At 38.5% G+C, this 71,017-nt stretch overlaps 5 protein-coding genes across 7 annotated transcripts; 1 reads left to right on the top strand and 4 right to left on the bottom strand.

Moving 5' to 3' along the window:
* Positions 1-13,410: 13,410 nt before the first annotated feature.
* myorg (myogenesis regulating glycosidase) lies at positions 13,411-18,657 on the bottom strand. Its single transcript, XM_008409438.3, is given in 5 exon segments — positions 13,411-13,514; positions 13,517-13,764; positions 13,766-15,196; positions 15,958-16,316; positions 18,580-18,657. Coding segments are annotated over 4 exon segments (2,046 nt in total). The 5' UTR covers positions 16,221-16,316; positions 18,580-18,657.
* An 81-nt stretch (positions 18,658-18,738) lies between these two features.
* LOC145551734 (uncharacterized) lies at positions 18,739-23,043 on the bottom strand. The gene is made up of 5 exons (XM_081607311.1): positions 22,122-23,043; positions 20,558-20,835; positions 20,430-20,480; positions 19,753-19,881; positions 18,739-19,647 (listed from the first exon to the last, which is right to left on the bottom strand). The coding sequence occupies exons 1-5, from the start codon at positions 22,239-22,241 to the stop codon at positions 19,557-19,559; spliced, it is 669 nt and encodes a 222-aa protein (XP_081463437.1). The 5' UTR covers positions 22,242-23,043; the 3' UTR covers positions 18,739-19,556.
* A 100-nt stretch (positions 23,044-23,143) lies between these two features.
* LOC103464983 (BOS complex subunit ncln) lies at positions 23,144-29,079 on the bottom strand. Its single transcript, XM_008409435.3, has 16 exons — positions 28,221-29,079; positions 27,820-27,982; positions 27,503-27,693; positions 27,276-27,420; positions 26,580-26,677; positions 26,386-26,463; positions 26,125-26,228; positions 25,586-25,674; positions 25,333-25,472; positions 25,060-25,238; positions 24,785-24,872; positions 24,631-24,669; positions 24,147-24,319; positions 24,007-24,060; positions 23,755-23,833; positions 23,144-23,424 (listed from the first exon to the last, which is right to left on the bottom strand). Exons 2-16 carry the CDS (start codon positions 27,953-27,955, stop codon positions 23,368-23,370), a joined length of 1,650 nt encoding a protein of 549 aa, XP_008407657.2. The 5' UTR covers positions 27,956-27,982; positions 28,221-29,079; the 3' UTR covers positions 23,144-23,367.
* Positions 29,080-29,792: 713 nt separating this feature from the next.
* Positions 29,793-46,224, bottom strand: fam219aa (family with sequence similarity 219 member Aa). Of its 2 annotated transcripts, none has more exons than XM_008409433.3 (6): positions 45,917-46,224; positions 40,178-40,274; positions 38,986-39,079; positions 38,320-38,400; positions 35,315-35,390; positions 29,793-33,558 (listed from the first exon to the last, which is right to left on the bottom strand). In XM_008409433.3, exons 1-6 carry the CDS (start codon positions 45,974-45,976, stop codon positions 33,400-33,402), a joined length of 567 nt encoding a protein of 188 aa, XP_008407655.1. In that variant the 5' UTR covers positions 45,977-46,224; the 3' UTR covers positions 29,793-33,399. The 2 variants fall into 2 exon arrangements, with proteins under 2 accessions (XP_008407655.1, XP_008407656.1); XM_008409434.3 differs by having other exon boundaries at positions 35,336-35,390; positions 45,917-46,217.
* Positions 46,225-46,496: 272 nt separating this feature from the next.
* On the top strand, positions 46,497-66,970 carry dnai1.2 (dynein, axonemal, intermediate chain 1, paralog 2). Of its 2 annotated transcripts, XM_008409431.2 has the most exons (20): positions 46,499-46,672; positions 46,785-46,838; positions 47,180-47,311; positions 47,769-47,849; positions 48,158-48,281; positions 49,629-49,684; positions 49,841-49,996; positions 50,132-50,191; positions 50,290-50,415; positions 50,566-50,650; positions 50,738-50,855; positions 51,202-51,245; positions 51,344-51,591; positions 52,150-52,239; positions 52,389-52,476; positions 52,606-52,685; positions 54,080-54,228; positions 57,030-57,129; positions 63,904-64,086; positions 66,763-66,970. In XM_008409431.2, exons 1-20 carry the CDS (start codon positions 46,658-46,660, stop codon positions 66,856-66,858), a joined length of 2,085 nt encoding a protein of 694 aa, XP_008407653.2. In that variant the 5' UTR covers positions 46,499-46,657; the 3' UTR covers positions 66,859-66,970. The 2 variants fall into 2 exon arrangements, with proteins under 2 accessions (XP_081463434.1, XP_008407653.2); XM_081607308.1 differs by lacking the exons at positions 63,904-64,086; positions 66,763-66,970 and adding an exon at positions 57,798-58,127 and having other exon boundaries at positions 46,497-46,672.
* Positions 66,971-71,017: the final 4,047 nt, after the last annotated feature.

The following is a 71,017-nucleotide window of genomic DNA, read 5'->3' as shown; positions in this document are numbered from 1 at the left end:
TTTAAACTGCATGTCCCACTGATCGGTTTTTGTATTTACATGCTCATGTGATGGTAATTTAAAGCAGCGTCACAATTTAGAACAGTGTTTCTCAACCTTTTTCGGCCCAGCGCCCCCCCTAGCCTTTATCCAGGTCCCTCACCGCCCCCCACCAAAGAATTTGCAGGCTACTTTGCACTGACCATTATTTAATCATTAATATTACTATCACTATTGTAGATGTTTTGATTTTTAAGCTTGTTTCTGTATTTATCATCAAGATAATTTCCCAGAGAACAAAAAAGTCATGTGAATAGAAATTATTTTCACAGTTGTCTACAAAAAATCCAATGAACATTCAAGTTAAAATTGATAAATCAGAAGAAAAACTTTAAGAGGCTTGAGAATGAGGCAGAGGTTCCCTTTCCAGCAGGAAAACAACCCACAACATATACGTATGAAATTGAAGAGCCTAATTAAAGTCCAGAGTGTCCAGTCCAACAAAGATTGACCTGCTTTCCAAGGAAAATGGGCAGATATTTCATTCTCTACTTTAGAGCTGCAAAACTATTAGATTTTTGCAGAACACTGTGAAATTGTCTTCCATTTACCTGTGATGCACTAATTTTGTTTTGGTCTGTCACTTAAAATCTCAGCTGAGATACCTGTTTGTGGTTGTAATGTGAGAAAAATGTGAAACAGACAAAAGGATATGAATTCTTTTGTAAAACACCTTTCACTTCAATATGTTTGTATTTAATCAGTGAGTTGATAAGAGAAATAGGCCACTCTAAGAACATGTGTGCAAAGGGCAGGGAATTCAGAGTTACAGGTTAATCCATTTCAAATGTTTGTATTTTTATGTTTCTTGCATTACACTCTTCACTCTGGAATAACCATGTGTGATGCCGAGAAGATGCAGACTCTAAACCCAAATGTTAATTGTATGAATTTGAACTTGAGTCGGTCACTGCGTTTTGAGAAAGGCATGTTTCATAGAAGAATGTTAGCATAGCTGCCAATGACGGCAGATAAACGATTTCCCTGTAATTATAAGTTGTTTCTCCATCCTTAGCATATTTAGCAGTGAGTCAATGAAGTTGAATGACAGCACTAAGACCCTCCTACTGGTTCTGATTGGTTGTTTTTGGTCAGAACAATGCAGTACTTTAAATAGTAATACTAGTTCAGGAAGGAGGAGGAGGAGATTGATTGTTTTCAATGATTATCTGTCTCATAACAAACTGTCATGACATAGTGACACAGCTTTAACAAATATGGAGAAAAAATATTTTTTATTAAAGTTATTTACTGCAGCCTGAATAAAATGCAACTACATAGCATTTTTGAGAAGTCTGAATTGCTTTATATGTATTTTACACGTGGCCTATGACTGCTGCTCATGGGGAAGGATATTTCAGTAATCTAAAATTAATAGAAAAAAATTAAGCAATCTACTTGCATTCTGTATGTGGACTGTTGCATGTAAAATTGTAAAATTTGGTTCAATACTGATATTGTGCTAGTATCGGTATTGAGCCAAAGAAAGCAAGTTGCAAGCCTTTAAAATTGTAAAAGATTTTATGGGTCAAAAAAAGACTCAAAAAACTGTAACAGCAGCTGTGCAGGGGGACCCAATCTAATATTTTGTCAGGAGGCCCAGAATTCCTGGCTGGTTCCAGCTGTTAGCAGAAGCTCAGAAGTGAAGTTAAAAGCTGAATGATGCCTCATATCAGGAAAAGGAGTCTGAAAACAAAGAATCAAAAGAGCTCTGTGAAAAAGGGGAGTTTTAAAGACAGCACTCATCTTCCAGAGAAGCAATCTACTAACTGCAGTGCATTCTGGGTAAAAGTGGCAGACAAGTTTGTAGTTCCCATCTGAGTGAACAATCCCAGCTCTTGGCAGGGCTCAGAAGTGAGCATAAAAGCGGAACCAAGTTTCATGTCAGAGAAACTGAGTTATAAAATAAAGAAATAAAAAAGAAAATAAAAGAATGTGATGAAAAAAGGGAGTCCACAATCAAAATTCCAATCTTCAGAATAAGATACGAGCAATAATCCTGCATCCAGTGGAAGTGAGCTGAAGAAATAAAATAAAACATGATCATCCTTCTTATCCTTTTCAAAGAAAGTAAAGCAAGTAATTAAAATGTTCTGAAAATAAAATAAAATACTGACCTTTTATTTACTGGATGCCATTTTTATATTTTAGTTTATATAAACTTGCATTTTGGAACAATGCAAGAACAAATGAACCATATTTGTATAAAACTGTGTATGTGAAGCTCAGTTTGATTAACCATCTGTAACAACAAGAAAGAGATTTGATAAAACACAATGGGCATCGAGGTAAGGTACTGACCTTACCTCGATGCCCATTGTGTTTTATCAAATCTCTTTTTGGATTTGATAAAACACCAAATGTGTGGAATGTGTCTGGGAAAAAACAAGTTCCTGCAAGAAGGAGCTATAATGTTACTGTGTGTGAAATTCCCACCACACTTTCTCAAGAGCTAAAACACGACAAAAACAATATAACAGCAGAACTAGCATTAAACATATTTCAACAGTATGCAAAACACAAAACCATATTAACATTTCATAAAATGCATAAATATATGCAAATGCAAGTATGTCAGTTATGACATCACTCTCTCTGTGATGTCATAATACCATTCTCTTGTTATGACATCATAAAACAGTCTTAAGTACTTGAACTTTCTTTCAGTCAAGCACTAAACACTTGCAACTTGCAAAACGTGTACAATGGAGGATCCACAATTTCTTGAGGAACTCGAAGAATTTTACATAAGGGTACAACGAAGGAGATTACATAGTTTAAATGCAGAAGAGCTGCTGGAAGAAATGGCAGAGCTAATGCAGAAAATTAAACGATTTTATAATCTGGACGAGTCGGAAGAAGAAGAGATGGAAGAGGCTATATTGCAACATCTAAGACCAGAAATGAGGCATCAGCAGCAGCAGCAACCATCCTCAAGTATGTGGACTTTCCTGTCCGACTGCGGAGAGTCTTTCATGAGCGGCTTTACTTATGGCTTGGGTTTTGGCACAGCTGCAGGAATAGCACTGGGTGTGTACAAACTCTTTTACTAAACACTCATGAAAATGGATGGTGCTTGTGGGAGGGGGTTCCCGATGATCTTCAGTTGCAGATTCTGGCTCTTGGGACGTGGAATGTCTCTGGGAGGTTCCTGCCTCAAGTGGAGGAGTTTAAGTATCTGGAGATCTCGTTCACAAATGAGGGAAAAGGTGAGCAGGAGATCGACAGGCGGATTGGGGCAGCGTCTGCTGTGAAGCAGGTGCTGTCCCAATCTGTAGTGGTGAAGAAAGAGCTGAGTCACACAGCGAAGCTCTCGATTTACCAGTCGATCTTTGTTCCCACCTCATCTGCGGTCATGGTCTGTGGGTCATGACCGAAAGAACGAGGTCCCAGATACAAGCGGCCGAAATGAGTTTTCTCCGCAGGGTGTCCAGGTTCTCCCTTAGAGATAGGTTGAGAAGCTCGGTCATCCGGGAGGGACTCAAAGTAGAGCCGCTGCTCCTCCACTTCGAGAGGAGCCAGTTGAGGTGGCTCGGGCATCTGGTAAGGATGCCTTCTGGACGCCTCCCTGGTGAGGTGTTCCGGGCACGTCCCACCGGGAGGAGGCCCCAAGGAAGACCCAGGACACGCTGGAGGGACTATGTCTCTCGCCTGGCCTGGGAACGCCTTGGGGTTCCTCCCGAGGAGCTGGAAGAAGTGGCTGGGGAGAGGGAAATCTGGGCCTACCTTCTGAAGCTGCTGCTCCATGACCCAGAAACAGCAGAGGAAAATGAATGGATGGACAAAGGTTTTTGTTATCCTTTGAGGATGAGGAGGTTCTACCAACAACTCTACAGATAATTTTTCACTTTCGCTTGCTTTGCCTGACCTGTGGAGAGTCAAACAGAGTTGTTTACTCTGTTTAATTCCCTGAAATTGATTTACTTACCTGGGCATTACATTGTTTCTTCGGTGGAAACTGAAACGCTGGGTAAGCCTCGCTGTCTTCCTGCAAAAAAGGAGGAGAAAGGTTACTGATCTGACGAAATTAATACAAACATGATAAAAGAAAAGACTAAATTGATTCCTCAAAGTGAGGTCTTTACCTGGGGTCTTGGGACTTTCTCTTTGGTCTTTTGGACCTTCTTTCCTGCAATGAAGAGAAAAAAAGACATTACTCACCTGGAATGTATTTCTTCTTTTTGTAATGGACAACCAGGTTGTTTATTTGTGATTTGGGGTTTTTGTTTAGTTACCTGCAGCATCTCCTGAATTCGGTGGTTCATTTGCAGGTACTGGTTATAAAAAGTTTTATATACTTTGATTGTAATGTGGGCTGCACAGTGGTGCAGTTGGTAGCACTGTTGCCTTGCAAGAAGAAGGGTTCGATTCTCGGCCCTGATAGACTCCATGTCTTTCTGCATGGAGTTTGCATGTTCTCCCTGTACATGCATGGGTTCTCTCCGGGTACTCCGGCTTCCTCCCGTAGTCCAAAAGCATGACTGTCAGGGTTAATTGGTTTCTCTAAATTCTCCCTAGGTGTGTGTGCATAGTTTTTTTGTCCTGTGTCTCGGTGTTGCTCTGCGACAGACTGGTGACCTGGTCTCTTGCCAGGGATGTTAATTCTCATCAACTTGTTGTTTGTACTCATTGATTTAAATGAACAAAATAAAAACGGGAACTATTTGAAAGTGGTGAGGATTTCGTCTGGTAAAAAGTTTAACATTTTAACATGTCCAGACACTACGCCGTTTCTACTGAAGCAAACCGAAAAGTTTTGAACAGTACAACTATGTCAAGTAATGACAGTCTTGTATATAGTTAGTATATTGCTGCTGTTGTATGCAGTAAAAACAAATAAATTTTGCTGACAATATCTTGGATGAGTTTAGGAATATTGTTTACCGTGGAAAAGTCTTGACCAAATACATTATTCATATATAACTTTTAATGTCAAGACATGTTTTCATTTAGTTTATGTACAATTAAATGCATTTAAGCTTATATGCTAGAACAGTGTTTCTCAACCTTTTTTGGGCCAGCGCCCCCCCTAGCCTTTATCCAGGTCCCTCACCGCCCCCCACCAAAAATAATTTCCCAGAGAACAAAAAAGTCATGGGAATAGAAATTATTTTCACAGGCGTCTATGAAAAATTTAATGAACATTCAAGTAAAAATTGGTAGGCCTAAGAGCAGCCAATCAGAGTGGAAATAATATTCTTATTTTGTGCCATTTTCTAGTTGTTAAATATTTCACAAAATGACCAGATAAAAGATGTACAACATGCCAGTTTAAACTTTGATCAATTTGCAAAACGACTGAGCTCTGCAACATTAAAACATGGATAGAACTGTAACTACATTAATCATAGCTCTTCTTCTCTTCAGTGTTTCTGTGTGTTTCTGGTGGTGCAGCTCTGTGCTGCCTTCAGGAGAATGGGACATCAGAGTATCATCCATAAAACTTCACCCTCATGGCGTCTCATGGCGTTTATTGTGCAAACCAGAGCTTTCAGTGGAAAAACAAAAGTTCCAGGTCCTTTTAATGCCATACAAATATGAGACAGAAACATGGATTATATCTTTATATAGACCTGTCTATTGATTTATAGATTAATAGTTTTACTGGACAGAAATTACAAAGAACAAATCTGGTTCTTAATCAAATCCTAATGAGTCAAATTGAAATTGTCATGGAGTCATCAGACTCATGACATTAACACTGACATGAAAAATAATATTGAAGAAATAAATACATCAAATCTAATTAACACTATAAAATGAATGCTCTCTATCGTGGTATCACCCATGGAGGGATTTCTTTATTTAAATGGGTTCGTTTTTCAGAGGGATACACAGTGAGGGTGTCGTGATTTTAGCTACCAGTAGCAGGAGAACAGAGCTGCGCCAAGACGCTAACAGAAGCTACAAACACTGAACAGAATAAGAGCTGCCATCAATACAGCTGCAGCCAAGCATGATTTAATGTTACACAATACAGTTTTACCAAGTTGCTCAAAGTCTAAACTGGCATTGTTGTGTATTTAAGGTATAAAATTTACCTTCGACCAAACGCCCCCCAAAGGCATCCCAGCGCCCCCCTTTTGTAAAAATGTCCGCCAGCGCTCCCTGGGGGGCGGTACCGCACTGCAAAAAGTCCCCTTTCAAAAACAAGAAAAAGTGTTACTTAATGGTTTTCTTGAAAATAAATACATTTTTTGGGTTTTTATAAAAGCAACCGATCAAAAAAAAAAAAAAAAACATACTAAAAATCCAGAGTGAAAATAAAATGACTTAAAAACCTCAAAGAACAAAATAAAACAGTTATGTACATATATTTACAGGTAACGATAATGAATAATATCATTATCGTCTGTCAGCAGCACTCGTATAATTTTACTTATACGAGTAAGATATATTATCTTATTTTAAGAAAAATTATCTCAAGTAAAGAAAATGTTACTTGACACTGAATTTCTTGAAATAGCGTAAAATTTTCTTATTTTAAGAAAAATGTTCTATGTATTAAGAAAATAAATCTCATATATTCTATTTGTATTAGTAAAATTGGCTTGTTTTAAGTACAAATACACTAATTTTAAGATATTTGTAGGTTTATCTTGGTTAGATATTTTTTCTTGTTTTGGAAAATCTTGACAAGATAAATTTTCTTGTTCTGTTGGCAGATAATTTTTCTTATTTAAGAAAATATACCCTATTTTTGTACTTTTTTTCTTGTTTTTGAAAGGGGACTTTTGCAGTGATATACCTAAATCTAGTTTATTTTTATTGTTGCATAGGATTAAGATATATATTTTGTCACAACTTTACTCAAGGTTCTTATGCTAGACAAAATCCAAAATTTATCCTGTGAATACTGGAACAAGAGATGTTATTGGCTGCTGAAATGAAGACATGAGTTCAATTACTTTTAACAACTTTATTACGTTTAAGTTTCACATAAACACAATAAAACATGACTTCTGGTCAGAATTTAAAGTCTGGATGGGCATCTGATTCTGAAACAATCCTGTAAAATGACAGAACAATGACGATCTGACACATCTGCCGCACTAAGAGTCAAGCAAACCAAATTGTCCAAAGCAAAAAAAAATCTTGGGATTAGATGTCAACAATAGGAGCTTCCTCCGCAATGAACTTCTTCCAATAAGCCATACCCTTTTATATGTGAAGTCTTGCCTCAGTTACGGACGCCGTTCTCAAGACGTCTGTCAGCAGCACAGAGAGGAGTGGCCACAGACACGGATGCTGAAAGGTGTAGTAGCTGTGATGTCCTCTTTTCAGAAGATCAGGGCAGGCAGGCATGGTTCCAATGGCCAGTAGAAAGTTGGTTTCAAGATCACCACAGAAAAGTGATCTTGTTTGAAGTTGTTGGGTCATCTGCTAATTGGAGCACAGACAGAAAAACAATCACAAAACAAACCATGTTTTAGGGACTAATCAGTGTAATGATGAATCAGTATCATAAATGTCTTACCTCAAGAATGTGAAGGACGCCGTCACTTGCAATTCCCAAAGTTTCTTGTAGATGGTGCAATACGTGACTTGACGATGTGTCTGGCATAGGCTTCACCATGGCAACAGTTTGGTTTACTTGAAAAATAAAACAAGTCTTATTTTAGTTTATGTGCTCAATTACAATATTACATGAATTCAAGATGGCAAGAAAGTCATTTTAATTAAATCAAACTAGGACTAGTTAAATTCACCAATCAAAAATAGTGTTTAAAATATCCTGGTAACAGTGTGGAATATCTAACCTAGGATTTTAGACTCATTGCATTTAAGTTTTTAAATTACAGCACATCAAACACCCTCAGTTAGTGAAATACTAGGTGGAATTGCCCTTTAACCATTTCCCGAATCAGAAGCTACGAATGATAAGCCACCTTAGCTATGTTAAAAAACGGAAGCTACCAAGAACTCGTGTCGATATTATTTTTAAGCCACAGCTATTGTGGTTAATAACTGTTCAAAGCTCATATTCACAAGAGCGGCTCTTTAACCGCGGATGAAAATTGGCATTTCACGACATGCTAACTAGCTTCAGTTAGCTTATCTTAGAAAGACAGACAACTTTAAACTTACCTCTCAGTACAGCAGCTGTAGGGTCTATACACGTAAAAAAGTCCTCCATCGTGATTCATGTCCAACCGAGATTAGAGAATTTCCAAAAGAAAATCTTATAAAAGTACAGTAGATAAAAGCTTAGTTAGGCTGTTACAACTGAATTAACCGTTAATCAGGGCAGTTAAATGATCTCTGGCGTTGCCGTTAGCGATGTGCGGATTGATACTGAAATATCGATCTTCCGATACCAACTTAATTCTTTAAAATCTATTGTCAGATCCAAGGATCAATACTTTCACACTTTATAATTTGAGATAATGTAGATTAACTAGAGTACGTAGAAAGTAACTAAATTATTGAGATCTTGCCTAAATGAAACGTTGCTAATGGGAACTACTTTTTCTTCCGCTTGGTAAGTATGTAATGTGTAAGGACGTAATGCCCAAGCTCAGCGTGCTGCTGACGCTCACTCACTCAGAAATGGCATGTTGACAGATTATTAAAAAAAAAGTGACATGGAGCTATTTCAGCTGCCATTTTATAGTAGTTTTAATAATTAAACAAGGATGTATTTAATAGGGTTATTACTTTACTAATTTTCTTTTTTTTAGTTTGCAACTCGATTTTTACGTTTTGTATATTTCAGCTGAATTAAAATAGTTTATAGTAAACGAGATTGTTGTCTCAATGTACTTCTGAGTTTAAAATGAGTGCATCAGAGTACATTGTGTTCTTTTTATGAAGCCAAGATATGGATTACATTTATTTTTTATTTAATTAGAAACAAATAACTGTCTTTGCACAAAGTATGGGATCTGTATTGCCAATACCAGCTTAAATTTTACTCGGTATTGGATCGAAAGAAAATCTGTTTATCGAACATTAATACTATCTCATGCATTTTGGCCTTTCCCATTGGATTGTATGATGTCATAATTAAATAAAACAAGGACTACTTGTTATTGTTAGTTTGAACAATAAAATATTGTTCAAACTAAATATAAATAACTTATAAAGTAAGATTTGAAATATAAACCAAAGTTAAATATTTATCATGACATGAGCTAATCAATATTGTTGATTCTAATCCATTGTGTGGAATACCAGCCATTTCAAATCACACATCATAGAAATTTCATGACATGTCAGTAAGAGGTCCCACATCTTGCATCAAGAAAGATCAGATTAAGAAGGTCCATAGCAGATGGAAACATGCCAAGAATTATCTTGATATATAACTGATATTGTCTCTGAAATTGTTGTGTTAAATGTCAACCGTTTAAATATTAAATTATAATTTCCAGTACACTCTGCTAACTTATACAAGAGTATAAGTTATGGGGGTTTTTATTTTTCATTGTCATAACACAAAGGATTCCATTTGGACATAGTCTGTTTTAATTATCTGAAGACATTTCATGAAGTATGTGATTTCGCTTTATGTGCTTGAAATAAGAAAATTTACTTATATAAAATAAGTTCGAGACTTGAAGTTGATTGGTAAATATGATTTCTAGATTCTAGCACATATTTACTCATATAAGAATATTTTCTTATATTAGCTTTTATATCTTACTGAGATAATTAAGTACAAACACTTAAAATAAGAAAATATTCTAACATAAATCCTCTTGGTGAGAAAATTATTTTGTCAGAAAGAAAACATGAAAATCTCCTTAATTTAAGATATTTAATCTTACTAAGATTTCATTTTGCAGTGCGCCCACGAGAACGTAATTTAGAACGTGCCTCGATCGTGAGGTCCGTCAGGGGTCAGCGTTTGGACCTGGATTTCTTCTGTTTGTGACTATGTATGTTAGTACAATCGGCAAAGTTTACAGGTGGATCTCTGTAAATTGCATCATCATCAGAAGGTAAATTTATTTCAGTAATTCAAATCAAATAGTGGGTCTTTACAGGTAAGTGGATGCATTTCAAGAGTTCATCTTTTGTTCCTTTTTAAAATTATGGCTGGCGGCAAAGGAAAACTCGAAATACAGTTTCTTGTAAAGTATTAGACTTTACAAGAAAGTCACAAATTGGCAACCCAAACTAAAGCGTCTATTCTGTGCGCCTTACATATGAAAAAAGTTTTAAAATAGGCCATTCATTGAAGGTGCGCCTTAAAATGCAGAAAATACGGTAACACAGAAATACATTAACTTTTAAATAATACTCTAATTTTGTTGATGAAATGCACCATGTATGCCAGGACATAATTTTCAGGAAGACATTTAATCTACTTTTCTGATATGCTGACTAAGTTTTCTTCTGCCACTATCCATAATCCTAAAAATCATCTAAACAAAACCCAAAATATATAACTTTAGTGTTAAATCAGGAAAATACATTAACATTGTTTTTCTAGTATTTTATTAAGATGCACCGGTGAAACAATGTACTTTAATGAAAGAAAAATAAGGAATTAAATGCAAAAAAATGGATGGTTTCATAATTCTTTTAATACATTAGTAAAAATCACATTAGAATGAATGCAGATTTTTAGTCCCATCCAAGCACATATATTAAAAGAAAAAAAAATTAAACATCAAAAGGCCCACACTGAGCTCTAAGAATCAAAAGCAAAAATAGCCAGACCAGTCAGTCGAGCCATAAGACAGAAATAGTGTCAAAGACGAGCCTGGCACAGATGCTAACGAGAGCCGCTATAAATACGTAGCTATGTTTTCTTGACGAATGTCAAAGGACAAAAACAAAACACACAGAGGTCAGAGTCAAAGCAGCAAGCTGAAGGCTCAAGTTAGGTTAGCACTACTTTATGGGTCAAAGGCACAGAGCATTAGTATACAATATTTCAAAAAGGGTCAATTCATACATTAATAGGAGAGGAGTGGGTCAGCCTTGGTCTTAAATTTCAATGTCATATTTTATTTTAGCTTCAAAAAGGAACAAGAATTCATTAACAATTTTTTTAAAAGGCCAACAAAAACAAGTATAATAAAAATCCTGTCATTAAGCAGTCCTTGAATTATGTCATTTTGTGCGTCTGAATATGTGATGCACAAATGAAGTTGGCACTTGTTCACAGTATTCATCTTATTTTATTTTGGGGCGGGGGGGGAGGGGGGTCAGAGGAGGTATTATTAGGTATCTATTTGAGATGTCAGATGAACGCATCCGTCTGAAACTCCGATCCTGAATCAAATGATTGATATCTGTTTCATCTTTAGTTACCAAAAAACCCTATTATAAAAAGCTTATATTGCAACAACTGATGATCTAAAAAGGAACGGGGAAAACGAGCAGCTTGAAGCAGCATACTGAAAAACATACATAAACATTACATTAAAGGAACATGGCAAGAAAATGTTGTACCATTTATGCTGGGAATCCAGGTCAGCTAAGCTATTGACTTCCAAAATTATAATTATTTATCATTTAATTGATAAAAAGCTGAATAAACACTTAGGATTCCAGTTACGGCCATCCGTATATATGCTACAATAAATTGTTTCTAGCCTTTTTGAAAGCATTAATAAAAGTTACACACCTTAAACACAACAAAGCCTGAGAAAGCCGTTACCTGAGGAAAAGCATTAAATATTTAAAACGTCTTCTACTTGTCTAAAACGTGTTACAAGGCACCATGTTACACAGTGAGACAAAGTAATGATTAAACCTGCGGCTTCTTGTCCTGATAGCTGAAGCGTTAAACCTGGCTTCCTGATAAGAATCAACAAACGACGAGAGGAGCAGTCATTAGCTCGCAGGAGAACAGAATATCATCATGTAGCGTACAATCTGCCTAATGGTTCTGAGAAAACAGCTTTATGGCAAACAATTATTGGCTTATATATTCCCTCTTTACTACATGTTTAATGTAAGACTTGAAGCGGCGCTAAATGTCTAAAATCTGGATTCTGCCTGCTTATTCAGTGAGCTTGAGATTATATGGAGATTTAATTGTGTTCTTAGTTCTTTTGGTAAGGCAGAATGGTATAAAGTGGCCAGTACTGGCTACAGATGACAGATTTATATTTTTAAAAAAAGTGGCAAATGCTAAAGAATATGGCAACAATAAGCAAAAAAAAAAAAAAAAAACTAAATTCAAATAAAGACCAAGCTTTTCATATCTGCAACAATTTCACAAATTAAATTCCTGTTCACAGCTATTTAAGGGAAGGTGAACTTTCCTACATTTCGCATCACGTCACCTGCTATACATACACAGTGCCAAATTATACAAACCCCTTAAACTTTTTCACATTTTGTCACATTACAACCACAAACCACAATGTATTTATTGGGATTTTTGTGGCATGACACAACGTAATTGTGAAAAGGTTGACGAGAGATGCATGGCTTTCAAGATATTTTGCACCTCCGAAACGTTTCTCTTGCAGCCTCTTTTACTCCGATATTCCTTAAGAAAAACCAGGGCAACCAATTGCCTTGAAAAACCACTGTGTCAATTTGTATGAATAAATCTTGGTGTTCTTTGAAGGCAATTTGTTGAAGAACATAAGAGAACAAACAACAACATAAAGACCAAAGAACATAGCAATAAACTTGCTGATAAGCTTATAGCGGATTTGGCTTACAAAACTGTCCGTAGCTGTGAGGATCTCACAGAGGGCTGTTCAATCTGTGATCTAAAAGTAGAAAAACTGCAAACCTGCCAAGACATGGCTATCCTAAACAAACAGGCCAGGCAAGTGGAGCATTAATTTGAAAAGTAGTCAAGAAGTTGCACTGATCAAAAACTAAATTCTGGAAGAATTTTATAGAAATTGTTATGCCTTCTACTAACTGGACTTTATGAGGCAGCAATAGCAAGAAAGTCATTGCTGAAGGAAAGAAACATGACGTAATGTTGGAAGTTTCTCACAAGTCATTTAGGATACTCTAAACCAAAACATACACAGGCACACTGGAATGCTTTAAACATACATGTCTAAAAATTGCCCAAAATCCAGACCTAAGAAGAAATGAGAATCTGTGCCAGAATGCCCTATTTCAAATCTGATTAAGTTGTGCTATTTTGCAAAGACCAATGGAGAAACATTTCAGTCTCTAGATGTGAAAAGCAAGTAGACAAAAACCAAATTACACTTCCAGCTGCAGAATTTTTTTTTTTTTAAACCATGCATCCTTTTACTTCACGTTAGATTACATAATACTTTGTGGGAAATCAACACCTAAAAGTTTATGAAAATACGTGGACTTTTATGCTTGTAGAGTGACAAAATATGAAAAAAGTTCAAGGTGTTTAATCTCTTTGAAAGGCACAAAAGGATGGAAATGGGAGCATGAATGATCAAGCTTTCACTTTCTTTCTCGCTAAACCCAAAGAAAGTAGGCAATTTCATCCAGGTCCACCGGATAATCTGTGAGGTGTAGTGGCTCCTTGAGGTCGAATCTTTCCCCCTTGTAGCTTCTCCAGTGCCAGCGGGTAGGTATATGTCTCGTTCTTGCTTTCCAGGTCTAAAACTGGAGCTACCATTAGTCGTCCCCAATCAGAACTGGGAATCAATTTTATAGGCCCTCTCATCCCCAGTGGCAATCCACCACAGTGGCCGTATGATCGGGTCCCCGGTGTCCAAAACCTCCCCTGCCAGCTCGAGGACCCGCGGCGCCACAATGCTTTCGTGAATGGCTGTGTACTTCCGAGCAATTTCCACCACTTCGTTATCATTCCCATGGAGGTATAGAAAACTGCATAGAAGGCATGAAGGCAGACAGCTCCAGCCAGCGGATGTACAGCTCTCGATCAGGTAATGCCCGATCTCCGCTTGTGTAGTTCACGTAGGCGTTGCCCCCGATCATGTCCGGCAGGATGAACTGATACCCAAGGATGCTGATGGTCAGCACTGTGGGGATGAGAGATTTGAGGCCCAGCTCATAACCCCACACAGAATCTCTGTCAGTCGGTCTGAAGAAGCAGGATATGTTCTGGGACTGGTAACCACTGCGCAGCTCAGCTCGATCATTGTAGTGAACAGCCATCTCTGTGTAGCGCCTTGTGAAAAAACTGGGGTCGCGAATGTGATTCTTTGTGCTAAATTTCCAAGGTAAGTAGTTCGTCTCCCCTGCATCAAATTTAAAAGACGACACCCCATACCTTGAGCGCAGTGAACGTAGCTGGGAGGCAAACCATTCCCGGGCCTCTGGATTGGTAAAGTCCAAAATGCCGCCAATGCCATTCCACCAATTAACCAACGCAGGCAGCCGTCCTGTTGGCTCTCGGACAAACAGCCCTCGCTCTACCAGAGGATGGAAATTTTCAGAGTCATAGTTAACGAAAGGATGGATCCATAGCGACACCAGAAATCCATCCGATTTTAACTTTTGGAACATTTCAGATGCATTAGGGAACTTGACTGGGTCAAACTCGAAATCTCCGTAACGTTTTGTGTAGCGGTCGTCGAGTTCCAGATGACTACAGTTAAAATTGTACTTGCGAATGTTGGCAGCATACGTCAAAAGTTTTTCTTGATCAATGTCACGCTTATATATAGCCCAAGTCGACCAAATAGGATGCTCAAACATGACTTTGGCAGGCACTTTGTACGGTTTGTTGAAGTATCTCCGAACCATGTACTTGTGTATGGATGTCACATCCAGACCTACGCAGACTCTGTAGCTCAGTTCAGCACAAGGAGCCTCACCCGGGTTTGGCTTGAAGGGGGAATCGTGATACCTCGCTTGGAAGTACATGGTTTTTTCCGTGTCATTCCAGCCAAGGTGAAAAGGCACAGAGTTGTTGATCTTGATGGCCGTGGCGTTGGATGACAGCCAGTAACTTTCCAAGATTCCTCCAAATTCTTCCCGGTTTGAGTAGATGTCGCTCGTGACAAAGGGTTTGGGAGCCTGTTGGCCTGAAATAGAAATAGGCCAGTGCTGAATTGCTGACACTGCTCCCCCATACCAGTGCGCAAACTTGTAAGTCATGGCATGCTCAACAGGAATGTTGGGAACCAGTTCTTCCCAGCGGACACGGTAGCACTGCACAGTGTCCTTAGGTCGCACTGTCTTTATGAAAAACTTAAGCTTCCTGTCAGTGGTCCGACCACAACGAAGAATTTCCTCTTCCTTGGAGCAGGAGTCCAAGTCCAGGGTCCCTGATCTGTCAAGATTAAAAAGTCATTTGAATTTCAGTCTTTTGTTGATAACAAAAACATTTATGATATTGCAATAAATAGGAAGATCATTAAAGTTTACTTCTATTGGTAATTAATTTCAAATTGTGATACTTGTCTTTTAAGCACTGAAAACACAACATTCAGTTCAGCCAAGTACTCTAATCATATCTTGTACAGTACATGGAAATACATTTCTGGCTATTCTGTGTTAAAGTCGTTTTCATTGTTAATCTAATTTGTGAGTTTGGGATTTTTAGTAGCACTAAGATAGTCATCAAAAACACTAAACCCCCCCTCATCCTCATACAGGGTGTCAGTGAATGTCTGCTGGACTACAGACAAGTTAGCAACCTCTCCCAAGGTTGTGTAGGTCATAATATAACATCTGTGTATTAAATGGTCTTATGTTGGTCTTTTGTGATATTACTTTACTGGGGAACTGGGTCAATTATTCTCTTTAGTTTTAATATCTCTTTTCACTACTGTTTCATCTTCCGTATATGTTTGGAAGAGATCAATCATCACAATTTTGAGATTATCTATACTATGTCAGGAAAAGATAAGTGTCTCAATCAGTTCATAAGAAAAAGGAAGCATTTTTATGTTAACATTTTGGGCAAAGGTGTGGATCATTTATAAGCTTAGCTTTTTGAATCTAATAAAACAGATTTTCAGATAATATTCTAACTTACTGAGGTACAACCTATGTACCTCAAAGTTGTACTCGTACAAATATATACACAACCTGAAATCCATTCTGAAGACAATGGACCCTCCCTGGTTGCGGATAATGTAGCCGTCCTTATTGAGGTCCAGCAGCTGAGTCTTCAGCAGCTCCGCTTTGCGCAGGGAGGCTATGTAGTAACACCAGGCAGTCACGGCTGCGATGACCAGAAACAGGCCGATGACTCCAGCTCCAACCAAGGGTCGAGAATCCTTGGTGTGCTTCTGCTTGGGGATAACATCTGTAATCGTCCCCCCGGCGCCGCCGGGCACCACTTGGTACATGGCTCGTGTTTTTCAGAGGCCAAATCCCTGAGGTGATGTTGTGCAGATCATCGAAAATGTTGAGCCTCCGGTTGGACTTTAGGAGCGTCGTCACGTCTGTTTGCAGTTTGTCGGGGAAACAAGATAACAGAGGGTTTTTTTTTTTTAAACTCAACCATCTGAAAATTCTAGGAAAAATGTGAAGCACACACACACACAAAAAAAACACTACATTTTCTTTTTAATACCGACTCAATGCACTTCAAGCTCTGGCTTGTAACATGCTCTGCATTGCTGAACAAAGTGATTTCACAGCTCTTGAAGGTATTAGGCTGTCAGGTTGTAAACTTTAGCGATGTATTTGAGATTTAAGAAAACAAATCTTTGTCCAATTGGCCCTAAAGAGACAAAGTGGATGCTGCTCGAAGTAATTCTAACACATGGGTTCAATTGACAACAACTCATTTGTATGGAATGAAGTGTAAAGAAGCAGAAAAGAGGGATTTTAGCCTTAAAGCCCTGCAAAGGCCAATGAGGCAAGATAGGAATACTGAACGCTGTGTTGTATCACTCCTGGTTAGGCAAACTGGACACAACCTGGATCGCTGCAATTCAAATGTGTCAACACAGGCTGACGCTTAAGAGAACAAAAAAAAAAAGCTACATTATTAGTTTTATGCAAATGTTACTGTTCCTCACAGCAAATCAAACACCAACATCTATTGAGTAACTTGGTTTGACACGCAGTTAATCAGGACAGACTGAATATGAAAACACAGAGGAGTGAAGGTGGTTAAGTTCTCTCTGACTGAATGTTCTGTACTGCCAGCAGAACATTAAAAAAAAGTCCAGGGAATACAGTGAAACTGAAAAACTCACGAGAGATTTATTGGAATTTTATGACCCACGCATAGTTTAGTGCGTAATTAAAGAGGGAGGGAAGCAATTTGTGTTTTGAAAATGGCAAATCAAGGAGGTTTTAAAAGAAGCAGCAAAGAGGCCCACGTAAACTCAGGAGGTGCTGCAGACACTCAAACACACGGCGGCTACAGGAAGATGCTGAGGCGACACTTCAGCAGGGACGACGAAGGAGAAATGGACGGAGATAAATAAAATGTCACACCCAGAGGAAAACCTGCAAAAATGCAAGGTAAAACATACTTTTTTGATTTTAATCTGCAAATAGTATAACTTTCCTTCCACTTTGCAATTATGCACGTGTCAGCCTGTCTCAGACGATCCAAACGGAGCCTTTAGATGTGCCCCTTCTCAAACACGCCTGGAGCAAATTAATTACTCGCTGCCTGGTCTCTGCAGAACTTCATGAAGTGGTGAGGACTGGAGCTGGAGACCCTGAGTTTGAATTCAGTCTGACAATAACAAGTTTTTTCTTAGCTTCCAAAGATCTGTGGACTTTAGAGTTCAACACAAGCGCAAGATGAAAACCAAAACATTCTCGAACCGAATCCTTTCCAGCTTTACCAGCTTTAAGTGACAATAAAGGCTATGCTGTAACAAAACGCATGATGGCCCAGACAGGGTTAATTAGAAAACTTCTTGAAATTGAACCATCATTGGAAGTCATACATCTTCTGTTAATATTTAAGAAACAGGCCCTTTTATTGGCTAATTTAAATAAATTCTATGAAGCAGAACTAATTAAAAAATAAAAATAACCTCGTTTATACATAAGCACCAATCAAAATGACCAATCCAAAACCTCTTACTCAGATGATTTTACTGTACTGTAGAGAAGCGCTCTCCCACACAGTCCCTTTTAGTCTCGTTCGTTTGTTTACAGTGAGCTCATATCTGTCATTTCAGCTGATTCATTATCAGACATGGAGGGGAAACATAAAGAAGTGCTGATCTAGTCGGTGCAGCTGCTCCAGTCACACTACTTCTTCAAGTGTTTGTGCCAGAGAGAGAGAGAGAGCTGCGTGTCCCCGCATGCTAATTATGGACGCAGTCAATAGCACTGAATATGAACATGCAGAGCTGAGTGTTACAGACTTAATGCACAGATTAAGCAAGCAAGAAAGAAATAAAACAACGGTCTTCACTTGTGATGTGGCTTTTTTCCCCCTCCCCACATATAATTATGTTTACGGGTAACAGCAACACATTGATTAAGAAAATGCCTCTTTAAAGACACCAAAACATGAGTTACGGATTAACAACATAAACTATTTATTTTAGCAGCCATTGTGGGGAGAACGATCCGTTGTTGTTGTTTTATCGACTTTATGGGCGTTGTGAGAAAGTTAAAGAAAACAAACCCAGAATCTGTGTAAAATGCTCGTATCTCTCATTAAAATTCAGATTTTCGTTACCGTTCGTTCGGAAAAAAAAAAAAAGTTTTTTTTTTTTTCCCCCCTACCGATCTGCAGCGATCTCCTCAGCGGTTTGGAGTCTGTTTGCTACAATCCTAAGCAAAAAAAAAAAAAGAAAGGAAAAAAAAAAAGGCCGAGAGAGGAACACAAACGCGCTGGGTTGACCCCGCCTAACATCTACGCCCACACTGACAAGGGAAATGTAGTCCAGGTGGAGAAAAACATCTTTATTTCATTCTGCGCCGCTTACAGAAATGCTTTAAATGTAGCAACACACAGTAGCTTCATGACCACACAGAATTCACAGTTTTCTATATATACAAAGTGTAAAATAAACATTGAGCATGTTAATGTTTTCCAATTGTTAATTTCAGATTTTAACAACACTTGCTGTTCATTTTATGGAATTCAGAAATATTTAAACTTAGAAAAACTTTGGTACTTTGCTTACCTGCTGCATGCTGAATGAACAATGTTAGAAAAGGTTGTTTTTCTTAATGTCAATATCTATATTTTAAGATTCATTCAAGCTGATTGGATTGAACAAATGCGTCCCACAAAAAAAGCAGACTGACATTTATTTAAGACTTGGAATAGCAGCTGTAACATGATTCACCTGTAGATAAACGAGTTACCTTAGCTTTGTACGTCTTTTTTCACCTCAGTTTTTTTAGGTGTTTAATACTCAACCACTATTTTATTTCATATTATTATCAACAACTTCAATTATGAGCTTTACTGTCTAGATGTCTTTGTATGTGTAGAGAAATTTTATGCCAATAGTCCCATTAAAAAATGTATTTACTGAAAAAAAAAATTGAACACTTCCAAAAATAATTTTCCTCGCTGGAAGAAATTTTTCACAAATGTGTCCCTTGAAGGGACATCGCCGCTTATTTAAAAAGGAAATTTAAAAGTCCGCATGCTGCTCCGCAAGGAGTGGTGTGGCTAATTAGTAGAAAGTAGCTGAACAGACTCTCTTTCTAAATCTCCCCAGCTTGGAAGAGGGCAACCTCCGGTGTTCCTAATAAAGGCTTTCAGAGACAAACTCTGGGTGTATGACGTAGTGAGCAGCCTGGTAGGGCCTCACTACATGGAAGCAGCTGTAGCAGTCGCTGTTGGCAAAGCACAGGATCAGAGTCAGACTTCAGGAACAATATTAAAGTCCTCCTCCTCCAAAATAAAATAAATAAATATGATACATGCAAGAGAATGTGCACCTAAAATCCTGAGTTCTGGTAGAGCAACATTTCCTGTAAGGCGTCCGCGCAAAGCAGAGAGGAGCTGCTGCAGCTGCAGGAGGGTTGCTCGTTTGTGGCCTCGTTTGAAACTGAACTCCAGCTTGTGGTCTGTTGCAAGAGATCTTACTGTCATTTTTTTTTTTAAATACACTGGCATATTACTTTGCAAAAGTATGTATGCTACTTGATTTGCTACAAGAAAAACTTAATTGCTTATTGCCTTTGTGTTTGTCTTTTTTTTTTTATCGTACAACACAAAATAGATAGTTGACACTTGGAAAGTGGAAGGGAAATTCGACATGATTTTCTCTACATTTTAGCGCACAACAGCACGAGCAGTGTGGTGTGTGTGTTTGTATTTACATTTTTACTAAAATCCAGTGCACTGAATTGTCCACAGAAGTCACAAGACTCTAATTGTGTAATTGAATCACATTATGTGAAGACCTCAGAGACCACTGCAGTGAACAAACAGCCAGAGTTATTATGATTTAGTTTAGATGTTTTATTTGTAACAAAATGTATTTTCACTTCACAGTTATACTCTGCTTTATGTTGGTCTATGACACAAAGTCCAATGTGGCAAAAAAGTACAAACATGCAAGGGACTGTGTGTCTTAAACGGCATCACTTCAGTTCAAAGGTTGTTTACTTGCCTGAGTTGTCGTGCTGAGAGTGGATTGACATTCCTCTGATAATCTGCTGTCCTGCAGAGCAGATCCATCAATGTCAGAATGTGTTTACAGTTACCTTTAAGCGAAACGGGGAGCTGATTAATAATTACTTATTAGGGCTCCTCAGAGTGGTGGGAACCTGACCGTCACTCGCAGCAGGAGTCTCTATCAGCTGGAGTTTGTGGGCCTGGATAGGAGGCATGTGATGTGGGCTGTCTGAATTTGTTTTGCCTAAAGGGTTTTCAGGAAAGGCCGAGACAGGACTGTGAGCTGAGAAATGGTTCACAGGGGGCAGAAGGGGCCGGCCGGTGTCCACGGGGGGCGAAGGGTGGAGCAGAACGCGCGGTGGTCTGTAGCTTGACCGAAGACTGCGGGGAAACAGGAAGTCCTGGGGAGGCGAGGAAATAGAAATTGGAAACAAAGAAATCTGAAGAAGGAAAAGTTAGGAAATTCTCATTTTAACACAAACTTTGTTTGGACACTGGTATTCAGTTTTTATACACCTTGCAAAACATATCGGTTGACATTGGACTCGAGGCATTTTGTCATATCACAACCACAAAACTTCTTTGAATTTTATTGGGATTTCTTTTTTTTTTTCTAAAAGGAGAGCATTAATCAAAGAAGCAACCAAGAGACCACTTTAGCTCTGGAGGAGCCACAAAGGTCAAGAACTCGGCTAGCAGAATCTGCTGAAAGGACGACTATTAGTTGTGCACGACACAAATCTGACTTTTACGGAAGGCAAGAAGAAAGACATCACTAGAAAAAAAATACACAAGGAGTCCAGTGTAAACCTGTTGGCCTCTAAATAAATCTTGTTTGTGGCATAAAATTACTACTATTGTTGCTGCTAATACAGATCTCAATCACCACATCAAAACGAGGTGGCAGCATCATGTTGCGGGGATGATTTTCTCCAGAAAGGACATGGAAGCTGGTTAGACTTGACAAAGCACCTGACAACAGGATCATCCAGGGAGGAAACCTGTTGGAGGTTGCAAAAGATTTGATGCTGGTTCACCTTCCTGCAGGACAATGGCCGTAAACAGACGGCCAGAGCAAATCCTTGTGTCCAAACAACCCAGACAGAGTCCAGACAGAAATCCAATTAAGGTTCATTAGGAAAGTTTTTTTAAATGTTACTCACCGAGGAGAAAATGACCCGTCTTTAGATGTGCATTTTGAAGTTTGTGGCTTTAATGCGATAAAATGGGAACAGTTTCAATGAATAATAATGTTGTATTTTGTTTCTCTGTCTAAACAAAATGCATGCGAATCAGTCAGCCTTATGACTGATTTGATGTTTACAGCTCAATTTGTCATGTCATAAAAGAAAAAAAAAAGTTCTTAAAGCACTATTAGACATCTGTCATATTCTTATTCTTAAACATTATGGGACATATTAAAAATTTAAAAAGAAAAGAGGTGTTGGGGGAACACAAAAGTCCTTCTTTGGATGATCTGTACTCCTCGATTTCTTTTATTTTCAGCCACATAACATATTGTAAATGCATAATGTTCCACAGAGTCGATTTCACCTTCTGTTTATTTCTTCAAAATAAACAGAAATCATATCAGGAATAGCTTTCTATTCCTATCAGAGTCAACAAATCATTGCATGACTACAAAATAAAGCTCATGCATGCAAAAGCGGAGGGCTGTCCATCTTACCGGCCGTGGCTGAGGGTTGTTCCTGCGGTGGGCTGAGGTGGGTCGAAGTTCAGCTTTTTTTGCTCTGCCTGGAGATCTGAAATGCTCCTTGTACATTGTGAGGTAGAGCTGGGGACCCATCTTCAGAAACCGTCTCACTGTTTATGCACACCTTACCTTCAGTTTGCCTGAAAGTCATGCAGTATCCTGCAAGCTCCGCCCCTTACCTATATCTGCCCCCCCACCCCACTCCCCCGCCTCCTCTGCTTCTATACTCTATTTTTACTTCCGGGAAGATTACATAATTGTTTTAGCAGTATGCATTGAATCTTTTTCCACTGCTGCGTGTCACTTACTCTGAATCTAAGGTGCCACAACACCTCTTTATTTTAAATTTTGCATCATTGCAGCATGCGTCAATCCTCTCTTTTTCAGATCAAACAACTGGTTTAGCCTGTTGCTGTTGTGAAGAATCTCGTCCGTTTTGGACAGGTTAAGATCATCCCTGCTGAAGCAGAACAACTCTCTGTGTGCCACCTGAGCACTCACTAATCTCCCTGAGCTTTAAGCCCCCTGCAGAGACTCACATACCTGGGGTCAATGCCCTTGACCTGCTTCCATAGCTCCGAGGGCCCCGATCAACAACACAGCCCTCACTTCACTTTGTACACCGACAGCCGTTCAGCTGCTTTTAAGTTTCAGCAGTTTGAACAGAGCTGCAGAACTAAAAAGAAGGGGAAAAAAAACCCCTCCAGAATTCATAGACTCTACCCCAATCAATGACTGTCAGCACGTCACACTAGCATTAATAATTCGTGGAGCACTGCAGGGGCCATTGTGTCTGTGGCAATCTCACTGAGTTATCTGTGACAGGAACTGGCTGAGCGTCCATTGCAGTGGTTGAACCTCGCCTGGAAGCTGCGTCGAAGCTCAGCCACACACACATACACACACACGTCATGTCGAGCGATCATAGTAATGTGAGAGAAAATGCATTTCATCGATTGGACATCAGATCCCACTTATTCACACCGTCGGCAGGATTGACGACAGAACACTTTTATTTCTTGATTTGCGTATTTTTTACGACTCTCTAGAAAGTCCTTTCTAAGGAGCGTACACGTCTTTGAACATCTGACAGAGCGCAAAGCAAATGCACACTTCCTGTCTTACTGTGGGAAACTTAGTGCTGTATTGCTTTAATGTTCTGTGAAGCAGACGTCTGTCATGAGCTCAGGAAGCCATGAAGCCTGGATCCTTGAAGCTGTCACTGATGCTTGGTTTTCACCACAGCTTTGAGTCTAGCGTACAGATGCCCGAAATTCTGCAAGAGAAAACAGGTGGAAAACGTTACGCATCGAGATTATTTTAATCCTCCTGAATGGCTAGGTGCTAAACAACACCTAGCAAAAATATTGAAACCCCTTTTTTACATTTTGTCCCATTACACCAATGATAGACCAACAGAACCACATGGTTGTGAACTGGATAAAAAAGAAAAAATCTGAAAAGTGAATTTTCAGCTCTCATTACTTTGACACTTTTAAAAACTCATGAAACCAACCAGACGTCTCCTAAGTACACTTGGATGACGCAAGGAATCCAATTTCTGCTGTGTATGTAGAAACGCTTTGTGAAATGTATATCGACTCACCTGTATTGAATAGTAAACAATCCCCAAATATGCAGTGATGCATCCTCCTAGGAAGAGATCAAACGCTGCTGGCTTCACCCTGAAAAAGGTTTGCATTAGTTTCTGAACCTTTAACCACTTTCCACGCATACATACACAGACACACACAAAAGTCACTTTGGCACAGACAAATATCAAGTTTTAAGGCTTGAATTTAAGATGAGTTTTTTTTTATCAAGTCCCAGGACATTTTAAGATTGTTGGTAAGTTTACCTGTACATGACAACTGGTTGGTTCATTTGATCAAAAAAGGTGATCTCAGGGTCCCTGCATGAAAAGGTAACGTTAATCATGAGGTTGCTGTGTTGCTTTTGAGTTGTTGAATGAAACGCAAAAGCTGCTGCATGTTTCACCTCTTGTCCTGTCGAAAGGTGTGTCTATGGACCTGCTGCAGGTAGTGCTTGAACTCGTGCTCCAGTGAGTTGACCAGTAGGATCTGACCAGGCTCCTTGTGCAGCAGCTGTGCGGCCCGGGGCACAGAGGTCAAAAAGGACATCAAACTGGACATGCGGCTGTCCTGAAAGTCCTGTATTGAGGACAAATATGTGGGTTCACAACGGAAGTATCGTGATAATGTCTCACGTCATTTAAGTCTAAAAAGAAGAAGCTAATACATTTATCTCGGGGTCAGTTTGGAGACGCTTTCATCTTTCTTTTTATAAAGCTGCTTCTTGATAAAACTTTTCTATTTGCACTTCAGTGGCGACAAATAATTTTGAAATCGACATGGCATTTTATTGATACTGCAGATCTGCTTTTGGAAAATTCAAGTACGCTGTAATGTCTATGCATGAACACCAGAGGGCAGCACACGACGCAAGAGAAAACGGAACTCACCAGCTGACCCTTAAAAACTTGAATATCCCTTGGTGAACCCTTAAAACAAAAATAGTCACAGATCAATGTGCTTTTACAACAAATTAAAGTAGAAATATGATTGCTTTTTTTTTTTTTACATATACACAATAAAAATGGGCCTGTTTTTACTCACCTTGTCTGAGAGATTGTACATGTACCGGGCCAGAGCTTCAGCTATGATAATGCCGTTTCGTTTAAGTTTCCTAAAATCTACTTGGGACCTAAAAGATGATATGCAGAAGATAGAATTACATTTCCATGCTTATTTCTCTGCTAGTTTATCTTTATTTTACACATAGTTATATAATATAAAATATAAAAAAAATTAGAAGCAAAATATATATATATTTTTTTAAATCTACGTATTCTCTGACCAACCAAATAAGACAAAAATAATATCAAACATACATCGTATCCAGCATAGAACCACGAAGTTCAGCCTTGGGATCTTCCACGTGAGACAGAGTGAAGCCCTGGATCCTCCGCAGGCTGTAGCGCTCGTGCTCCCAGGCCACCGTCGACTCAACGAGATTGATCTTCTTGTGCACCAATCCCACCTTCACCCAGGGGAATCTGGAGGAAACCACCTGGGGGGTAAACACGCGGTGAAACCACACAACACCATTAATACCGACAAGACATGTTTACGCTTTCTCGCACCGTCACAATAAGAGCGGTTACCTCCTCCAGCTGCTCAATGAAGGAGTACACCGGAGTGTCCGGCTTCGGAGGGCGAGACACGTGGATGTAAAGTTCATCACCTTTGGCCAGCGTGTCCAAGCACAAGACAAACGCCACGTTGTCGTGAAGCAGGCTGGACTCTGAAGGAGAACGGTTGGGCTTTATTAAAACCTTAATGGTGATTTTTTTATTTTTTTTATTTTTGGCTTAATTTCCTGCTCACAATCTGCACAATCACAGGCTGGAATCTTACCGGCGTGATCAAGATTCTCCTCAATCCATCTCTTCGTGCCGAGGAAGTTGTATTTTCCTCCTCCGGTCAAGGAAAACATTAAATTGTATCTGAAATATACATTTGAATCTTCTTAATGATTTTTGTTGTGTACTTCCACTGATAAAAAATAATAAAAAAAGTAACAGTTTGCTTCAAAAAATAATTCATGAAGCTCACATTATGCCTTCACAGGAGAATAAATGACAATGGGTCGTACTGTGTTTTAACCGGACTCAAGAAAAACACGCCAAAAACCAAACATCCTCTTCCTATGTATAAATTATTTTTGTTCCATCCATTGAAATGTGAATAAAAAAATGTAGGTGTAAATACTTTGTTTTAAAGGTTCTGTGCTTGTTTTTTGATCTTCCATTGAGGAATTTAGCAACCTAGTTTGAGGCATTACATTTGACCAATCGACGCAATATTAAAATCGCACATTCTTAATATTTTCTAGTTTGGCGTTATTTGCAGTCGCAGGTGCTTCGTCATGACTCGTGAATGAACTCAAAACTCACTGTGGTCTGGTACCGGATGTGCCGTAAAGTTTCTGGAAAAGACGCGCCAGCTCCAGCAGAATGGTGACCCCGCTGCCATTAGAGTCTGCTCCGTATGACAGCCACTGTTTTACACAAACACACATCCGAGCTTAAGTACCGGGTTGAACTGAAAGACCTGAGCTTTTAAGCGGGAGGAAAGTTTCAAAAACAAGGTTGAAACCATTTCACAGGTCAACGCTCTGGACTTGTAAGTGGAGCGTTTTTTAATGGCCAACCCACCGGCGCGAGTCCGTAGGAGTCATAGTGGGCGGTGATGGCGATGGTGGGAACATCCTCTCCGGTTCCAGCGAGCACACCCTGCACGGACCAGACGGGAGCAGGACTTTAGGGGAAAAGGTGCTTTTAAGGAAAGCGTAAAAGATCCGTTTAGAAACTTCCAGTAGCCAGTATGTTATTTCAAGTTGAGCTCCTACCTCCAGTGTGGTTATGGTGGTGTCAGTGATGGCCTTAATGGCGTTGTTGTTGCTCACCAAGATCTGGAAGGCCGTAGCAGTGACCATACTTCGAAGAACTGCGAACAGTAAAAACATTTTCAGTAAAAAGTTTCTGAAAATGAAAAAAGAAAGTCTTTTTGTCTCACTACAATCGATTTGTTACAAATTTCCCATCCATCCTGTGGCTTCCACTCTCTGGGCCAGACTTTAGAAAGAGTTTAGAGGTAGTTGGACCAGGGCCCCATTTTTTGGAGGGTAGCAGAGTTATGTTTTTTCTTTCTTTTAACGAATGTGTGTTTTGCAAATATTGTACTTTCTATAAAAACTTTTAAAAACTACAACGTTTTAGTTGATTTCTTTGGGAACAACATGGAGCTATTGGATGTAATAATTCTACCATGCATCACTTAATACCAACTGATTCATACTTTTTTACAAAAGCTGATACATAATATTTATTTATTTTTTCATGGACTACATTTTTTGCCTCGAAATAAAGATTTTTCTTCTTTCTTTTACTGATTCCTGTCCTGTAATTTGTAAAGGAATTTCTCCCTAGTGGATTGGCTCCAACCAAGGAGCCCACATCTTTATAAATCCGTCCCTGTCCACACACATCTACCCGTCCATCACCTCAGCATACACCTTTATAGTAAACATCACTGTCTGCTTTACCTCTGACAAACATGGATGAGGTCCGTGAAGCTGCAGCCTGCCTCACCTCCTCATACATGTAAAGCAGCTGTTCATCCTCAGGAACAACGTAGACTGGAGTGAGAGTTTCTTTCTGCAAGGCCTCGTTCTCACTCACCATGAAGGCCTGAGACGTAAAGCGAGTGTCTTAACCAACTGGAATCTCATTTAATCTGCTTTTGAAGCACAAACAACCTTCCGGGTTTTACCTTTATTGTCTCGTGTGGAACGCTGGAGATATTTCGAGGCAGTAGGATCAGCACAGCAGCAGCATTCTGTCTCAGGGCTTCAAAGTATTTCTCCACAGTGAAGTCCTGAACCTTCATGATGACACAACGGCGGGTCAGCGACGGTTCGTCGGCAGAGCGCGCCTCCGCCACAACGATGGCTCCGCGGCAACCTCACACAACGAGACAAAGCAAGGCAAATTAAACACGGTGACTCATGGTGCAGGCAGCATTATGCTGTGGAAATGGGGGTTTTTTTTTGTTTGTTTGTTTGCAAGATGCCCTTAACTTGATCCTACCATGTTTCTGCTGCGCCAGGTTGTACTGCTGCATCCTGTAGGCGGTGAACTCATAGGAGGACATGGCAGGGAGGGCAGAGCCATGCAGGCACTGAACACAGAGCAGCAGCCAAACAGCAGCACTGCTCAGCAACATCACGTCTTTCCTGGATGTGATCCCAGTCTGTAAGATGAGGTGGTTGATTAACACAAGTCTACCAGGAGGAAGCTGAAACCAAATGTGTGTTTGCTGGAGAACTTCAGCAGAACAGAGAAGATAAAACACCGATGATTTGATCACGCTCTGAAATATCCTACTGATTGGAGGAAAAGATGAGAAACTACACGGTCTTGTCTAAAGCTACCAAATGGAGCCACCACTAGTAAGTAAACTTCTACTTAAATATGGGAACATTGCTTACCTTTCTTCTGTCACGAGACACGGTCCTCAGACTTCTTCAAAGCCAGCATTGCATCTTCCAGCGTGACTGCAGACTCCTGCTAACTCCTGGGACTCAGAGCATGTAGGTAAGCCACCATTCACCATCTGCTCCCAGGGGATCAGCTCCAGGCTAATCGCGTGCGCCCCACCCCCAACCCCTCACACTCTCTACGCTTCCATCATGCTAACTACAGGTTTACATATAATCACCATCAACATGAGTAAGTTTGGCACTTTTATCATGATTATTTACTTTATAGAAACATGAGTTAGAGTTGAATTTATTGTGAATTTTCCCTACTCCACTTATGGTCAGAATTATACGTACAGGCTCAAATATTTACATACTCCCCCTGTAATAATTGCTTCATAGGGTTTAGATTGTCTTTGTGTTAAGCTGCGATTTTCAATGAAGTTTGAAAGCATCGGTTTTCAAGTAGGGACTTTTTTTTTTCTTTTTATTGTATCTTGTTTTTCAGTTCATGGTGAGATGAAACTTTCCTGTGAAGCATGAAAATGCTGTTTCAGCATCTTCCAGTTTATCGCGGGCTTGAATCCTGGTGGTTCCTAATTTGCTTTGTTTCTGTTTTATGATTATGCATAGGGATGCTCCAAAAATGACAGAGCATTTCTGAGTGAATAAAAAATACTGACTTTAAGTTTCCAATATATCACAAGTTTAATCATGCTGGTATTAAAAAATGATCAGAAGCTGAATATGTGTTAGTAAACCAGGGAACTCCAGGGTTCCTGCATGTTTTTCCTTTAAGATTTTTATATTTTTCAAAATTTTTTAATTGTTCCAGCAATTTTTATTTTAAAACAATTTTGTAATTATTGTACAATTATTAACTTAAAAAAAATCTAAATAAAATAACAAATTCTATTCATAATCTGTAAAAAGCATCAATTCTTTGGTTGGCATCAAAATCAGACCAAGTTTAAACATTTCTAGTGTTTTAGTGTTTTTTTGTATTTAATAACAAATTAAAAAAAAAAAAACTGGAAAAAACTGGATTTTTTATTTTATTTTTTTACCAAACTCAGCTTTTTTTCTTTTTTTTTATTTGTACTTAATTTGACTTGGAAAAATTGCAGCCAAACTCCATAATTTTCATGCCAACCTTGGGAACTTTTCAAATTCCTTAAAGTAAGATCATATATCCAGACCAGGAACTTAATGCAGGACACAAAAAAACATTTGGTTTCTTTGCTGAGGAAGGTATTCCACAATCTCAGTGGAATGTAGTTTCATATTCAAGCCAGTATGTCTAACTTTTAAAGAAAATGTACAGTAAATTCATTGATTTTGTACCATTAAATGTCTAAAATAAACATGACATTCGCACTGATAAGTGAAGTAAACTTTTGGAAGCGCTGTCTGTCATCTCTCTGACAGCGCATCGGTTCACTTGGCTTCATCTCCTGAAGAGAAATTTCTCAAAACACTCTGAAGAGGCATAAAAAAATACAACAAAAAAAAAAACACGACTGCACGATTGTTTGGGAATAACGATGCAATACAAGGAAAAGCTGGAAAATACACAGAGCATTGAGATATCCATTATTTATTTTTGATATGTTGCACTATACACAGAACTGTAACACTGTTGAAATCTAAATGGAGCCAGTTCACAATCATGACAAGCATCTGACAGATGAAAAAGCGCCTGTTTCTATAGAAATTAATTCCCACAAGTGAAAATAAAAGGAAAAAAAAAACACACACATCTCATTATTCTGGACTCAAAGAGTAAGTGAAGCTGTGCCTTAACCGGCACTGGCCTGGCTTTGAGCATTCAGGGGGACGATCATGACATGTATGCACATCCAGTGAAACGACGATCTAAATGGGAAAGTAGCATTTAGCACCCCTTCTCCTTTTTTATTAGTTAAAAAGCCTTAAAATTGACTCATCTTTTATTGCAGAAGTAAAATTTCCAACTAAAAGCGTCCTGAATGTACTATTTTTAATTTGAGAATTTTTATTCAGTGGGGAAAAACATTGCATGATAAGAAGTACTTAATGCACACTTTGCTAACGTTTGTTAGTAATGAGTGACTTCCTGTTTCCTTGCTGTAGAAAATGTGTAGCAGGCGGCCGTTTCCCTCATTAAACTTAAAAGATAAGAAAGCTCGCAATTTCAGAAAGACAAATATGTGTTAATCGACACAAGTCAGGAAATTACTACAAGAACACAGCTTCTTGTCCATATCTCCAGTCAGAACAGTTATTAAAGCTATGAAGAAAAAAAAAAGGAAAACTGAAGTCAAAAAGATTGTACAAAGAAACAAAGTTTACCTTGTCACAATGTCCAGTGAGCAGAAATAAGGTAAAACAAATTGTGGATGCACTAATATGAACGGTCAATAACTGATATTTACCGATATGCAATATATTTCCCCAATCTTTCTACACCGTGAAGCTGACATTGCTTCTCTGTTACAATTAGCCTCCGGTCCTGTGCTGCATCCCTGTTGTCTGATCAAACAAATGACGACACATCAGCTAACAGCGAAGGTAGTGCAGATATAATGTGCTTCAATAAAAAAAAACCTATAAGGCTCTTAAAAGAAGTACTGCAGTAACTTTCTGTGGGAGCATGTGCTATTGCAATAAAAAACTAAATCATTTTAAGGCTTTTTTTTTTTTTACTTTTAACCAGAGAAGGCGCCACCGTCAAAGAAACAATTTGTCTCTCCTGTCATCCTTTGTTATAAGTAGCTAATAGTCCTTTAGATCATCTCTACCCGTAACACCTGATAACGCCATTAGGATGGCTTACTGAAACAAAGATCTGCAAATGACCAAAAAAAAAAAAAATTGGAATAAAAAACAAAATACAATTTTCTCTATTTTTACACTATACAGTACCATAACTTAATGTATTTGTATATGTACAGTACACACCATCTCCATTCAGTGAGTCAGCGACTTTCCTGTTGCTTTTGTTCCTGCTGTTCTGTAGATTTTTTTTTGTATTAAAGTGTAAAAACCCTAAAAATAACAGGATTAGTTTGGACCAATATGGAGTTCAACCTAAAACACACCAACTTGCTGGAATAACTAAATAAGGTGTAAACAAGTTTAGACTTTCCAAAGTTTAAACAAATAATAATAAAAAAAAATAAGTTTACACTGCAGTGTTGACACATACTTATTTCCATCTACTTTTTTTTTTTTTCTTCAATGTGAGCGGGACATGAGGATCAATATTTTCAAAGGTGTAACAACAGGGAGATGGTTCAGTCTAAGACTCTGAGGTCTGTCAGTGGTTCAGACATTAAGTAAAAAGTGTACATTACTTCTAAAGAAAAATTAAGAAGTTCTTATTGAGATACTTAACTACAAGAAGAATGGCATAAAGTATGAAATGACTACAGTTTCTAGTGCTACAGGTTCATAAGATGCACCCTACACAAGTATTGGCATCCCTGGTAAAGAAGTGTACAAATAAAATACGTTTCTAGGACCCTAAGATGACACGTTTTACTACCAATTACTCTTATTAAATATGAATGCATTTGTCTCAGTGGAATGGCTTCTTCTCTTGTACTTTACATTTTAAAGAGTCCCAAATGGCAGTTTTTGAGTCTTTCCGCAAGGAGTTTTTGTCCAGATACCCTGGCTTCCTTTTGCAGTTCAAAAGCATGCCTGTCAGGGTAATTAGTCCTACTAAACTGACCTCAGGACTGTGGGTGTGGGTGTGTGTGTATGTGCGTGTGTGTGTGTGTGTGCATGCATGGGTGTTGCGCCACTGTATCACCTGCCAATTAACCACTAGAAAAGCTCCAGCTCGGCTGCAAACAGGCAAATGATGGGTGGATGATATTCACACGTAGTAGAAACCTAAAGTCAGGGATTAACGTTCCTAGAAAGTGTTTAACTTAAAATTCATTTTATATAGATTATTTCAGGTGGTAACGTGTGTCAGCTGTGATTATTCCCTTCGTTATGAAGTTTGAAAGATGAATTTAGCTTTTTTGGGGGGGTTTAGCACATCTTTACCAGGAGTATTATGATTATTATTTGGCCACAATTCAAACATCAGTATATAAAAGAAAAAACATACAATTCTAAGCCTCCGTCTTCATTCATTTCCCTCATTCATGCATACAGTCTATGACGTAACCTTTCAGTGTGTGAAAACGCTGGGACACGGATTTACGCACGATGTGCGCTGCGGTGCTTTTCTCCCCCCCACATCTACTAAAATGGCAGTAGGTGAACCTAAACGTGACGGACGATGTTCCATTTCACAAAGCACACAACGTTTCTTCAATACACGGGAGTCGGCTGCGGGTCAGTAGAATAAAATAAATATCTGCACATCTGGCATCAGGACGCAGTGTAAACAGGCAACATGCGCTTTTCTGCTTCTTATAACTAAATATAAAACAGATATAAGCAGGACAAGATCTCAGTATAACAGACTGACTGGTAGCTTAGTGTTTGAGAGAGTGAGCACTAGTGTTTCATTCACGCTGCTTTTTTTTTTTTTTTTTCTGGGCATGACCGAACTCACACGCGTCGTTTTTGAGTCTGGTTCTCACGTACAGGGGATGACGAAGAAGCAGACCAGGTGAAAGAAAGAAATGAGAGAATTGGAAATAAAATGGCCTCGTTCAAACTTCTAATGTCCTACATTCCATCATATTGGGTTGCAAATTGTATACCAGGAGAGGAAGTGGAGAGTCTGGACAGCCCACTGACGCAGTAATGACAAAAAAAAAAGAAAGCAATTTGGCCGATTCTTTCTTGCCCCTTCTTGTCGTTTCTCCTCTTCTGCAACGTTGCACAATCGTTTTATGCAAAAAAAAAAAAAAAAAAACTCCCCAAGCAAGAGCTACAACTCGAACAAAGGAGAAGCAAAAGTAGCGTTGTTTTCTTCGAGGTAAGGTCTCTGCCATGAGTTGAATCCATCCCCGCTGAACCAACATTGCAGACATAAGACACACAGATCCTGCCATAGGAGGAACATGCACAGGTACTGTACATATTCAACTTTTTCCTCTCCCCCCATTCTCTTAGTTTTGCTTTTGCCTGATTTTCAAGAAGACAGTTTTTTTTTTTTTTTTCACATTTTTCCTCCTCGATGCCATTCTGTTCAGCAGCTGGCAAAAAAGAACATTTAGGGATGAAGGAGGAGTGGGGGCAGCTACTGGATCTGGCAGGCGGTGGAGGGGGCGGCCTGGCAGCACATGCAGGTGGGGTTGACTGCTTTAGGGGGGATCAGATCCAGGTCCTCGTCGTCTGGGATCTCGTCAAGCCGGTACCCGTCCTTCAGCAGCTGGATGTTCAGGTCCTGGTTAATTTGCTGCAAAAAAAAAAAACAAACAAAAAAAACCATATAATAGGCAAAACTTTAGGACAGTTTTGTCGAATATACTCTGTTGAGCCTATGCTAAACTTTCAACATTTATAAAGAGCAAAAGCAACAACTTGAGAACAAACAGACCAACAGCAAAGACTCTAATTCAACTGACTCAAGATATTGAATCTGCATTTAAAAACGATCTGTTCAATGACGTGTTTACAGATTATTAAAGAACTTCTGATACCACAGATCTAAAAAAAAAAAATCTCACTGGAAAAAAAGGAAAAACAATAATTTTGAGGAGTAGCAAAAACTTCAGAAACTACCTCGATGAGAAAACATCACAAATGAGATCCCACAGGGTTCTATACGCGGGCGGAACTTGTTTTTCTTGCAGATGACACAAATGTCCGTCGTGCGGTGCAAAATTCGGCTGCGCCTATTTAGAATCTGCTCTTACATATACACACAAACGTACATAATTTCCGGACTATTGAAGTTTTGCACGTGACGTCATGCTCTCCAGAACTCCGCCATGATGGGCGTCATCATATTTCCAACTTTTGTAAATACCGCCGTCTATGAGCCCCAACCAGGTGTGTGAGGTTCACAGACAAATTAGCTCGACTCGAACAAGAAGAAACTGGCAAACACAACTTTAAGGAAACAATTTCAGCAGCTCTGTTCAATGCTCCCGTATTGACGCAGGTGCAAAGGGTCAATTGAACACACCTGAATATACTTTAAGTCCCTGGTGTCCAGTTGAAACTTGAGATATTTACACAGATTTATTTTTTTACTCTTAATGAAATACTCTTTTTCTGAACAGTGTTTGTAACACGGCTGCTTAAAAAGAAAACGATACAGTAGCCCACAAGGAAAAGTCAATGATCGCTATCTTCCTCTTGCTCCTATGCACGAGAGCTACTAAAGTCGTCCTCTTCAGAGTCAGAATGGAAAAACATCACACTTCCTCAATCTCTCTTTCACTGTCATTTTTATCTTGATGCAAATTTGCTCGAGACTCACGCAGCAGTCCAGCTTTTCGAAACACGCTGGTGAAAATTCATATATGAGCCACACTGCAGTGTTAAAAGCACGTAAAATAAAGTAGTGGCATGTAGTCCAGACATGACGGTACGTGTACGTATAAAAAACTACTATTGAAAGGCTTCAGTAACTCAATTCATAGTATAAACCAAAACTTGTGCAAAATTTCAGTTGGTACTAAAATGAACAATATTTATCACTACAAAAGTGAGGTATAAAGTAAGCGTTGTTTATACATGTCAAATGATGAATCTGCTCATTTTAAACCGACAAATTAGATTACATTTTTTTCAACCCAGGGGAAATGCACGCTGCTTCAACCTACCACTTCTCAGTCACTCTGCGTTTATGTTTGATGAATGGGTCGTTTCTTTGGTCTTTAAGTAAACAAATGACTGGAGCAAACGAAATGAAATAAAACATGAAAGAAACAACATACAATCAAATTATTATGGCGATGAGCAACAGCACAGGCTAAAACCAGAAGATGTGCTACATGGGAAAGAACAAAATGGGACAAGATTGAAAGGGATGAAAACCACAAAGAAGTATTTGACATGAGTGCTGTGTGGAAACAAAGTGCTGTATTGAAATGAGCGCACATTTGTGACCCAGTGTGACAGAGGAGGAGGAAGGTGATCACATGGCGATGGCTGTGGTTTTTGCCAGATGGTGCTGTGAAACAATATAATATTTGTATAAATACCTGGTCCCTCAGACATCTCACCTCGGCTGAGGAGTATCCTGATGAAGAGTATCTGGACATGTCGAAGTCATCATCACTGAAAGACAGGTAACATCTTATCTGAGACCCCAAAAAGATACAAATGGTACCATAAAAAAAGAATATTTTTTTTAAGTTGGGGTTCCTAAGAAGGCTTACACAGAAAGGAAAAAATATATAAATCAATTTTTGCGGTAACATTTTGTGCTCTAATCTTAAACTCTCGCTGTCTGCTCTAATTGCTCTGTCATGGTTATTTTCCCTGTAGGTAGCCCTGATGGGATTATTTCCAACAATAAAGTTCCATATTCACTCCACGGCTGCTTTAACAAGATGAGCAGAAAAACGCTGTTCACTGTTAGAGACAGAAACTGCAGTAAGATACAAACTGCATCATGTTCTTAAACAAGTAGAAAAACATATTGTATTTAATTTCTTTTTCAAAACACAAAGTAAGCTCAGAAACCTTTTCAATATTAGACTGATTAAGCAAAGATGCTTGTGAGGAAAGAATAAAGAAAAAAATGTAGATTATGTGCATTTTTTTTTACATTATGAACTTTTCTGTCACCTATGCACCCCCGTACACGACAAACTACAATCCACTGGTTATTCTGACACCTTTCTGTTAGAACCGACATGTTCTTCATCAGAAGTCAGAGCTACAGTAGCTCATCTGTTGGATCGGATCATGTGGGTGAACCACTTGTGAGTCAGTAAAGCCTTGGTGGTCCAGGATCCCGTCGTTCACCAACCCTCCTTCCCAGGACTTTATCATCGACCGTATGATACTGGAAACATCTCACGTTATCTTCGGTTTTGCTCTAACTCAGTCATCCAATCAGCAGTTTGGTAACTGGGAGACTCAATCAAATCCCTATGCTTTTCCATTATTCCTGCTAATAAGACATCAACTTTTAACAATGAAATGTTCACGTGCTGCCCAATACAGCAGACACCACATATTTACATAGATTGCATAAACAGACACAATCTTTCTTTCTTACTATCAGACATTAAATCAGATATAAGATCCTGAAAAAAAAAGAAAACATGGTTTTTGAGAAGTAGAAAACCTTCAGAAACTATCCCGATGAGAGAAGATCACAAATGGGATCCCAGAAGGCTCTACACTGGGGCGTAATGTTTGTTTGCTGATAGTACAAATATGGCTACAAATGTTCATAATTTTGCAGATCTAAAGGTTGCATACCGATCTGTGTGCTAGTCTATGAATGTGTATGCAGTTGTGAATTTGAAAGAGTGAATATAGCTAGCGTATATTATTTTGAGTTGTCAGTATGACTAGGAAAGCACTATGTAAATTTCAACAATTTCAGTCCATTTACCGCTCATGCCATGAGGTAAAAGGAAGAACGCCTGTGGATGTATTTTAACAGAATACCTGAAACAAGCCACGTTCTTGGGGGGGAAAAACATGAAACAAGCCAAGGTATTTAGAGTATTTAGAGGAGAACTCTACAAGTCTGGTTCATCCTTCGGTTCAACTTTTAGATGTTTAAACAGCTGTTGTGAAGATGGTACATGAAGTTGGTATTATGAACGTTTTAAGTGAGAAAAAGTCATTGCTCCAACAGAAACTCGAAAAGGTCAAATTACAGTTTGCAAATGGACTCAAACACAAATTCCTTCATATTTGGATACATGTGACATGACCACAGGACAAGGGTTTGTCTATAATGACCATCATTAAATTTGGAGAAAAGAAAAAAAGGGAAGAAACCTAAAAGCCTGTAAACACAGTGGTGTTGTGGTACATTTCACAAAACAGACAGCATCACGAAAAAACATTATGTACCAAGCAATGTATGTTAGCCAAGGTAATACCAAACAGTATGCAATTCACATTTTTATCTCTCTGTAGCATCTTAAAGTAGTGATTAGAGAGGAAAACCACTATTCACTACTACAGAATATAGATTCTCACCTAAAACTTGATATTTGCTAAGGGGGTCTCACGTTTCCAAATCCACTTCCATAACAGAAACAGATTGAGAGTTTAAAAAGCTTGAAACTCCAACCTTCCTTTTTGCACTTTGGTAGTAAATTTTTTTAAAGAGTTTCTTACATTTTTATGGCTTTTAATCACCTGACAGACAGACATCCAAGACTTAGTTATCGAGTGTCCTTTAAGCAGTGACGTGGTAGTGGTGTGTTAAACTGTCAAAAAAACATCTAACTGAAAATAATCCAATTCTGGTGAAATTCTGATTTCTCAAAGCATCTCTGACCCTAACACATTAGGATAAGCAGAAAAAATACAAGAAGAAAAGCATGAAAGTCAAGAGTAAACAAGGTTTTAGAGCCTACAAAAGATACTCTACTGGGCTCAGATATGCAGAAAACAAATTCAAGGCAGCTAAATTTGATCAGAATTATGAAAATTTGAGAAAAAATACAATCGCAACAATATCACAGAAATGCAGCCAGTTAATATTTTTTTCTCATAAACAAATAAGATGGCTATCTTGCACTTTAAACAACAGTGTAGCACATGTATTTCTAAAGTGTTAACAATGAACAAATGGGTTGAGTTGTGAACAAGCCAAGCTAGTCAGCAAGTGTATGACGTAAACTCTTTGGATCAATACAGATCTTGTTTTAAAGGGTTTGGCATATACAAATGAAAGAAGGGGTCCACAAGTGTTGGGACTCATCTGGCAAAAATACAGACCTGCTGGGTACACGGGGGGGGCCAGGGGGGGAGGAAGGGCTCTGATAGAGCTGCTTCTGCCTGTCCAAATCCTCACCCTGCTGTGCTCTAATCCTGAGCCCTGGGAGAAGCTTTGCCCCCCTTTTTTAGGACAATTTCTGTTAATAAAACTGTCAAGTCGCTCCACGGATTAGCCCCGTATACACAGAAGGAGGTCTGCAAAGTTTAGCCAGATTCTCCTAAGGGCAGCACCCTATAGTTTGTGAAGTGACTTGTCCGCCTGTAGAGGTTACTGTAGGAGCAGAGCACTTACCTGTCAGTGTCCAGCGCAACCAGAGGCTTCTCATCCGGGCTCTGGTCTAAAGAGGAGTAACCTTTGTTTGGCACGACCAACCTATAAAAGAGCACAGCCAAGTTCTGCATTAGAAGTAAAACACATTAAAAAGCCATCTTACGACAATCATTGCAAATATTTACGTCATATAACTGAAAAAAAAAACAAAAAAGCACCGTAGTTCGAACCAAGAGATTATCTCTTCTCAAAATTAATTGGTAGCATTCAGACAGCAGAAAGGGCAAAATTATCTGTTAGCCTCAAACAGTTTGAGTTCACACCAGTGGGCAGCGTTTCTCATATTCCCACTAATCCACAAGAGAGTGGGATTAGGTGCATGAGCCACTTGTCAACGCCGCAGGCTGCGCTGGGTTTATGCTCAGCAGTTGTGACTCCTTCATCAGCCTTCGTGCATTTCTCTTTCTTCGAGGAAGCCTTGCTGTGTCCTGATTGAATAGGTCGTAACGTTAGAAAATCTAGTGGCGTCTCCGGCTGACGTGAAGCAATTAATGCCCTACAAAGCGGGATACACCAATGTCGTGATTGGCATTTCGGTCGTTTGCAGTATTTTGCTGCGCTACTCGGCATGCTAATAAACCTGCTCAAACATTAGAGCGGAAACAAAGACGCAAAGGAAGGTTCTACCTTGTCCTGGCGTTTTTCTTGGGTTGCTGATTGACAGGACTTCCCACGGTGCCATTCTTCACCGAAGCCTTCCTGGCAAGGTCCCTCTGTTTCTCTAGGCAACAAAGGATGTGAAGTCATCAGTAAATAAATCAGCACAGCAGGACACATTTTCTAGAGTTGTATCATTTTAGAAGGGGGGAAAAGTGTTAAATGAGTGAGGGCTGCGGTGTTCAACTTGGTAGTGAGCACTGGGAACCACCGTTACCTGCTGCGTTTTCGCTTCTGTTAAAATATGGGGTTACTTTAAGATAACGTAAATTTTTATCTAAAACTAAGCTAATCTGTAGATGGTAATCAATACAAATGATAAAGTTTCTCTAAAAAATGTTACACTTTTTAACATTTTCTTGATCTGTAGTAAAATTAAAGCAAAACATCGGAAATTGCTCTAGTTGAGCCCCACCTGTTATTCAATCTCAGAATAAATCCATATTTGCTATTCTCAGAAGTTTGTTAGAGAACATTAGTGAACAAACAGCATAATAATGAAGACCCACGAATGAACACAGGAGAGAAAGTCAGAGAGAAAGCTTACAGGAAGCTTAAAATCGGGGTTTGGTTGTTAAACAAGATCCCAAATATCCGCAGACCTACAAAGACATGGCCGTCTACTAAAACTGACTGGCTGGGAAAGGAGAGCATCAGTCAGAGAAGCAGCTCTGGGAAGGACAGCTCAGGAAGGGAGAACCTGTTGACATGATAATTATTAAGAACTGACCTTTATGAAAAAGTGTTAAGAAGAAAGTCTCTGTTTAAATAAATGCATAAGAAGTTTCATTTGAACTGGCTACTTAGGGGACACAGCTGAAATGGGCATTAGTTTGGTGTCCATTTTAGCTCACATTTTTTCTTGGTGCGCCCAACACACACAAAAATGGGAGCCAACATCTAAAGACTAATCTTTTACACCTCTTTTAAAAATGAATTCACTAATACCATCTAAGAAATACCACGTGACCCCAGTTGTTTCCTTCACTTTTACAGATCGCATTTAGAGAAGAAAAGCCCTCCTCCATACCGTGGCATCCCATTTCTTTTTTTATAGCTCATCACTCACCAGTTTGTTAAAAGCCTTCCATTTACTATGGCTGCTTATTGGTGACCCCTGTGATATAAAATGTGTGACGATTTGCAAGGAGGGCAGCAATACCTATCTGGACTTGCAGTGGGGAGGGCTTGTAGTTCATGGCCACGCTCTCTCCTTTAGGGTCCGACGCCACCTCCAAAGTAGAGGACGCTGCTGGATCCTAGGAAAAGAAGAAACAACCATTGAATGCAGAAAGTTAGCTAGTAACACTAACACCCACGTCAACAGTTGGTGTTACCTCAATTTATCAGTACGGAACCCTGTTTGTAAAAAGCGCTAGGTGAAACATCAGTACATTCTGAGAGTATAAACACAGACCTGATAAAGATTGTTGCTGTTCGTGAACATGCATTTCACCAAGTCATACAGAAAGCGATGGCAGACACAAATCCAAAGCGTTCTGATGTTAACACTTTATTTTGCACATGCAAGATTCCTAACAGGGCGGTCCTGATAACCAGCTGGACTCCTACGGTCTTACTTAGAACAGAGGAAGCAGCGTACACAAATCCCACTGACATATTAACATCTCGCTGAGTCAAAACACATGGGAGTGTTTCTAATTAAGTCTAACTTTATAGAACGTCTGAATCCTATTTGGCCAAGATTTATTCAGAAGCGTCTCCAAAATGTTTTGAAGCTAGAAGGCCACCGGTAATTTGGACTTGATACAGCAAGACCAAAAGCCACATTCAAATATCAGGGGAAATATTACAGTAGGGTTATTTTAACAAAAAACCTTTAATAAACATGAAATAAATGTCATTAACCATTTATTTGTTCTTGATTGAGTAGTTTTGGCTCCCCCGACTCCCCTTTGATCGAGCTGTTGTTTTTCGAATGGTCAGCAACTAAACATTGTTTTTTCATCAATTGTGCGAAGTGACAATATTTTCAAAACCTGTTTCAGAGGATATGGCCATTTCCACTAAAGCCACAAATGACATTTCCCTGCAGTGTTTGCTGAACATCTAAAGGTCAGAGAGATTCAGCAGTGAACATCTAAGTCAGACTCAAAAAGTCCAAATCTGATTTATCACAAGCCTTAGCAGCTGGGACAAACAGTCTTCTTCGGGGCCCGTTGGTGTCTCTACTTGAGCTGTGCATAGCAGCCTTGGCTGCAGCATCAATGGGCATGAATGTTCAGCCTATGCTGGTGGCTCGGTCTCTTTTGTGCATAAACGAGTGGCGAGGACGTGGCAAAGCGGCCATGTAAAGGAACAGAGGGGGCTGCTGTTACAGCCATGGCTTCCCCAGACTGGGAGCCGAGATGTGTTTGGCCTGCTTCAGTCACAGAGAGCGCATTATGTTGATTCTACAGGCGTCTCCTTGTTGCACTCCAAGGAACTTCGCAAGCCACATGACTGCTGACTGTCAGGCAGCTGGGTTTCAATAACTCCAGCGATCTACTCCTTTATTCCAAAGGTGTTCCTCTGAGCACACATAACCTGTTAAGGATTTATAAAATAAAAGAATGATAAACCCGGTAATGTCTTTGTTTGATTAAAAAGACATCAAGCTAGCATCACTGAAATTAAGTCAACAAACCGTTGCTTTAACTGTAATGAGAAATGGTGCCCCGATTTAGGCCAGTATCACAAACCGACGGAGCTCATTGAGTCTCACGAGGGCTTGATGAAAAATTCATGAGAAATTAAGCGGGGATAGCGCTTTGCATATAAATTTTTATAAGCAAAGCGCTATGTTAAAAAATGTTACACATTTTTTAAATGTTACACAATTTAAAAAAAAATGGTCAAGAACAAACTGGCTTCACAGCTGATTTTAGTCACAGCAACAAAATAGAAGACTTCACAATACAGTATTATAGGTGTCAATAAAACATTACAGAGAAACTTGGAGTGTTTCACAAGTAGTGGATGGAGGTTGATAGACATTTACAGTGCCTAGCAGAAGTACTAGCTACATCTTAGTATGCTACCAACACAAAACTCTTTATGTAAATTTTGTGTTAAGACAAAAAAAAAAGTTAAATCACTGTAAAATGGAAGGAAAATGGTAGGTTTAAACAATTTATAATAAAAATATTTTGTTTAAACATCTGTCATGACAATAAGAGCTAAAACCTTTTTGGGGTATGTCATTGTCAAATGACATTATACCTGTTAGCATTCAATGCTAACATTCAATGCTAGCATTCAATGCTAACAGGTATATTTGAAGGGACTCGTCAACATGGCCCAGGCTACAAGATAATAACAATTTGCTTTTTTATCACTACAAATTAGCAAGAAAAGGCATGGATAGAAAATGCTTGCTTGATTCAATAGGAGCTACTTAAAAAAAAAACTCAATGAAAAGTAACAAATTTGTCAACATGATACCAAGGAGTGTTTGATAAAGATCATGTTGTAGAGGAATCAGGCACCAACTCTGCATATAATCCTGTTATCTGTGAACCCTTCCTTCTATACCCCATTGGATTTGTTCCCCACAACCAAACCTCACAATTAAGAAAAAAAAATTAAACATCTTATTTATTCATTTTTAAATAATTAAATAAGATAGTTCTCGCCCGAAACGTTAGCTGGAGATGGGCACCAGCACCCCTCCCGACCCCACTGAGGGACAAGGGTGCAAGAAAATGGATGGATGGATGGATAAATAAGATAGTGCCCTGGCAAAGAGAACTTTTAATAGATTTGAAACTGATATGTTGAATGAGATATGATTCATGACTGATAAGATTTGGATGCTTATAAGCAGAGCCTTATCAGTTGCTCTCTGTATAATGGCCAACTGAGAGTCTTTATTAAGGCCTACACTGATGACTCAAACGTGTTTCCATACTGAGTAGCCTGCCATCTCTATGAATCCAGACCTGGAAAACAAAAATAAAGGCAAACTCTATACTTCTCCAGACGGTATAGAAGCCCTACTGTGGATGCATTTTTAAGGATCAGCCTTGGACATCAGTCTGTATCTATCTCCTACCTTGCGATGGGATGAGTAACCCATGTCAACTTCATTGATAGCCTCATTTTTATTTGTCAGTGACGCTTTTTTTCCCCCTTGCATGGGAGACTTAACGAAAGCTGCAGCTGTGAGCATGATGCCCACAGACAGGTAGAAAAAAAAGAAATCTCAACACAAAGACAAATTAATCCCACTGTATGAAGCACGAGTATTTCCTTTCAGATGGCAGGCCCTTTGCTTTAGATGATTAGGCTTACCGCTGTGTTGTTGTTGTTTTTTTTTCATTATTATTCCTTTCCACCAGAAAGATATAATAATGTTGGAGGATGAAAAAAGGAATCCCTTCGATTTTATTTTTCTCTCTAAAAGAAACTGGTGTGAAGTGAAACATATTTTGTATTAAACCGTCTGTGCCTGATATTAATTTATTCTATTCTATGTCATTACTAGGAACCAGGCACACAACGGAAAATGAATTTAGAAGTCTTTGTAAAAAAAAAAAATGTTGATAATGATAACTTGGAATTCCTCAAAAGAATGATTGGCATGAAAATGGAGTCCTTTGAGGAATTGCAGCTTGGGAAAAAAAAATACTCAAAAGGGGCCTAAAACAGCATAATAAGCACAGAAGGGGCTCAGGTTTCCTCCGTTAGCATCTGCTGTGCAAGAATATAACCTGAACTATGGATAGGACTATGACACCTGGGGCAGCTCATCTTATTTATGTACATTAAAACATGATATATAGCCCTGACCTACAGCATAAATTTACATACAAATACTCTCCCTCAAGATGGCATTTGTGCATACATTCAGTGCTTTGCAAAAGCATTCACACCCTTTTAATGATTTCACATTTTGTCACATTACAACCACAAACGTCAGCGTTTGCAATAATTTAAATAAAAAATCTGAAATGTGTGTAATTAAACCTCAGCATAAATTCAGCGGTTCACTTGAACAATGCAACCTTGATTATACAGTCAGAGTTACAAATATAATGGTTTACATTAAAGCATATTCACGAGACCCAGTCAAAGCCCAATCCTAATTCCAGCTGGGAATTTGAAGCAAAGCTTGAAAAGATATGTTCATAGAAAAATCTCCATCCTTTCCGATTGATCTTCAGCTTTTTAGCAAAGGAGAATTTCCAGAGCAGTCAGGAGTGCCGAATACAAGCCACGCTATTCAGATTTTCATTTGTGATCCTTGTCATCCCTCATTATAATTATGCAAACGCCCAGTGAAATATAGCCGGAGCTTATAAAGTTGAGGAATGTTAAAACGGGAGCGAGAATGCTTTCACAAAGAACTGTATACCCCTCAGTGCATCACATTTATCTGTTTGTCCTCCTGTTCACATGTTGAAAAGCTACATGGCTGCTGACACAGCATGAACTCTAAGCAATTGGTAGGATTACACATTGCAGCCACCTACTGACCAATCCCAGTGAAGGATGATATATCATGTGACTACTGAAACAAACGAACGCTATAACAATCTTCTAACAATTGCAACAATGCTGGAGACAGTAAAATATGATTACATGAGCATAAACCATGAACCATTCCAGGATTTGGTAGCTGTAGGTTTTTCATGCTCTATAATGTGTGGTTGCTTATAAAATGTATATATATGTATATATATATATATATATATATTTTTTTTTTTTTTGCTATTTTATCTTTCAGAGAAAAGCAACATAAAGAGAGGGCAGGCGATGATTACTTCACTCAATGTTTTATGTAAGAACTATTTCTGTGTGAATTTGGCAGGTGCCAAGTGCATTCATGCAGCTTGGGAAGCACAATGGGGTTATTAGCATCAAAATGCATGACCATGTGTGCCACAGCACCTGCGATCTTGTTAGGGTTAGTGTGGAAGCGTAACCAGAGCAATTCTTTGAGAGGTTTGAATGAGACAATACTAAAAAGGATGTGTCGTTGGTGTCGTTTGAGTGTGATGTGATTATTAAAAGAATGCTAAGTGACAAACCTGCAGCTACAGTCCAAAAATCAGGTTCTGAGAGTAAATCTAAAGTAATCTGAGAGGATGAAATATTCGCCAGGTTGGATGGTGGGATGCATCTGATTGCTTTGCTAGAGCATGAGAACAGGATGAGCACATCAAAATTAGTTATAAAATATAACTATAATAGCTAGAATTTATAGAGTAACTCTTGATAGGCGTTGTTTAAACTGAAGAGTAAATTAACCCCATTTAACCCCATTTAAGTTTATTTAATTATGTAATAACAGACAAAAACTTTTTTATTTGCAAAACGAGCTGTGAAAACAATTAACTATTATTTCACAAATTTGGAGCTTAACCAATTGGTGTAAAGATTTGGAAATATCATCCTGCATTGCATCGCCTAACGAGACCAGCTCACGGCGAGGACCCACTTCACGCGATCTTTTGGTCTGGTACCCATCCCGACCAAAATAACACGTCAGTCGATGACGAAATGTAAAAACACTAAGCTATGACAGCATTGATGTAAACAAGCGCATAGGACGTGGGCTTTAAAGACTCACGATTTTGACTAAGTGCGTAGTTAAATTACTCAGATACAGAGGGTTGAACATGCGCTTACTCTTGAAATACTACGCAGACATTTTTTTTTAACTAAATAGGGAAGGTGGTAATCGGCATCCTTTTTTTTTATCTTTAGTTGGTCGTTATGTCCACCCATCCCAGGATCCACTGTATCCCAAAGCTGCAAATTACTATACGTTGGCTCACCAACATAATATCGCAACACATCTCTTACAATCAGCCATAGAAGAGATTAGAATCTCTTCATTTGAATTCAGTAAAGATTAATTTGTATAATACGATGGGTTTTGTCTTTCCTCTCTTACCAAAGGCTGTGTCTCTCCGTTGACAGGAGGCACTTGGAACCTGTCGATTTCTTCCATCATTTTGGCAAACTGTGACAAGACAAATTCGGTAATTTAAAGATAAATGAACAGTTTAAACTGAGCTAATGTCGGTTATTGATGCTCAGTCCGTCGGGATCCTGCGTTTATCAGCATAATAGCGGCTCCTTTTCCTCCATCCCGCTTGACAGAGGTGACTCGACAGCAAAGCACCAGTAGTACCGCCCTACTTCCGGGTGCATGGAATATTCATGAAGATCTTGTCCAATCACAGAGGAAAACACACGGAAATACGCAGATCTGTTATTTACTCCGTTATAATCTGAATATCAACCTGGGATGTTTTAAAACTCATATATTATTTTTCAAACAATGTGATGATATTACATTTTAACTTGAAATTTAAATGTAATTCTTTTTTAAATGATGTTAAAGAAACTATCAAATAAAAGGCATGGAGATTATATGACATGTTAAACTTTTATACCTTATTATAGGATCTATGTAACTAACTGTTAACAATCCTAACAACCGCCAGTAACGGAAAGACTGGCGGTTGTCATGGTAACCAGTACACAGGAGCCAGGCAGCGTTCTTTAAGTGCGTTCTCCTTTTGCTTGTGACCGTTTGAAGAGTTTGTCTGATTTTTATTGACAAAAAAACAGACATAGACATATTTTCTCAAGTTTTTAGAACCGGGGTCCTACCTCAATTCCCGTGAATATGGCTGGTAGAAGGGTAATTGTTGCCAAATCTTACTTAGTCTAGCTGCTACTAGCAAAATCGCAAGACATTACACGTACTCGTTAACTTTACATTTTTACTCTCGTCTTGATTTGTTTTCAAACAGGCTTCCACTGTTCACAAATTACCCGGTCTGAAGTTATCTAAAGGACTATCAAAGGTGCGTTTATCTCCCAAATATTCGAAGTAGACAACTAAAAGCGAGTAAGTCTAAATATTCATTTGGATAAATAAATGATTTATTTATCATGAAAGTGTCTTGTTTTCACAGCCTTTAAATTTAAACTTTTTGTCACTTGCCACGAACTGCAGTATATGTATGTGTAGATCAACAAAACCTGGGGCATGATTGTAAAGTGGGAGGCCTGAAATTTACTGTTGAACCATGACAAACTATTGAATAGTCCGAGGAATATGATTACTTTTGCAATCCATTTGTACACCAAAATATAATTTCATGTTTTCTAAAGACATAGATCTATTATTTGCTTGACATTCTAGGATGAGGATGACGCATGGGATGGGACTGATGGCTTGGACGACTTCCATTTGAAATCCACTGCGGATTGCCATCATCATCATCATCATCACCACCATCATCAGCATCATCATCAACTGGACCTCTCAGAGGCTGTAAGAGAAGAATATAACTGGATGAATGATAAAAACAGACCTGTAGACAAGACACAGGTCCTACTTAAGACAGAGACAGATCTCATAGAATTAAATAAATTAAACTCTCATGTATACTTTGTGGTATCTTGTGATCTCTATTTGGGATCATTCTAACCATTCCTTATCTATATTTATTTTCTAATTCAATTTGGACAAGTCTTATATCTTTCATTGTGTGTCATTTTAGGTTTTAGTAGCTTGGTAATATACTAAAACGAAATGTAGTTTTTGCTGTTTTGACTCACTGTTGTGGATCTTGTAACTGGTGTCTGTACAAGAAATGGATGATATTGTCATGCGGAAATGTCTCTCTCTCTCTCTGACCTTCTGACTTATCAAATTATCTGCCCTGGGGGATATTTATTTTATATTACATACATGCAATTGTGTTTTTTTTTTAATCTGATTTACATAGGAGCTGAAAGAGGAAATTACAAGAGTTCTAAATGCAAACAACCCACATGCTCCAAAAAATCTTGTTCGCTACAGCTTCAAGGTAGGGAAGTCATAACTCAGCACATAAAATTACATAATATAATGTACATGCTACCATTGTTGCAAAATTATAGCCACTGTGAATCCAAGTAAGGCATTTTAAGAGCATTGTATGAAAACAATTCTGCTTGTTGGCTCTTTATAAAGGCATTAAAATTAAATCGGTATTTTGCCAAAAAGTCTTTACTGTGATATTTACTTATTTAATGTCTTCTGAGCAGATAATTAAGGTATTTTGGGGAAATCACTTAGTTCTATTGAAATTCATTTATTTTACTAATATTCATAATTTTTATTCGTCTATTTTAGGAACGTTTCTATAAGCCAGTGACTACTGTGGATCACTTGGCTGTCCACTTTGCTTTGGAGGGGAACCTACTGCATAAAGACTCTGATGAAGCTCGAAGACTTTCCATCTTTCAGCTACCTCCAGGTATGACAGCTATAAAGAATCCTGGAGTTTTGATCTGGCCAGTTAAAAGACATATAAAAAAAAGAAATTCAGCTTTTTCTGTTTAATGATGTCCAGGCTTTTATTGTACTTCACCCCCTATCTGAAAAGTGGCAAAGAACATGAAAGAAAAAAAAGTCTTGAGTGATCATTTTAGTTAAGGAATATAGAAGTGAGTCATCAATGCACAACAGAATAACCACCCAAGATAAAAGTAGTGATAATGTTTTTAATATATCAGTTAATTATATGAATAACAAGAGATCAAGAAAAATCTTGTGTGAGATTGGTAGCTTTAGGAGTTAGCAAACCATACCTGGCGATTTAAAAGCACTCTATTGCAAGCCCCGTCCGTCCGTCCGTCCGTCCCTCCGTCCGTCCGTCCGTCCGTCCGTCCGTCCATCCATCCATCCATCCATCCATCCATCCATCCATCCATCCATTTTCTTACACCCTTGTCCCTTAGTGGGGTCGGGAGGGTTGCTGGTGCCTATCTCCAGCTAACAACAGCTAAATTATAACACGGAAAAATGCTTGAATAATGTTTGGGCAGTTGTTGATTTATTTAATGCCTCTATCTGCAGGCATTTTATACTCATAAAGGACATGCACTGTATAAACCAACAAAACAAACATTGAGTGCCTCTCTGTGGCAGTCATGGTGGGTTCTTATACCACAGATTTGGGTTGTTCTATAGCTGAGCGATAAATGAATTTTTTATCGATAAATCGTATTTGCCCATTGCGAAAATTTAATTTTTGGAAAATCTGGATTTATTGACACCATTTCATTCCTTGGGTTTTCGTAGTTCAGACCGATGTCAGTCCGCCCAGGGCCTATTTTCTCATTTGAATACAAGACGTTTTGCATCCGGTCAACTCCCAGAAGGGATGATTGAAATAGATGTGAGTTTTTGAAAATATTTTCTGTTTTTTATAATTTCCTTTTAAGGGTCGAAAGGGAGAAAAAAAAAACAATTTAAAATTGGAAAATGAATTGGGTATTTCAGTCAATGTACAAGCCCCCTGTGCCCCCAAAAAAGTGTTAAATTGATCTCCTTTAAAAAACTAGAGATTATGTGTTGTTTTTGGAAGACTTTTGGCTTGTCTGGGGTTAACAATGTGTGTCCTTTTAAGAATGATAAGGTGTTTTTAACTTTAAGAGAGTTTTTGTAGCTTATGTTTTTTTTCCCTGGTGTAGTGAATATTTGAAGCCACTAGATGCCACTATTAAGCTAACAAACAGTTTGCATAATTACACAATGTACAGTTTATTTTGTTTGCTTTATGAACTCTAAATTTTTGAATAAATGTGTCATATTTGCCTAGGGGTTGTACCAGTGGAGTGTAAAGTAGAATCACATGAGGATCACGCTGAAACTCCGGTAAAAATAAGAAAAAAAATCTGTATATAGGCACTTAAAAAAGATTTAAGACATTGTTGAAAAAAAATTAAAAATACTGTAAATACTTGAGTAAATACTTAAGTTTGAATTGTGTAGATTGAACTTCAACCTCCGTCTGCTGATTTTCCACAATAGACTACACCTGTGGAGGATGGAGGCGATAGTGAAGAAACTGGAGATGAGGACAAACCACGTAGAGCTCCCTCAAAACGTCGCAAGAGGGAGGCAAAAATTACAAATCAATTCAACTTCAGTGAAAGGGCAGGACAGACTCGCAATAATCCTTCAAGGGTATGAAAAAGCAGTAACTACTGTGTGTAGTTAACATATGCAATGTTTACAAAGTAAGCACTACAATACTGGTATTAACACACTTTGTCGTTGCTTATGTATTGATGTACTAAAGAGGTTTTTCTTTTTCCTCAGGAAAGAAGCTGCCAGACTGAACCTCCTCCCCGCATCACCTTTTCTGGCTCTGCTAATCAGGTACGTTGCACACTTGTGTTCTGGTGTGTTGTGAGTGGACTTATTTTCTCTTTGTGGGAAAAAATGATTGGATGACTTTAATAACTGATTGCTTGCAGTGGGAGATCTACGACTCATACTTGAGGAAACTGCAGACGCAAGACTCAATTGAAAAGAAAAGAAAAAGCGTAGTAGAGAAAAAAGATGATTTTGACGTCAAGAAAAATTCGTTGATGGACAGTGGGGTAAAGTTTTTTTAAGCTTTCCTTCCTTAAATGTATCATTGTGTATATTCAATATATACAGTTAAATTGTGCCCTAATTGGTTGAAATAGTATTTCAATCAAAAATAGTATTTCCGGAGACCCCAAAACTTTGCTGTGTTTCTATTACAGCGTGAGGATGTCGCTCACGTGGGCGAGGTAGTCAAGATCATTGAACGAATAGTCATCCAAAATACGATGGATGACATAGCACAAGGCATGATCGTTTATATGTAAAACACATTTTTAACAACACATGTTGCTCTGTGTTGTTCTCTAACTGCATTCCTTTTGTAACCTTCAGATTTTAAGTACTTTGAGGATGCCTCAGATGAGTACAGAGACCAGGAGGGAACTCTTCTGCCTTTGTGGACGTTTCAGTATGAAAAAGCCAGGCATTTGTCTGTCACTGCCCTCTGCTGGTGTGTTGATTTATCAAATCTGTGAAACGTAAAATCTGAATAATGGGGGGACTTGTAAAGTTCCGATTCCCTGTGAACTATATCACATTTTGCCGGTATGCAACTTCTCCTGAGCCACCTTGAGTCTTTGGGCTGCTTTTCTGATTAATGTTTTGTTAATTTAGTGGATGCCCACCTCTGATATGGTGCAGTCGTGCTGTAGTATTTTCATTTCATTTGAAGTCTGGATTTTATTCATGTATGCCAGGGGGGCTTAGTAAAGAGGACGATTAATACATTTTCTGTTTTGTATGTCATTACTGTCACAAAAGAGAAGGATGACTGATAACTGATTATTATTCGATAGGAATAACAAATACCAGGACCTGTTTGCTGTGGGATTGGGATCATGTGAGTACTAACTGAAGTTGTAATAACATCTTTTATTGAATCATTTTTAAAAACTGATCCTTTCCAAATTGTCTTGGTTTTGTCTCTGTTGTGGCCAGATGACTTTGGTAAACAGGCGGGTGGCATGCTGCTCTTCTTCTCATTGAAGAACTCGGCTTATCCGGAGCACATCTACCCCTCGGCCTCTGGGATCCTTTGCCTGGACATCCATCCAGAACTCTCGTATTTGGTGGCAGTGGGTTTCTACGATGGCTGTGTGGCTGTTTACAACTTGAAGGAGCGAACACAGGACCCTGTTTATACGAGTACCGCAAGCACCGGAAAGCACACAGATCCTGTCTGGCAGGTGACTTTAGGTTGGGGAGTTCACTGTTTGTGTGTTCAGTTAAATTTTGAAGTACTCAGCTTGCTTTTTCATGCTCAGGTTAGTTTTTCAGTAGATTTAAAAAAAAAAAGAAATTTAGTTTCAAAAAATTAGTGGTATTATTATAGTCAGGATTTCCCAGTGTATTTTAAGCCTAGCGCCCCACCAGGCTAAGCATTGCTTTTTTTTTTTTTTAAGTCTTTTTAAAATTTTTGCATTTTTTCAGGCTTTACAGTTAGTGTTCAGGTATTAATCTCCCAAACTTTCAATAACACATAATTATGAAGTGATATTTTCAAATTTCCTGTCAACTTTAAACACTTTTCAATTCAAAAACACGACGGGCCGTTGAATGAATGACTACCCTAGCACCCAATCACTGGGCTTTGCAAGCTTTCTTGGGGAAACTTTGTATAGTTATTTAGGTTTGGGATACATTTGAATAGAGACATATTTTTGTCAGCTTGAATGATGAAGATAATCCAAAACCTTCAGTCTGTTTATGTGTTTAGTCTTTTCACACAGACATCTTGTATTCAGGTGCGCTGGCAAAACGATGACATGGACAACAACCACATGTTTTGTTCGGTGTCATCTGACGGCAGAGTCGTGACCTGGACACTCGTCAAGGTTTGTACAGTCAGTACATCCTGCAAATGCAACTTGGTTATTTGAATGGTTATTTCTTGCTTAAATGTATTTCTTGCATTTTGCGATCATGAATTAATGTGTTTTGTATCTGTAAATTGCTTTCTAACTGTATATTTGTATGATTGCAGAATGAGCTAATGTCCTCGGACATTATCAGACTGACTGTGAAAGGTGCTCCATCTGATGGGTCAGAGGATTCACAGCTGACTGCCGTCTGTAAGACTCCCTCACAAACCTTTATGAGAGTCTCTCTATGACAGTGTTTTCACTTTGATTTATAAAATTAGTTTATTAAATGAGACTGACATCTGTGACAGTGTATATTTTTATGCCTCTTATGTGCAGCTCATGGTACATCGCTCGACTTCCACAAACAGATTGATTATCTGTTCTTAGTTGGCACAGAAGAGGGGAAAATATATAAGGTATGTGTGAAGGATTTCAAGAGCTGATGTGGCTGAATGACACTTCTAAAATTACATTAAGAATGTTGTTGATGTGATCCACTTCGACAGGCAGACCTCCAGGGAAAACAAAGAAGTCACATCTTAATTTGACATACAGTAATAAGGCTATCTGAATTTATTCTCAAGCCAAAAAGAAGTTTATGTGTAAAACATGAATGAAAGTGAATTTATTTTAAATGAGAATAAAGCATCATTCTCTAAATGTCACAAAGCCAGGGGTGGGCAGTATTTATCCAAAGTGCTACACGTGTGTTATGGTTGTAGAATCATTAACGCTAAACTCTAACTCGAAATATTATTTTTAATTAACTCCTGTTAACAGTAGTCCTTGGAGATGAGTGACAAAATGAAACATGCCATACTTGACCCACTTTAACCTTTTGGTATTTGTGTCAGTGGGCTGCATCTTAAAATGTTGTACAGAAATTCATTTAAACTCAGACGCTATAAAACACACATTTAAAAGATGTTTGATACCTTACAGTTCTACTAAGAAAGCAAAAAAGATTCAGGACCACCTTTGCTGCACTCGGCTCTTCTTGCTAACTTGTTGACAGACACTTCCCCGATATGTGTGAAATTAGATCCTCCTTCTGTCACATTGGCACGGACAGCTAAGAGAGGACAGATTAACAATCTTTCGCAGAGCTGCAGGACAGCAGTCATTTTGACTGGGTTTGAAAATGCAGCAGCTGTGTCCACGACCTATCAAGTTACCTAAGATTGTCTTGTTAATTTATCCCTGCAATCTAGCTCTTCTATTTTGTTGCTTTCACAATCCCTAAATCAAATTTGGAATAAAGCTGTCAGGTATATATTTCACTTTAAGTTTCAGTGCAGCAACATTTTTTACCAAATCACTTTCAGCTAACGCCACAGTGGAAGCATATACGCAATAATAAATAACAGGAAAATCATTATACAGTTGTCCGCACAGAATAACAAATAAGGTTCACATATCCCTGATGAAATACCACAAATTTGTTAAGTAAAAAAGAATTATAAATCATTTCAATACTCTTTCTTATTGTAATGTGACACATCCTGTAGAGGATTCTAGAAAATAAGAATTAAAAAAATTAATAAACTAAAGTAAAATGTAAAATTCTAGTTGAACTCTGTTTTCCTTCGAGTCTATCTATATGCCATATCTTGATTTGGTAACATTTGAATGAAGACATTTCCATAAAAGTCATTTTGTTAATGTTGTAGATGTTTTAAGCCTCATTTAATTAAGATCTAATATGCAGACACCGAATGAGTTGAGTAACTTATCAAACATCTTGAGAATATTGACTTCTTTTCACTTTGAATTGTGGGTAATAATCAGCTTTTTTCCTTTTATTCCCTAGTGCTCCAAGACTTACTCCAGTCAGTTCCTGGAGACATATGATGCCCATCGTATGCCAGTGGACACTGTTAAGTGGAACCACTTCCATCCCAGAATTTTTATTTCTTGCAGTTCGGACTGGAATATCAAGATCTGGGACCACACCATCAAGTAAGAAATAGAAATTGAGATATTAGACTTTTCTTACAGCTATTAACCATAAAATAATAAACTGTACCCTAATCAGCCAGCTGAACACATAACAGTCAAATGAACATCAGGAGGAACTGTATTTCAAGGAATCAAACTGTGAAGTCAAATTCTCTTAAGTCATGTTTGATACGTACAACATTTTTATAACAACTGACGTTAATATAGTTACTTGATTATGCTATAAAGTATAACATTGTGCTCAAAAAGTATAATCTCCCCTAAAACTTTCACCTCACCTCATTTAACTTTAAATCTAATTTAAATAACTATTCAGTTCTTCGTACCCTACTTCCTTTTAATCCTACCATTCCGGGATTACCGGGGCTGAAGCCTGCTGCAGCAATCAACTGGACAGTTAGCGAGCTTTTCCACTTGGCTAATCACCAGACTATCACAGATGCCATTTATCAACACATATATCAACACTTGTCTGTGACACTGTTGTTTATGTGGTGCTAAGACACATGCCCACCAACACAAGCGCCAGCGTTCCATCTGTGTCTGCTGGCTTAGCTGAACTTTCCATTGAATAAAATAGGCAGCGCTGAACCTGTTGAAAGACTGTGTGTACGTGTTGTTCTGTGAAGTATTCGTGTTCGTTGGAAGAGGTTCGTTTTCACAGGAGATTGAAAGCTCTGGGAAGCAACATGACTGCTATAATGACTTGTGTTACAGTCTTTCTTTGAAACTCAGGGTTGGGTTGAAAGGAGTTGATTGATGTCAACATCGCATCCATTTAACGTCCAACGGACAAACTTGTTTTTATTGTCATTTTGATTAGTTGAAGAATATAAAATTGCATATATTTTATAAGTCTTCTTTTCATTTTGCCAATAAAAGAATCACACAAAAATGTGTTCTTGTTAGTTTTAAAAATGTGCTAAATAATGCTATAACAATAACCTTAGCAACATTTTTAATGGTTTGTTAGCAAGCCATTAAAAGACACACTCAGTGAAACGCAATAGTAATTCCTCTGATCTTTCCATGGTTTTGCAGTGTGTTAAGTCTTTATGAGCTTCTTAGACTCATCGTGGATCAAACATAATTTTCTTGGCTCATTTGATTAACCCACACATCCTCCCACATTTTGACTGCACAAGCAACTTGACTGAATAATGATAGTAATCATTTGCTCATCATGAGAGACACTATTTCAAAGTGTGACCGTTAACATCCTAAAAATACAAAACTTAAGATTTCTGAATTCAAACGCTTTCACTTCTCAGCTCACTGTGGAATTAAATACTGCCAGACCTTATAAATAAATGAATGAAGGAATGAATGTGGATTTCCTTGACGATTAGGCTTCAATGCAAAAATAATGTGTTTCTAGGCCACAAGAGTTAAAACAACGCGTCTTCCAAAATTAGTGAAAGAAGAATATATTATGATTACAATCAGTAGGTAAGTGATCCATATGCATTTGCCTTGTGCAGAGAAAAAACAACAGGAATACTGAAAATGTCTCCATTTTCTGACAGCTATATATGAGTAGGTTTCTGCTTTATACGGCGGAGAGATTAGACTTTAGTTAGTTTGTCCTGAATTCCTCACACACAAACATAAGGTAGTTTTAAATAACATAAATAGCTTTTTTGAGGGGGTATTTTAGCTTTCAATAAAAAATTCCACCTGATGGCGCAGAGGAAAGACTAGGAAATATGTTGGGGGGTCTTTTTTTCCAGAAGCCACTTAATTTATAAATAGAGTTAAGCTGTGTCCCGTTTATTTCTAATACAAGTAAAGCTGTTCTGTGAAGGTCTCAGAAGTTTCTTAGAGAATGCTAAACAGCATTATGAAGACAAAGGAACGCTGTAAACAGGTCAAGGGTGAAGTCGTGTGGAAGGTTGAGAGCATAACCTTCTGCAGCTACAGTATGCACTACCTTTTGCACTCACGAAACGTGAGAAGGTTGAAGGAGTAACAATACTTTAAGTGGCACTGTGCATGTTAGTGTGGTGGTAACTGTATCATACATAGTCCTGTCACACTGACAAATTTTGCTGGATGATAAATTGTTCCATAAATTGTTGTGATAGAAAAAATGATGTTTGGAGACCATTTTCAAGTTATTTATTAATGGCATCAGCAAACACCGAAAACTGAATGATATTTTAAATACAAAAAAAAAAACACAACCAAAAGCAATAAAAAAGGGACATAAAAACCACACAAAGCCAAAACTATAAATAAAATGAAATATGAACTCCTTGTTTGAATTCAGAAATTCAAAGTTTTGTATCTTTACATGAAGCTATTTCAAAGTGTGATTTTTAACATTTTGAAATAGTGTCTCGTGTCTCTGAAAACAAAATTGCCCCTCAAAGATATTGACCATTGATTAATTGATTTATTGCCTGTTGCGACAGACTTAGACATGAGTCAAAAAACAGTCAAAAAATAGCTAAAAAAATATATTTTAATAATATTAATTTTTTTTTTTTTATTCTGGTCAGATATGTTCCAAGCTTTTAAGCTTTGAATTTTCAATAGATTCAAACATAGCACACTGACCTGGATGTGCAAATGAAATGTAAGTCCTTCACTCTTTTATACATGTTTCTGGATTCTGGAACAAGAATTTGGTCATGTGGCAGGGCCTCCGTTTCCACTTGGCGTTAGACTTGCTCCTGAGTGCGTTCCCAAAAAGATTGTCAAATGTGTCACTTCTCAGAAAATAAAATGCGTCTCTGTATGTTTAAGATGAGCAACTTTGCCTGTGTTTTCCTTTAGCTTTCCTTTTGTAATTGTTTCAGCACTCCAATGTTCACCTTCGACCTCAGTGCCCCCGTTGGAGATGTTTGCTGGGCTCCTTACTCCTCCACTATATTCGCGGCCGTGACAATAGACAGAAAGGTAAGGGCCTTTTTCAGGTCTCTCTTTTTCCTTTTTCAAAATGCAGCACGGTAAAATGAGCAGAACTTCTAATCGTTTTCTACCTTTAGAATGTAGAACATACAAAACATTCCTAGCTGACGATTCCGTGTTTAAAAGAAGCATGTCACCAGTTTTCGACCTTCATCAGAGCCTGAAGCGCGCTTGCCTCCGAGATTGCACAGATGCGGCAACACGTGTCCGCTGTGTACAATAACTTGACATTTATTTGACTGAACATGCGAAACACCAAACAGCTATACCATCTACGATCTGCCGCTCACTTTTTAATCTTCTTTATATATTGCATGAGTCTCAAATCAAAGTTAAGTAGCCTCGGGAAATCGAGTTGGTTCAGACTCTTATTTCATGTAACAAAGAAGCTTCCTAGTCATTGATTCCAGGCAAAAGTAATTTCAGCGGGTGTCGCGTTGCTTATCTTCACATATTTTTTCTGTATGGCTTCAAGCTGTCCCCATCTGTTGGTCCTCTCAGTCTGCGCAACACTACATAAAAGTCAAGGTTGTTATGTCTGACACGTTTCCTGTGCAGTGCGCCAAGTGAAGTGAAGAGGAAATGAGAGCTGAGTAATTTGAGAGACACCTTATGTGATACTTTGTGTGTTTATATCATGTCCTCTCAACTGCCAGGATTTGGTCACCACAGGCACCAGCTGCAGCATAGGAGGACTCGTTACACCACACAACCAACCTGGGACATGGAACCGGGGCTGCTTTTGGGACAGTTGTCACCGCTCTGCATTTCTAGTGTATGCGGTAGAAATTTACCGGAAAATGAACCAGAATAGCAAGATGCTTTTTTCATTTATTAGACAAGGAGTTTTTTTGGAGCAACATTTCAAATTGGTTGAATCTTTGCAACCATACCTCTCCATCTCATATTTTATGTTAGCTTTAATTGTGAAGGATTACTTTAAAATTTGTTGCAGTTCCACCTTGTTGTAGACTTTGGGGTGTGGCAAAAGAATGAATAAAGCATAAGTTTTAATAGCCATTTGACATGGCTATGTTTTTTAAGTTTGTGGAGTTAGTAGTTTGACGGGCAGAAATGTGAGGAGAGAAGGGGAAGACATGCAGCACAGGATTGAAGGTTGATCCCTGTGTTCAGTTGTATTTTCTCAAATTCATCAAGATTGAGTACTTTATTTTATTCCATTCAGATTAGAAGGAATGATATAAGACACACAGAACTCTCACATTTATTGACTGGCGTCCATGTTCTCCCTCAGTACAGCGGTTTTGTTGCAGAACATTAATTGATTTCTGTGGCAACTCTCGAGTAGAGCTTTGAATGACTCATTTAAGTTGTGTGCTCCTGGATGCATGCACGCCAGTAATGACAACCTGGCTTCAGTTACTTCTGCCACGCCACAAAATGTCAGAGGAACAACGGTGTGAGTGTGTGGGTTTGCGTGAGCTTGTGCACATGTGTTCATGAGGATAATGCATTGATTGGAGGCTGAGGTGCAAGAATGACACACAGTTGTGTGGCGCAAACAAATTCTCTCTGTCCCTGATCCTCCATCTGAGCCGCCTGTTTAGAAAAGTGTCTGGATGACATAATGAGAAAGTCTGGTCATCTCTGCTGGTGATTAGTCTTCAAGCTCTGTGTTTACTCTTTCTGATGGATGTCCTCTCCACCTTCTCTGTATGGACTGTCACACATATTTTTCAGTCTTTGTAGTTTCCTAGAAATTAGATGAGCAAACCCCCAAAAGACAAGACAATGTACAAAGGTTTTTTTTTAGAAAATCTGTTTTAATTTACATTTGAACAAAAATGACAAGTTGAAAATAATTAATATCCTTCTCCAGTCTTGCTTTGTGTTGCAACAAACTGACACTTATACTTAGAGACAATCTTTTTGCATTTTTAACCATTCGTCTTTTTTATAAGGTCCAAGTCACTGAGGTTAGAACGTCGCCTTGCCATAAAATCTAAATCCCTCCAAAACTTCATTATCATAGTCAAGTGGGCACGCTTGACTAGACCAATCAAAACATTAGTATCACATCCAGTCTTTAGATGCTTACCTAAACCTACAAAGGGTACAGATCACTTTGACCCTACCTCTAAGAACTCAACTTTTTCAACTCGTCATTTTCCAAATGAAACTATTTCCAAATGGCAACACTTTTGTCTCAAAGAAAATAGCAGTGTAAGCAATCAAAGGTTAGTTAAAAATATTATGTCAACCCAACTCTACATTGTAATTATATTTTTTATATATTTGTTTACATTCTTGGTGACTTATGATTTTTTTTTTCCATGTACGCATAATTGTCAACCTTAAGAGGAACATCTGTGATTTAATTGTACTATATACTCTGTCTATAAAGTCTTTCTGTTTTAATCAGATTTCATAGCTTGTAAAAAGTTATCAAATCCAAGTCACGCTATCATCCAATGTAATAAGGTGTCCTCATTACATAGGATGATAGCATAAATTAAATTCAGCCATATTCTCTGTTGAAAATGTGCACCACTAATGGACTGGTCACTGTGTAGGTACAGTAGTTTTCTCCCCAGAGGCAGATGAGTTTCTACAGATTGGTTTCATAGACTTTCAGATCCAGGTTTAGGGTCTTTTCATAGCCCCGTTTCTCCTCTGTCTCCCTGCAACACAAGACAACAACGGACGCACTGATTGGTTGCTTGCTTGGATACTTTCACCTGCATTTTTAATGGAGTCAAAACACCCAAAAATATTATTATAATGCTAGACCAAGAAAAAAGATGCAATGTTAAGCGGTCAATCTAATCAAAGACATTGACTTTTTTGATCAACCAGCCAGTTAGAATTCTGCAGTATCATACAATACATTAATGCAGAGAGCCACTTTAAACTTCAGCAAAAGAAAGATTACACTACAAGTTGCTAAAGTTAAAATTTAACACGCTCATATATCTCTATTAATAAAAAGCGTTATCTCTTTGTGAGATTAGATTCGAGCTTTACTACATTTTGCTTAGTTATTAAAGTTTGTACTTAATTATTGTCGGTTATACAATGCAAATTACATAAAATAAATCAGCCGAGGGACTGACGAGCCGAGGGACTCTACCACAGTATGATTACGATTCTAGGCTTTTTGGTAGTCAGAAAGAAAAGTGCTCAACAGTTACATTTGAAACATATGTTAAATAGAAAATGTATTAGAAGCAGAAAACCAAAAAAAATAGGTTTCAATGATAGCAGTGTATGTTCACATTTTCACAGATTAAATGTCTCGACATTTCAGAAACAATTTGCTCTATCTGGATCCAGAGCGCTTTCACACGTCTGAGGTAGAGCCTCAGAACGCTTTGCATTGAGGTAACAATCTCAATTTTCTGTAAAATCTTGTCTTTACAAACATCCTTCTAACATCAGGATATGATTTTTTTTTTATCTCAAAGACACAGATTACAGTGCAACACCATCACCGTTTGAGAAAAAACTGACTGTGATTTACAAACCTTCTTATATTTAGTAGTTTTTTTCCAATCACAAGAATAAAGACAAGGACAAGGAAGCCAACGACAGCTGACACACCAATCAACCAAGGCTGAAGAGTCTTTTTCGTTGATCTTGCAGCTGATGAGATAAATTCATATAAATCCATTTGTAAAATAATGAAGAAAACTGAATATTTTACTCAACTTTACTTTTTAGTAAAGTTCATAATCTACACCAATTGACTTATTAAATGTTTTATTTGAAAGATAATTATCACAGCACAATTTATTCTAGATCTCCAAGCAGTGCTAAAATAATCTTCAAGAGGACGAAACGTTTACTCATGTGTCAAGATTCCGAGTTAATTGTAAAAAAAAAAAAATTGTTTTACCGTTTTGAGCTGAGCTGCCGGTAGCACACAGGAGCACACAAAACGCAAGCACGTTCATCCCAAACATGGTCGACCCGCAGATGTTTTAACCCGAGCGACCAACACAGAACATTCAGCTCAACTCAGCTGCCGAGAAACATACACACGACGTATGTCGTCTCTCTGTCGCTGCATAACCGTGTTGTAATCACAGGTCAGAGTCTACAGCAGAATTATCTTAGGAATCTGGGTGTGTTATCAGTTTTAATAGCCATAGACACTTTTTAATCACCTCTTTTTTGCCTGCATTCTCCTTGCAACATGTGGCGGCCACAGAAATGCACCACCTGAAGTTTACCAGAGCATAAGATAGATACATTTAATTTTAAAATTGATGTTTTAATTTCTTATTTTATTGATGTAATTTGTTTTATTATACGTGTAGGGCTGGAGCATAGAAGGAAAATAATCAATTAGTCGTGTGGAATAATGCTATTGCATTATAAGTTCCCGTGACTCAACATTTCCCTTCCTTCTCAAATGCACCAGCCTACCAAGTATTGCATCCATGCAGCACTCTGTGACTGTGTTGCAGATTCTGAGAGTGTTTGTTTACTCCAGTTTGACTCTGTCGAGTTGTAGTGCACCAGATGTGATCTCAGCATGAGCTTTTTCTGATAGTACCAGACTCCAGTAGGATGTTTTCAATATTTATGGCAAAAATTCAGGTTGTTCCAAAACTGTTATCCAGTAGACGCAAACAAGTGTTTACACCACCAGGTAAAATACCAGACTTTTGTTACCTATAAAAATGGGACTGGATAAATTGAAAATATCACTTTTGCTTGCCTGCAGTCAGAATGCAGGATTCTGATGGACTCCAACCAAAGAAAGTGAATTCTGAATTCATTTTTGCTAAAGGAGACTTTTACAAGTGTACACACGTATGTAACCCAATTGCTGCAGTATTGTTATTTTTCTACATTTCCATTGTGAAAGGTATGTTTGTTTATTAGCTGGAATGTAAAACAGAAATTTCACCTTTAGGTTACAAGTTTTGAAATGACTTGTGGCCTCATTTATGAATTTCAGTGACTTTTAGTCGACTGTAGTTTTTATTCCCACCGCATGTTACTGGATGTGTTGGCTGGAATAATGAGGTTGTACTTGTATATTACTCAACAGCGTACTTTTGGTAGCACTGTGACCTAGAGTGATGATGCAGTATGTGGCTTGGTGTGGTTTAACTTTGATGGCTTCTGAAAGTTAAGTGAACAAGAATTTGTTCTTGTGTGGACTGGCTACATGACATGTCTGGTTCTTGGATCCATCAAGGGAGGCATTTTTGATTATCTCCTCTTGAAAGGGGAGCCTAAACAATAAATTAAATTAAAATTTAGTTCTGGATGGCCGTCCCTTCAAATTAAGAGATTCCAGGCTACAGATGTATTTGGTTGATACTTTTGTATCTCATGACTGAGTTGTTGTCATTTGAGGCCTTTTCCTGACTGTAAAAAAAAGCATAATAAATAAATGTAGCCAAATGTCCAAATAAAATTACTTTCTGCAATCCTCATAATGTGCTACACAGTAGCTCATGCATCTGTGTAATTACTGAGAATTACAGAAAAAATGCACTGCGGACAAAGAGCTGCTTGGCACGGTTCTAAGCAGCTGGCAACTTACTCCAGATAAAATTAAAAAAGCAGGCAGGAAGTTAAGCTTTATGGCCGCACGAAGTTGCAGGTGACCTGTCCAGAGTGTTCTCCACCCTCGACTAATGAGAGCTGCAGATAGGCGCCATTCAGCAAGGATTAGCAGGGAAAGATGGATAATGGCGTGGTAGTTGCATAAACAAGGAATTTCCTTTGTTAGAAACAAATACAGTGCTTCATTGTCTTTGCATACTGAGCAAGTCTAAAAAAAGATCTATCTTTTCCTAGAGCTACAAGACTCTGGCACAAAGCTTCTCTTTAAGGTTCTTGGGAGGGAGCATTTTAAGACCTCTAATTTGTAGTTTTATGCTAATGTGAGCCAAGGTAATTATAAATTCAGTGAAGTAAATTGACTGCTCCAAGTGGCTTTGTGAATTACAAATGCAGTCATATTGCACTGCAATTACTCATGACTAATGTTGCATTAGTCTTTAGATTTGAACGTCAAAAAAACCCACTGTTGTTAATAGCTGCACTGATAAGAGGCTAGAGAAAGTCAGACCTCGTTGGAGTCTGGTGATTAGTTACAAACGAGGATTCTTTGCGTTAACACTTGTGTGCTGTGGGAACTTCACCAGCACAGGCACGTTAATCTTTCTGATAAAGAATGGTAGGATCTGCTTTGTAGTAGATTCATTTGATGTTATCAGATTATCAAGATACATTATGAAAGTTGTGACATGATGTCCGGTAGATATGAATGTCTAGGAACTTGGAAAAAATCATGACAGTCCCAACATGCCCGCAAACATGGAGAGTTAAGACTCAGAATTACGAGTCCCAGACACTTTGGACTTTTATAGGTTTTGTCAGTTCGCAAAAACAAAGCTCCGTGTGGTTTTAATGGCTTTTTATGTCGTCAACTAACGAAAAAGTGGTTGGTAATTCTGAAGTAGGAGGAAAAGGTTGCGTGGTTTCTGAAATTTTCTACCAGTAATAACATGAAAAGTATAATGGTATACATGGTAGGGGAATATATTACCACAAGGCACAAGGAAGCTGGTCAGGAATTAACGGGAAGGAGATACAGACTAATCCTGCTGAAGAACAATTTTTGAAAGGCAGTGTACTCTTCTTGTCGCCACATCAGCAAAATACAAGTTTTTGTGTGTTTTAAGATCTTTCTTTTAGACACTGTTGTCGCGAAATACCAATACATTTGATGAGGCAAAAAAATATGAAACAAGCGTTATAACTACTCATCTTTCTCAGGTTCACGTCTTTGACCTGAGTATCAACAAATTTGAAGGCATCTGCCATCAGATAGTGGTTGCCAAAAAGACCATCCTGACTCACATTGAATTTAATCCCATCCATCCGATCATCATTGTGGGGGATGACCGGGGGACTGTGACCAGCCTCAAGCTCTCCCCGAACCTCCGCAAGAAGCCCAAGGTGAGTAAAATCAATAAATCTAATTTGCTCCACCGCTCTTGAGCAGTGCAATGGCAACAGTGTGGTTGCATATCCAGGAAAGCACTACATAGGTTTTTATGATTATTTACTATTGGAAAATGCAAAAGATACTCATATTAGCTTTGCATTGCTTGTGGAATTTCTGCACACATTAGTTTTATCAAATATCAAATATGGAAACAATCTGGATTTCTTTATGTATATTTAATATAGTCCAAGACGACAACTTGATTCAGCTCAGCAAATTACTAATTTAATCTTTTTGTAGCATGCTGATAAAAAAAAAGTACATTAATCATAAGTTATCAATATTGCAATGGTTTTGTCAAATGTTGTCGAAAGTGTGCAAATAATGTCGTCACCTGCCAATTTAATTATCTTAAAAATGTGTTACTTGCTGCCATGAACAGAGAGTAAATCGTCTTTGCTCGTACAAATGTTTGCAGGAAGTTGTGTCTCATTTCACCTGCTGTGTTGGCGCTCAGAGCAAAAGATGTTAATCAAACTTGCATAATTATATCGACTGTGCTGGCAAGAACAATCAGCTACAGCAATGATTGGCAAATCTGAAAAGTTGTTAACAAGCCAAACCGATAAACCAGACCATCCCACAGGCTGCTCAAAACGGGTTCACTTAAACAGACGTGGAAACCAATAAAAGCCGCCGCTGCCTTGACCCCGATTCTGATTTAATCTCGCTATGGAATAATCTCCCCGTCGCGTTACACAGTTATCTGAATCGCTATTTCTCTTGTTTACAGAACGAATGCCAATTTGACTAAGTTAAAGAAAAAACAATTTGGTCAGCGGCGTATAATAGCATAGCAAAATGTAGTTGGGCTGAGAAACAAAGTGCCACTTTAATCTTCCTCTGCTAGATGAGTCCCTGAAGCCTCTCTTAAGCTGAGAAGTAATCACATCAGTCCTTCTGAACACAGGAGGAAAGCAAATGGCACACTGAGTCACAACACTTTAATCAGAGCCCATTAACAGTTAACTCTGCCGCGCTTCCACTTTTCCTTTGTGTTGTTTGCATCAGTGCGTGTAAACCAGACAGAACTTTAATGACTAGAGAGAAGCATTCATTGCATTCATTTTCACAACACACTCCACTGCACATTGTATTACGCAGACTCCTCCAAACATCCTGTTTTAACCACACAATTATATGAACACAACTTAACGCGCGCCGCGCGCACGCACAGATGCAGTTCTTCTCCTCCTGCAATCTCTGACTTTACGCCTTACAAGTCCATTAGTGATATAATTGCACAGTTGAGCATCACTGACGGTGCTTAGAGCATTTTAAAGGCCAGTGTGGCAAAAAAAACAAAAAAACAAGCATCAGCCGCAAAAAAAACATTTAGCAAATAGTCTTCAGACCAGACCAAGATGGTGAGCACAGACCGACATTAAGGTTTGAAAATTGGCACTGTGCTCATTTCTTACTATAACCTGTCATTTTTAATACTCAATCTGAAATGAGTTCTAATTATCGGTATCGGTAAGTTTAAAATATAGAGAACTGTGATCACAGCTGCGTTGTCACATTATGGTTCATGCTGTTGTTTTGCGCATGTAGCCGCCTTGGCCTGAAGGTCTGTGATGTTTTTATGGGGGATTAGAGCATGTCGTCACGTGTCCACTGAAATAACTTAGTAACTCAAAACAACATGCATTTTACTTCAGCCGCGTGACTTTATTGGTGGCACAGCCAAAACAAAAGCAGCATTGTAGCGCAACTATTGATATTCTGTGAGTGTTATTTGTCTGAATCTCTGTAGAAATGTCCGAAAATGAGCAGGAACGACGCAGGCATCAAGTTCGGAAAAGACGCTCCTCTCTTTAGAAAATACATTATTCCTGTTCAACGTCTTTGACTGCTTTGGTCTTCTTAAGTCAAAGTCCAGCTCAGGATCAGGACCCTTTAATTGTAAAAGAGCTTTAACGGGCCTGCTAAACATTGTCTTGTGCTGGGATCACTTTCAACAGTAAGGTAATGAAGTTGAGCTGTAACTGTTTGTTTCGCAACATTGCCCAAAAGAAGCAACTAACTTTGCAGCAGATTTAAAATTCAGATGGAAAGGGGTCTGTTATACAATTATAATAATTACATCATTAAATTATTCCTTCTAAAATATATTATACTTAATACATTTTAACCTTATTTTTAATATATATACAGCTCTGGAAAAAAAAAATCAAGAGGCCACTTAAAATGATCAGGTTCTCTGATTTTTACTTTTTATAGGTATATGTTTGAGTAACATAAACACATGTTGAATAATCGACAACATGTCTCCGAAACTGCAAGCAAACGTTTAGTATTTATTTGCAGAAAATGAGAAATGGTCAAAATAGGGGAAAAGATGCTGTGCTCTCAGACCTCAAATAATGCAAAGAAAACAAGTTAGTATTCATTTAGAAACAACAAAACTAATGTTTTAACTCAGGAAGAGTTCAGAAATCAATATTTGGTGGAATAACCAGGAGGTTTTCAGTGGGGTTCAGTGCAGTGGGATCTTAGTTTTTCACAGAGCTGTTTCATTCTGACTTTGTGTTCACCACTGGGTTTCCTTTACTTCTTGGTAAGAAGAAGAACTTAATTGTTGTTTCTTTTTTGTTTGTTTGTTTGTTTGTTTTTTGTGTGTGTAGAGCAAGAAGGGCCAGGAGCTGCCCAAGGGTTCAGAAGCAGAGATATTAAAGATGGACAGGCTGCTCGCCCTGCTGAGAGAACCAGAGCTAGACTGAAGTCACACCGACTCCGCTTCAATTCAGCCAATGTGGCTTCTCATATGGTGGAGTTTTTTTTCTGTTTGCAGCAAATAAAATGAACATGTTGCAATCTGTGTATTTGATCAAATGTTCTCTTAGAGTCTTACTTGATGAAATTGAAATGAGAGCCCCAAATTCTTTTTTTTTTTTTTTTTTTTTTTTGCTGTTGATATAGTTTTTTCTTTTTATACTTTTGATATATTGAGTAGACACAAGAACCCTCAGTGAAAGTTGTAAGATGAATGCTTGTCACAGTGTTATGTTGTGTTCAGTTGTATCACCTGGATTTTCTGGGAACTGAGGACAGTTGTTGCTGCTCTGCAAAAGGATTCCTGTCTCGTTTGGACATGATTTCAGATGCATAGTGGTTCTCTATAAGAAGACCGATTTGCATCTGAGGCGTCTGGGAAACAACCTTGTTGTAAGTCATTTAGAGTCCTGCAAATGTCCATGCAACCTTAACTCCCCGAGGAAACATTGACATGTCGGAAATGTTATTGTGTGCTTCTTTATTACTTGTCTCTTCACAAGTTATGTAAGCAATATTGACACTGATGCGTTTGTTTGGTTTTTTTTTGTTTGTTTTTTGCCATAAAAAGCTGAGACATGTTTTTGTTTCATACAGAAAATGTCAAAAAAAAGGCAGAGTTCAACTGATTTGAGTCATGTGTTGTTTTTCTTGATATTTGTTTAATTGATCCTTCAGTCTGTCTTACCTGAAAGTGCTGCATGTGTTTTCATGTAATTTGTTGACAATAAACATATTAAAACTGTTTAACAAAACAGACTGGATTGAGTAGATTTCAGAGTTGATAGGAATCTTTAATTGGGTTGGGATTAGAGTTGTTCCAACCCTAAAAAAAAAAAAAAGCTTTAGCTTTTTAGCTCATTTTAGCTCTTCTGTACAAATTTCTTAGAAATTTCTTGAGTGGGATTTTTGCATTGATCGAAAGTTTTCGCTCCTTTTCCACAGTTTTTTTATTTGCATTTTACAGGCTTTGCTTCATTCTGCTGCTTCTGGCTGTTACTTAAATTTCAGAGACCTCTGACTGACGACTGTAGCTGTATGACATGTATGAGTCTCATGATGGTCTCAACGTCCTGCTGCTCCTCACTGCTGCTACTCTGGGCAGCAGTGATGATTCTCCACAGTAACATGTCCTGACCTGGATAACACCATCGGTTGTTTTCAGGCACTGCTAATCCACCTCATTTGCTTTTTGCTGCTTCTTTATAAATCTCTGTGTGGTTAGAAAGCTGGGCATAGAGACATTGGACTCTGGGATATGATCACGGCCCATTATGATCAATGGAAGAGATGGTTTGAACTTCCTCCTTCTCTCTCTGCTCTTTGGTTCTGCTATTCATCCATGAAGCCTCCTTTTCAACTCCTCTGAGCTTCGGGGTCGTAGTTAAGGTATTATTTGAGCTTTAGAGATGCTAATCAGCTGCTCCCAGTTGTAAAAAAAAAAAAAACTCTTGTTGCCTCGGTTACATGTGATAATTGTCTGAAAGTATAAAAGTAAGAACAAAATCCTTCCAGCAGCACAGCATCAAAAATCAGAGAAAGTAAGGCTCCAATCATTCAATGACAAAAAAAACAACCAAAAAAATGAACTAAAGTCAACAAAAACAACAAATCTGAACTAGTGTAACAAAGTTACTCGAACATGCTGCCACAGTCAGCATCGCTATTCTAGAATCTCTTATAAGAATATCTTTTCTTGAGCACGACACTGAGTTTTCTGTCTTCTCCTGTCCAGCAGAGCACCTTGGATGTACACAAATCTGCAGCAAATGCTTGACGCTGACATGTACTAAGATATGCCAGTGTAAAAAAATCACTTATTGGAAACATTAAAACCAGGCTGCAGGGGAGCCATTGTTTCATACAGTAATAATCCACTAAATAAAGAAAGGTGTAGCGTTGCAAGACATAAATGGACGTAGAGGATTGTGTTACTCGTGGAGCAGAGCCTGACAGATTATCTTGGCTCGTACTTGGGCACCGATCCAGAGACGATCCGGAAGCTTTTTTTATTTTCCAGCCTGCAAGGAGGAAACATCTTGCTTTGAAACATCTTTTTTTTTATCTACCTCGTAATTCGTCCCTGTCTTTATAATCAGATCATTCAGTGAAGTTGCACCCAGGACCTCTAATGTTTCCACGGTGATCCGAACTCACTCAGCTTTTCTCTGCCTTTCTGCCCTTCATGTCCGTCCAGCATGATTCATTCATTAACAGGTCCACAAGTTTAGAATAAGATGCTCACTTTTGTCTTCTTCTTGCAGATACTCGGCAGAAATATGAACAAAGCTGCTGTTATTAATTCAAGCTAGTTTTGCCAATGAGAAGCACATGCTGGATGCTTATTAAAAGAACTAAAACTGCATGAATCACATTAAAGAGCTCGTTCAAATCGTTGAAGCGAGGTTCTGTGTAAATGCTACAGTCACTTAAAATCTTATTTGCACTCTAACTCTCTGTCAAGTTTGCATTGGGGCGATTATTGAGCAGGCGCCAATGAATAATTACGTTGGGAACTGGTGCACTACCAGAAATCATCCTATTCTGAGAGCAGAACATGTGAAGCATTTCCAGTCAGAGTATGTGTTTGGTATAAAAATAGTTAGTTGTTTTTGTTGGGGTTTTTTTGTACTATCATGTGGTTACTGAGTGGAAATGCTTTGCATAAGGAGAGCCCAAAGTGCGATTCAAGAGCCACTGGTTGTTCTCTGGATGATTTTGTGTAGCCCCCAGCTGCTAGTTCAAGTATGACATAAAAATTTGGCCTGCCAGCACAGGAGGTTTATGCAAATTGACTTTTTTTTTTTGTCGTTATTCTTTGGGGGGATGTTTTCACTGATGTGAATCCTTTCAAAAAACAAAGGAAAGTAAAAAGAGGGAAACTAATACCCTCTTGAAGTGGAAACACAAAGTATCAATTTTATATCGACTTTTTGTCATAATTTTCACAATAAATAGGACTACGAATATTTACTGGGTGGAGCGAAGACTTATCCGAAGTTTCGACTCTTCAAAATACACTGCAAAGACTTTTCTAAATAAAATAAAACTTTATCAACTCCAAAGAAATAAAACTGTTTGAAATGTGTATGTTTTTCAGAGAAAGTTTCTGACAAATGCATAAGATGGTGAATGGTCTTAAATTTACCACAGTTGCACAACAAATACATTCAAAAAATGCTTAACTATCTCTGTATGATTATTTTGGGGAATACTTCAATTTTAGAAAAAAAAAAAATTAAGAAAAAAGAAAGTCAGAAAGCCTTTCAGTCAGTTTATTTTTAATAGATATCAGGAAAGTCTCCAGAGGATTGGTTCATATTATAGTCTTTAAACGGTGCTACATGCTTTGTTACATGGAAAGTTACAGGATACAGGATACAGGATGAAGTGTGCACGTGTTGCGGGGTGAATATATTCGCCGCAGTGCAGGAAACATCGACCGAGTCCCTCTGGCCTCTTCCCATCATTTCCTCTGTGACTCAGTCCAGGATGAGTGGCCCATCGTCGCAGTCAGAAGCAGATGTCAGAGCGAAGGACGCATTGAAGTAAATCTCTCCTGTTCTGATCAAATTTCACCCGGGATTGTTTGGACGACAACGACATGCACACATTGCACATGATCTCTCATTATGTCTCGTTGTTCGCCAGAGACCATCTTTCTGCTTCTTCCCAGCCACACTTTGAGTTTAGAGAACATGTTTCGAAAACTAACCGTTCCCCACCAGCCCTCGCGGTTTGTGGCAGTGCTATGTTTTTTGTACGATCACATCGTCGTTCCTTGATGAGCTCTGTCACACCAAGGACCAGATTTTGTTGAGGGTTAGCCGGGTGAACGCATCAGTCTGTCTTTCCCCATTCGCACTCAGTCCTCGCACGTCTTCAAGCGGCGCTGCTGTGGAGGCAGGCGTCGAGTCTGTCGCTTGTGGCTGCGTTTGACTCATCGTTCTGCAGTCAAGAGGTCAACAGGTACTTGTGCTTGTTCAGCTGCTGGGTTTCTGCTTCGCTCGGCGCCAACACGGGCAGCCTCTCTGGGCTGGACGGGACGCCGCAGGCTCGGTAAACAATCAGGCAGAGCAGGAGGAGGAGGACGGCAACCAGCGCGTT

Source organism: Poecilia reticulata, chromosome 5, assembly GCF_904066995.2.
Source record: "Poecilia reticulata chromosome 5, P_reticulata-male-v2, whole genome shotgun sequence".
Classification (NCBI taxonomy): Eukaryota; Metazoa; Chordata; class Actinopteri; order Cyprinodontiformes; family Poeciliidae; genus Poecilia; species Poecilia reticulata.
The sequence above is the reverse complement of the archived record's forward strand: the minus strand, read 5'-3'. Positions and strand labels throughout refer to the sequence as shown.

Coding starts and splice junctions, on each gene's coding strand:
- LOC145551734 (XM_081607311.1), bottom strand. CDS start 22,241: ATGGGTCCCCAGCTCTACCTCACAATGTACAAGGAGCATTTCAGATCT. Junction 20,481..20,557: donor ACTCTGAGGAGCCCTAATAA/GTAATTATTAAT, acceptor TCTGCTCTGCAG/GACAGCAGATTATCAGAGGA. Junction 19,882..20,429: donor CTCTCAGCACGACAACTCAG/GCAAGTAAACAA, acceptor CTCTTGCAACAG/ACCACAAGCTGGAGTTCAGT.
- LOC103464983 (XM_008409435.3), bottom strand. CDS start 27,955: ATGTTGCTGAGCAGTGCTGCTGTTTGGCTGCTGCTCTGTGTTCAGTGC. Junction 27,694..27,819: donor CCTGGCGCAGCAGAAACATG/GTAGGATCAAGT, acceptor TCGTTGTGTGAG/GTTGCCGCGGAGCCATCGTT. Junction 26,678..27,275: donor CTCATCCATGTTTGTCAGAG/GTAAAGCAGACA, acceptor TACTGTTCGCAG/TTCTTCGAAGTATGGTCACT.
- fam219aa (XM_008409433.3), bottom strand. CDS start 45,976: ATGATGGAAGAAATCGACAGGTTCCAAGTGCCTCCTGTCAACGGAGAG. Junction 40,275..45,916: donor ACGGAGAGACACAGCCTTTG/GTAAGAGAGGAA, acceptor TTCTTTTCCTAG/GATCCAGCAGCGTCCTCTAC. Junction 35,391..38,319: donor GTTGCGCTGGACACTGACAG/GTAAGTGCTCTG, acceptor CCTGTCTTTCAG/TGATGATGACTTCGACATGT.
- dnai1.2 (XM_081607308.1), top strand. Junction 51,246..51,343: donor TGCTGTGGGATTGGGATCAT/GTGAGTACTAAC, acceptor TGTTGTGGCCAG/ATGACTTTGGTAAACAGGCG. Junction 52,477..52,605: donor TTCACAGCTGACTGCCGTCT/GTAAGACTCCCT, acceptor TCTTATGTGCAG/CTCATGGTACATCGCTCGAC.